Here is a 72089-nt window from a genome sequence, read left to right as displayed (position 1 = left end):
AATGTTTATTTGGATCTTATGCTACTCTTGTTTTTGTCCATTCAATCTATACTCTTAGCCATGTCAAATACAGTTTACTTCAGATATCCTTCAATAATTAGTGTGTCTGCCATCACTGTTCACTGCTGCTCTATGAGACGTCGCATACTTCTGTAAGGTGTCTTATTTCTTCTTGGTCAATGCTGTTCCACTTTCTCAAAAGAATGCAGCGCAAACCCTCTAGGTTTGAGTCTGGCTTGATGGACATGTTAGCAACCGTCTTCAGGGTCAAGTAAGCTTTTCATCGATTAATCAATCATGTGACAAACATAATGATTTAAATTTGAATGAAAATGGTGCCCACAATAAAGCAAGTACCGTATTGGATACTCATTCAGTAAATCCGACTTTTTACCATTGAAACGTTTTTCAATAAGATCGCAGAGCAACAAATGAGTTCGCAGTATCAAAGGCTGCATTCTGCGAGCTTATTAATTTGCACTATACTCTTCAGGCAATACGATATTGGGCAACGCCTTTGTTATGATCAAGCATTTAAGGGTATATGTACTTGCAGCGAGTAATACTATGGTAAAATACGGTTACAATGGCCAATTATTATTATATCACTCATACATAAATTCTAGACAGTTCATTGGTTGATTATCATTTTTACCACCACCCTCTCCGTGTGATAGTTTTTACCATCATATTGCTATATATTGCGAGTTTTTATGCTTGCATCATCTGCAGATGTTGTTGTTTTTTGATATACGTTTTCTGGGATTTTTCCCACTGTTTAAAATGTTTCTTGTTATTTTAACTGCTTTCCTTATTTATGTGTACTTGGTTTTAATTTGTATTTGTGTAAAGTGCCTAGAGGCCTTTTTGGTATTGGGCGCTATATGAAACGCCTAATTATAATTATTATTATAATTATTATTATTATAAGTGTTATTATTATTATTATTATTATTATTATTATTATTATTATTATTATTATATTATTATTATTATTATTATATGGTTGAAAAGGCCGGTGACAGCTACTCTGTATTCTTAGGGCTTCACGTCCTTATTTGATTCGTATCCCAGTCCAGCTCTGTCTGCAATTTGTATAATTATATTGCAGTTTTGTAAGTGTGATGTCTGTCCGTATAAGAAATTTGTAGAGCATACTGAACTGATGGAAACCATGTGTATTCTACAGGGTGTCCCAAAAAAAGAGGCCCCTCATTGCGCCCTCCTTTTCTCCTATTTGAGAAAAGTTGATCAAGTATATGTTGGTATCTAAAGAAGCCTTTACCCGTTAGCTTTAATAAACCGAAACAATTATTTCAATCGGCTCATAACTTTTGAAGATATGCCCTTTAAAAGAAATGTATCCGTTTTTCACTCTGTCCACGGAGGAGGTTTGACTACTTCAAAGATTGAAAGTGCATATACCATGCATGCATATAAAACATTCCTCGATGATAACTTTATTTTAGGGAATGGGCTTTACCGGTGGGCTTATGGGCTATGGAATTTGTTAAGTGTCATTAATTTGGGCGAAACTGATGTGGGATGGGACTTCTTTTGCTATACTTGCAATAATTACTTTGTATTTTCTCGGTTATTTTATGCCTTTTTGTTTTATTATGTTTCTTACTTTCTTACTTTATTGTTTCTTGCTTTCTTTTTATTGACAACATAAGTCATTTCTCTTTTTGGAATAAAAGGTAGCCCTGAAAAGGGCTGTTTAGTTTGTCTTTGGTTCTTTTGAAATGAGTTTACTGTGCTGCGCTGCCCTCTACCTGGTTGCCTCGTTGACGAATACAGGTTTCAGCCCTAGTCCTCATTGCATCAATTGCGTTGCGTACCAACCTTGTGCGCCGGATACTTGCGAATATAGCAGTAATAAGTTTGCAAAGATCTTGGATTTTGCCACAAATGAAGAAATCAAGTGGTGCGAGGTCTGGTGATCTTGCAGGCCACTCCACAGCATGACCCATCCCAACCACTCTGTTTGCTATCCGTGGACAGAGTGAAAAACGGGTACTTATCTTTAAAATGGCATATCTTCAAAAGTTGTGAGCAGATTGAAATAATTGTTTTGGTTTATTAAAGCTAACAATTAAAGGTTTCTTTACATATCTAAGTATATTTGATCAACTTTTCAGAAATAGGCGAAAAAGAGGGCGCAAGGAGGGGCCTCTTTTTTTTTGGGACACCCTGTATTATACGGTCCCTACAACTTGATGTAAAGAGCGATGATATGCGTACCAACACCAGGACATATATCAACAAACAAATAAACAAAAACAATAACCAAACAAGAAGAGTCCTTAAAAAGGACAACGTTCCGCTATGGCCTACTGGTATTGAAAATAAATCAAAATCTGCTCTTTCTTGACTCATGGAAACGATTAACATTGATATAATTTAGCTGAACTACTTGCATGGGGGTGTAGAAACACGCAATAAAGCAGTTGTTAAATGGCATGTTGTGGGACCGGTGCACTGGCGTAACAAACAAGTGGTAGAATCCATTAGTTGCTATGACAACGTACCTAGCCCAGTTCGGACAACGACCTTATGAACTTGAGGTCTTTTTAGCTGAATGCATGTCCAGTAGAGATAACCAGAGAGAGAACTGTCTATGCTGAATGCTGGCTTAGAATTAGTAGAATTAAATTTCATAATATTCTGTGGAAGACTTGAAATCTTGTGTGGAACTTTCAGGAATTATCTTACAGTGAACGGTGTTAATGAAACACTTTTGATATATCATGGTTTAAATGATTTACAAACTAAGTATTTTAGAATATTTACTTCAATCTTCATTCACAAAAATACTGTAGTGCATGTATGCAGTTTACTAGTAGTATGCCTAGATGCTTGTGGACTTGGTGAGCTCCCACCAAAGGGCAGTGCACTCACTGTTCATTTAGGGCAAGTTCGTGAAAGTAAATACACATAAATCATTACCAGTTTATAAATTTAAACAAGAAATGTCTTTAAAAAAGACGGCGCAGTGAATGAAGAAAAAATGTTGGATTTCACATTCACTGAGAGGACCTTTGGCTTAAAAATGAGCTTTTAGAAACGACACTGTAAAAAGGAGAATGATGTTTGTTTCCTTTATTTTATTTTGTCTTAAAACCCACAATGAGGGCACAAATTAATTTATATGCTGAGTACTTAGTTCATTTCTTGGTATACTTAATAACATATGATGACATTTACTTAAAATGAAGAACATATTCTCAAATTTGTACTTAACATAAATGAGTTAAAAAGTTGTATGCATTTGAGCCTTTAATAAGGCCTAGGAATGATTATAAACATAATACTGTGGTATGGGGTAATAGCAATTCCTCATTGATAGCATGGATAGTGTCTAAGTCTGATGACGAGTCTTCAGGTTCATATTGTGGTTTGGATATACCATTGACTGACATCGGGTATGGCCATTGTTTTCAATTTTGCGATGAATAGTTATATCATTTTATGAACCAATTACAGGTAGGCCTATTTCTGGAAAGCATTAAGAACAGAGATTAAACTGACCAAAATTCGAAATCAATATTCAGGGTGTACTAGACGATATACAGTGTGTAAAATGAACTTTTAAGGAACATGTGGTATATTTTTCTTTTCAGGAATATTTTCTCAATCTGAGGACCACAAAATCAAACAGAGTTTGAATTGAAAAAGCCAACCAGAAATATACTTTATTTTGGGTGCGATGTTTGCTTCTATGTATACAGGGTGATCAAAATTTACTTCATTAACAGACCTAATTATTTATTCAAAAGGTTTAATTAGTGCTAATTAGCTGCTTAAACTGCTTTCAGTCATAAATACTCATTCCAAACCAGAGAATACAATATCTCTTTGTCACTTTTAGACTACACTTGCAATTCTGATAATTGACTGTTTTACATAGACCCCTATGAGGGGTGTAAGTATTCATTTTGAAAATATCATTATCATTTCATTTGTTCAAGAAAAATGTCACGCCGTCAGTCTTTTGGGAGTCTCAACTTATAACCGCATGGTCCTTTACACTGCGCCATTAGGCCTATCAATTTAATACCCAGACCGAATAGGCTATTTAGTAATAAATAAAGCAACTTGAAACAAAATGATGGAGAAATTATCACTTTCGTAAAAACAAAATAGTATGGTCCACAACACAGAAGTCCTAAACAAACTGTAGGCCGAAACAACGGCCGAAAATTGCATAAAAATAGCTGACATGTAGGCCTACCGCAATATCAAAAACTGCATTTGGTACATTTTACAGGTTCACTTTACCATGCTTACAGCACGGTGTGTCAATTGCGGGAAAATCCGTCGTCAAGGTGTCCCGAAGAATAATCATTTACAGTTGAGTCACGGTCACCGGCCATCTCGTTTGCATATCCATATTAAACTACAGCGCCTCTAATGACGTGCATGCACTGTTACTGTGCGACTGAACAACCTTTGTTTATTACTTTAGACAGATCAGCACGCTGTGATTGGATGTACTATGTAAATAAGTAAGTTGTTGTTGTAATGGTAACACACCATACTTTGGTAACACGAAACTTCACCCATCCCATCCACATGTAATGACACGTGATACAGTTTTTGAAAGCTAACTCCCCAGGCTAAATCCATATTCCTCCGCCGGCAAAAATATAGCCCATGATAAAATTAATCATAGTTATAATTATTTTCTTCAAATGTGGTTGTCGGGTTCAGTATACCACAATTAATACAACAATAAAACAATTCCCACCAGATAATTACTTGATATGTAGGCCTATACTTTCTCAATCTAAACCTGAGGTATAATATGGTTTCAGATCTAAACAAAAATCAGTACCACTGACGTCATCTCTGTCTACCAACCAAGTTATCAAAATTTGTCTATGGCATATGCAAGGTATTCTACCGGGGCAATACACTAGGATAAATTATTACTTGTGCTGTGATAGTTGCCATCTGCGACGTGATTGGAAATTATGCACATTTACAAAAACATAGGCCTACGTTTAAACTGCTAAAATACATCACGCATTTTGACTATAAACTCATCTATACCATTTTACTAGAAATGTACTATCTCCAAGGACGCTACGACCAACTCAACGAACTCATGCATATGCAAACGAGCCCAATCCCTATGCTAAATCAGGGGTGTGAGAGTAGAAATTGACAGGACGCATGCTCAGCTAATGCTTGTAGCTAATATTCCTCATGCAAGGAGCCCAGGTTGAGTGTGTTGTTGAAAATCATTGCATTAAAAAACACTTCTTTCAATGAAATCGCATATAAAATCAATGGATACACAACCAAAATTCTACAAAAGTCAATCTTTATATTAATAAAGCTATCGATGTGTACGAAAAACTTCAGTGGTACAAAATGCCTTTCACATTCGAAAATTTCAGTATAGTAACACCCAGCCAATTCAGAATTAATGCAGCACTGCTGCAAAAAATCTCTGCAAGGTTAAGTTACAAAATTTAAATGGTAAAAAATATTAGTTGGCTTTGGGTATGAGAGTATTGTATTTCCGTCATTACTTTGCTGTCACATCCCAAGATTCAATAACGTTAATACAGATTAAGAGTCAATGAACTGAGAACTCGGCCATTGTGATGTAAAACAGCAGGACCAATGAGATGCCTTGTTACATACTAAACTGAGGTGATTGTCTCTGCTACATCTCCTGGCCTCCATGCACTTTCATGACTATTAAACCAAGCAACTATTTGACAACCTAGTGTACGAGAGGCAGCATTTTACCTCTTTACAGTCTCTTTCTCATACATATAATTCACGCTTCAAGCAAGTTTTACAAACAGGATATGATGAGAACTGGTACTGGGTGTTTTGATCAATCTAAGCATATTGTTCCTACGGAACAAAAAACCAAATAGTAACAGATTAGCAACGATTTTAGTAATCTTAACGGCAAAGCTTCAGCCACATATACTGCGGACAAAAAAATATCCGAATACTTTTACAAAAGCAATACCTTGAAGACATGTAATAAAGTACCATTAGAAAGTAATCATTGGATGGATAATATTGTTCTGTGTATTTTGATTTCCCCAAGTTATGCCGAACTGAATGAAAAATTAGCATTTCAAAAGTGACCAATTTGGCTAGTTCCTTCGTCAGGGTGATTCCTACCTCTTATTCTAACGGGCCCATTATAGCGTGACAGACCAACAATCACTCGACTTGCTCATAAATTAACGTGTTCCGATAGAAAAGTTTTTGAAACGTCACCTTTGAAATGCGCTCTTTTTTATTCAATTTGATATAACTTGGAAAAATAAAGTCGCATATTCGAATAAGGTATTACAATTCTTCATCTATTGATCACTTCATTTAGTGTCTTTAGGATATTGGTTTTGTTTTAGGTGTTCGGATACTTTTTGTGGGCAGTATATTTTGTCAACATACCAATAACCAAAATATTTCCAAATGTTCCGCAGAATGCCATCAGCGCTGTTATAAATACATATCCATAAGTAACCCTTTTACCCGGAGGATGAAGTTCAACAGTTGGTAACACAGAATCATTTTCAAAACTCTCGTCTTGAGCGTCTAAATATTCCAATGCGTCCATGGTAGCACGGCCTTTTCAATTTCACTTGGAAAATACTCCACGCTCAGTATTAACAAGTTGCTGAGATGGCTATCCGATCGAAATGACTGTGGTGATCTCACATACCCGATTGCCAATAATAAATCAGAATGACCCTTTCTACAGTCGAGTTTATATTAAAACAGGGAGGTATTAAGTCACATCTAATCGATATTTACACCCAGGTATTTGCATAAATAATAATGATTAATTCTAATGAATAGCAAAAATAATGAGTAATTCTAATAAATAGTGCAATGACATTAGGCCTCAGTGATAATAATCTATTACTATGTTAAATCGTAGTAAGACGAGATAATTACTGATGACCCTGATAGTAAACAATGCTAACATATTATTTTGATATTGGTAGCCGTATCACCAAATCATACCCACTTTTCTCAAAAATTGAGATTCGGATACAAGCGGAAGTTTCTATATACACTAAGCCTCGGATACAAGCGGAAGTTTCTATATACACTAAGCCAAAAAAGAAACTTATAATTTTTCACAAGGTCATATCTTAAAATCCTGTGCATCAAAATTAACCAAAATTGCACACAGGATTACTCTACTCTAAACGCATGTCAGTAACCAAGCGGTTGACCAACTGACACAATAGCAAAATACACTGACGTGGAACAACTTCCTGGACAACATTCCACCGCCCAATAATGGCAATAGCAAAATACACTGACGTGGAAAAACTTCCGGGACCACATTCCACCGCCCAATAATGGCACCCAGCATAAGAAGAGTAAGTGGAACAGTGTAAAACAAGACCTGTTTCTTGAAGAAAGTGCGTGAAAAGCAAAAATCAGCCCCGTTCCACACTATTCCACTTACTCTTTGGAAATTGTCATCTGTGTAAGGATCTTATACGTATTCTAAGTTTCATTCATATCAATTTGTAAGCGCTCTTTAGCAAAGTCATAGTTCATTGAATTACAACCGTATGACAAAACAGGCGAAAAGAGTAACTTTTTGCACAAAATTTGCAATTTAAAGAGAATTGGGCATTGCCCATTCTAATACGTGTGCTCTTTCATTTAATGACATAAAATTTGACAAATATTGAAAGGAACACTTGAGGTTTTGACTTTTAAAAGCTACATTTTGCTCACAAAATGTGCTGGGATAGGTCGTTATCAACAGGTTTACCACATTCGCCTTGCTATAAACATATTACGTTATCTGTTGACCTAATGAGAAAAAGTGTTTTAAGGGGGAAGGGTTAGCTTTTGTTTGGATGAAGGGAACACTTGAGGTTTTGACAAAAACCAATCACAGATTTTTATTTTCCACTAGATCTATGCACTCAACCGTGTCGTAAAAACAGTCGGCGTAGAGGCTAAATTGTCTGTGTGCTCGGCTGTATCCAAGTGTAAACTGGAAGGTGGAAATGTAGATACATTAAGGGAGGTGTAATGAGCGTGAACCCGGTTTAGATTCCAGAGGGGGTGTGCCTGTAAAGAGTCACAGCCATCAGAAAAGGACCAGCTCAGATCGCGCGCCAAATAAGTTTGCATTTCAGAAATAGCTTTTTTCAGCCTTGAAATTTTTAAAAAAACAACAACAACAAAACAGGCGGAGCTGGGAATCGAACTCGGGACCTCCCGTTTGTAAAACTCAGTTCATACCACTGAGCCAAGTAACTATTAGCTGCGAGAAGTAGTTTGATAGTAATCCTTGATATTGCTGAATAGAATAAATCAATACTTATAGCCCTATTTATCTAATGTACAATGCAATTCAAAATTAAAAGGGCCTATAAACTAGAAATATAGGTGAAATGGCTATCAAACGATCAATCAATCAAGTTTCAAGTTATCAACAATCAATAATAAACCGATGAATCATTGAATATTATTAATTACTTAGTAATCTACCAAACTAGTCAGTAAATAAACAAATAAATAAATAGGCATAGGCCTAAAGAGAAGTAAATACATAATGCAGAACGCAGTTAGTATTTTAGGTACAGAATTCTATTATTCTATTATTTATAATTTTCTACTATACACGGGATTAGGACCTGTGCTTTTAATATCCGCGCCTAATCAATAATGGGTCTATGACTATGTACATTCAATAGTCTATACTGTATCCCTATAGGATTATCTACTGTCTAGGTGCCAAAGTCGATGCTTTTACAGTACCCAAACAAGTGCACATATCAAGGTCATAGCAGGGCATTATACAAAGAATGGTCAAAGGTCAATGTTTCCAAAGAAGTAGAGTATAGAAGTATACGCAAGCTTTCGTACGGGAAATATAAATACATAATCGCCAGTCGTGGCCTTTTTATGAGATTTGATACGGCGCCGAAGACTAGAGCTCTTCCATAATTTAGTCAGAATCCCGGTTTCTAGACGAACATTTGTGTGTTGTTACAAGGAATTCAAAGTATTTTATCATCACGTGCCCACATAGAGGAATACAACATCTTTCGTGAGCCAATCTGCATTCTGTTGCCTGCAAAAGTCGACGATCAGGTAAAAATTATAAAAGGAGCGTGAGCAGATATTTTTCTTAATTTCATGATAAGCTTAAATTGCATTGAAAACGCCAAATTGCAGTCACAAAATATATAATATTCGTAAATCACTAAAGTGAATGGTAACGTAGGTATGTGGGAAAGAAGTACAATAGCAATAACAAAGTATGTGCCCAAAGAGTTGTCTTTGGCATGTCGCTTTTTTGAAATATCACTAGAAATATCAAATTTGAGAAAAACGCCCCAAAATTTAAAACAAACACGAACCTTCCAAAATAAATACATATTCGCACTCGGCGGCCCAATTTCTACCTGCCGCTGTGATTTGGGGGTAACTCGTTGCTTTCCCTCTTCAGATACCTGTACTTCAAGTTCGCCCATACCCTATGTCTTAAGAGAATTGTTTTTGTAGTCAAACCTTTTCATACATTTGGCTTAGTGTATTATGCAAATTGTCAGAGATATGATTTGTGTGGATGTTATCAGACAAATGAGTCTAGATTGTAACTACATAGTATATTGGCATTTAATTCCTATAATCATGTGGAGGTAATGATGAAAAAACAATGATGTGTTAATCGCTCCATGCCACTGTAAAACCACTAAAAACGGCCAATTCGGATTTCCCAAAATGGAAAAATTCAAATGTTATTCTAGCAATGTGTAACACACATAAAATAACACTTTGATTTTTGACATACGTTACTATTGTTCGTAAAACTCAGGAATGTTTTGGTCAGGAATGGAAGCGCATTATACCTTTACCATTGCCATCCTGGAGTGAGTGTGAATTTGAATACAGGAAATATGGAATAAGTAACCAAATGTCATATTTTAGACTGTTATCTGGTACTTTTGAGAATCTTATGCAAGTAATGGATCATATAGTTCCATGTTTAATGTTGTTGACAACTTGACATATACCACCAAATAATTCCATAATTGTTGAACATATTACATTGTGTCACTGTTAACAATAGTAACGTATGTTACGTAACGTAACTTAAAAATCATTGACATACTCATAGAACTCAAAAAAATAAAACATGTTGTGCATTGTTACTGTTTGAAATGGATGTTCGACAATCTCGGCGCCCGGGAATTTTGAATATCGCTTGTTGAGAGACGGCTATTTTTTTTATGTCGGGCATACCTAGGCATTAACAGCTGATATCTAGGAGATAATGCTGACGAAAGTTCGGCCAGGTACAAGTGACCTGGTGAACGAAGGTGGTCGCCGTAGATAGCTGGTCGGGGTATTTTTACAGGACAGGCAAGTGTAGCCGACAATCGGGCGTTACCCTGATCGGAACCGCCTGTAAACGAGGTCTTTATCATGGATCATCTGCCCCGCCATTACCAGATGAACCAATTCGTTTTTATGATTTTAATTCGTTTTATGGTCCATATGAGTTTGTTTAAAATAATTAATTTTCTAACATATAAGGCATAATGTTATTTTTATATCTTTACTATTTCTTTATTTCAAACTGGCTACGTCAGGAACACAAGAAGTCGGGATTCGTGATCACAAGATCCCGACTTCTTGAGTTACAAAGTGACTCTCATGGCCCTCAGTTACATGTGTCTGATTGTTTAGATCCTCTCGACTGTAGCAGGTTACCATCTTATCTTCCTGCTGAAGAACCAGTCCCTCAGTTATACCCATGGGAGCTCATGGGAAGTTTATGCTGAGTTACGTAAACTTAAGTCTGCCAAATCTTGCGGTCCTGATCAAGTTCCACCCAAACTGGTCAAAGAGTTTGCATATGAGTTAAGTGTGCCGCTTACTGATATTTTGAATAATTCTTATAGTGAGGGTTATGTTCCTGAGCAGTGGAAGAAAGCAATTGTCATCCCTATTCCTAAACAGTATCCACCAAGTATTGATAAGTTGAGACCTGTTTCGCTCACATCAATTTTTGCCAAAATAGCTGAAGGTTTCATTACTGATTGGGTCCTAAACGATATTCAAAATGATATTGACATCCGCCAATATGGTAATGTAAAAGGAGTGGCAACTTCTCATTATTTAGTTTCTCTTGTTCATTTTCTTTTCCAGGGAGCGGAGAGAAGTCGCAACATAGGAACGGTGGTACTTACGGATTTCTCGAAGGCGTTCGACCTCGTCGACCATACGCTTCTAATTGGTAAGATCATCGATATGGGAGTCCGTAGGTCCGTTGTTCCTTGGATTTGCGATTTCCTCCGTAACCGTCAACAGTGTGTCAGATACAACAGTGTGCTCTCAGATTATACAACTCTTCATGGTGGTGTACCCCAGGGTACAAAATTTGGCCCAATTGGGTTTCAGATTCTTATTAACGAAGCAGCACAAGACGCTGGTAGTCGGTGTTGGAAATATGTTGATGACTTGACATTTGCTGAGAATTTTTCCGGTGGTTGTGCTGGTCCACTTCAGGGTGATCTTGATCAGTTCTCAGAGTGGGCTAGTGACAGCCACCTGAAATTGAATCCCAGCAAGTGTCAAGCCATGCAAATTGCTTTTTCTAATCCATTGCCGCCACATCGCGACTTAAGAATTGGCACTGAACCACTATCATACGTCACCGAAGCCAAGGTACTTGGTTTGTGGCTACAGAACAACCTTAAATGGAATGTCCAGATGGACGCGATGTTGAAAAAGGCTAATTCCCGGTTGTTCATGCTACGAACCCTTAAGCGTTTTGGTTTTACCAACCAAGATGTCTCGTGTGTCGTATATAGTGGTTATGTCAGGCCAATTCTTGAGTACGCTGATGTGGTGTGGCATTCTGGAATCTCAGCTAAACAGTCCAAAGATATAGAGGCCATCCAAAAACGTGCCTGCAGAACAATTCTGGGTCGGCACTATTTATCTTATAGTAACGCGCTTCAAATCTGCAAGTTTGACACCCTCTCTGAGGGAGGACCACTGTCTTAGGTTCGCCGAAGGGCTTACCAAAACAAATCGAACAAGTTCTCTTATCCCTCCTACCAGGAAGGAGTGTCATGGTCGTGCTTTACGTAATTGCAGCAAATTTTCTCAGTTTAGGACTAGGACAAATCGTTTTAAAAATAGTCCTCTTCCATATTTCGTTGATCTCCTAAATAAATAGTTTGTGTTTTTGCTTTGCCACCCAGAATTGTTCTGCATACTATACTTTCAATGTCATTTTATATATATAAAAAAAGTGCAATATTTCATAATACGATTTTAGTGACTTTTATAATCAATTTTCTAAATGTTAATTCAAATTGTATATTTTTGTGTGTTTTATATCTTGTGCAATGCCTGCCTAAATATTTAATTCTAATTGTTCTTATGTGTATTTTTTATATTGTAATTTATTGTATGTAATTTGGCCTACAGCCATTGCTGGGTCCCCCTTAGGTCTATCCCACCTAAAATGTGAAATGATGTGGCCTTGGCGGGGATGTTTAACTGCATTCCATCACCCGTGTTACACGTAGATAAAAGAATGATGAAAGTTTACAACACAATACAATTCAACATCGATATTTAAGCGGATTTAATCCACCCAATTAGGCAGTAACAACACCAGTTTGGTGCAGACGGGACCCAGTATTGGCCGACTGAATTCTGACCATCACTTGCCTCGTTGGATTCGTCTATATCGCGAAGCACTACAAGCAGATTGCAGTCATCACCTGTGTATGTCTGCAATCATAGATTGAATACAATACCGCTCTTTTCAAAGATAATAATCTTTAGGTGCGAGTGATCAGTATGATATTGTTCAATGCAGAGGTACCGCGAGAATTGTGTATTTTTTGTGTATAATTGATCTGGTTTATGCTTTTGTTACTTTCACACAGAGATTTTTACATGACGTTGTGTGGATGTGCAGCCTCGTAGTGGTTGAGTGGAGTTCGCTTCGTACTATGTGGTATTTACTGGGATATGTGGAGTTTTTAATCAATTTAGTTGAAACTTTGCATAATTTGGTAATGTTGCATGGTTCTGAGGTGAATTTCGCTTGGTTACTGTGGGGTTCTGTGTAATTGCATAGCTTTATGTGGGAGTTTCTCTGTGTGTGTTCCTGTGCTATGTCACATGGTATGTAAGGTGCACTGACTGGCCTGCTGGGCCCTCACATCCTTGCGTCTTCAATCGAATTTTTAGTTATAAATGTGTATTTTTTGCAGCTGGTTTCGTTTTTCGTTTTTGTAGATTTCAACTCAGAAGGTTATTTGCGCCAGTACTCACCCCCTTTGTCAAATTTCACCTGGGTATCTTTGTTCAATCACAAAACATGTTATGCTTCACTTAGGTATTTCATATCATCTTGATGCCACGTTGTATGTCTCTTGCTGTATACTCGTACGGTGAATCCAAATTCATTTCCTTGCAGACGTATTTAAAAACCAAACGGTATCTCTTCAGAGCCATACCAAGCTGAGTCAGCCGAGGAAGGGCTAGAACGTGGCCAAAACCTAACATGATCCCCACTAGCTGCCCGGCTAGCTGCCTTTCTCGCATCCAAGCCTGTTCCACATTGCCAAAGTTAGCGTTACCCATCCGACACCACGTGGAGGCTCGTGTTGATTTGCCCACGAACAAATACTCTGCCAGCTCTGTGGACCTTGCAGATATTGACATTTTTGCCGTAAAATGTTTAATTCTGATTGTATTGTTGTTAATTATGTGAGGCGCATTGAGGGATTTTTATTAATTGCGCCTAATAAATGCTGATTATTATTATTATTATTATTATTATTATTATTATTATTATTATTATTATTATTATTATTATTATTATTATTATTATTATTATCAACACAGAAAGTTTCAAACTACAACATAATATAAGAATTGACATCGAATACTTTCTTATATAGAAAGAGTCCGTGCCTTGGTTGTGTTTTATTTAATTTTGACTTAGTTAGTATTGTACGAACAGGGAAAATGAACACGACTAAATTGCCAACAACTTGGTTTCTTGAAAGTTATTAAAGCCGCGATATAAAATTATATTATTTTAAAAGTGTTTATGAGGCGAATAAACATGGTAGAATATAAAACTAAACAATAAGTTTCTATTCATCATTTTAACCTTTTCCTGTAAATTGATTTTTATTGATTTTAGCGTTAAACTAGAAATTTGAATGAAGTTCACGACCGAAGAAACACGTTTTCTTTTATTTTATCCACATTGTATTATCTTTAATATCTGCGGTATACTCAGGTATAAACCAAATTAAATGATGTATGTTGAATTGGAAATGATGTTAATTTTTTTCTTGCTGTTACATGTTTCATTAATGATCGATGATTTCATACTATGTGAACTGCCATAAACAGTACGACGGCAACATAGCTCATTTCCGGAATTCTGCTGTTAAGTAACAAAATGTTGCAAAGACGCCGGCAAATACGGTTTATTGGAAAACACTCAAAAATGGAATACACGAGTCATTTCTCGCTTAAAGCCATAATGTGTGATTTGCTTCACAGCGACACCCTTAATTTTACTCGGATTTCTACTTTTTGCATCATGAATTATAATGCCCAGTGGGGTACTAAAATACCACGTAAAAGACTAAACCTGAAGTGCTTTAATGACAGTAAAATTTAACTTTTTATATGAAAACCGGGTCGACCCGGTTTTATTCAGAGTTCATCGATCGACTGCTTGCTAACATCTCCCGTGGATGTTAGCTTATGTGTACACACGTCGAGCGCGATGCTCCGTGTAGTAGTACATGTTACGATCGGCGAACGTAGTACACTCATTGTAGGTGTTGGAATGAAATCGCATTTTTCCATATACCTCATTTGTTTGGCTCGAAATTAAAAGGGGATAATGTGATCAGTGAAAACAAACATTTAAATAGGAATCTATTCTTTATGCAAATCACACATTATTGCTTTAATTCACGTATAGAGCCCATGGATAAGATTTGAAACATAAAGCAAACAGTAACGTGTACAAGTTAAATAATTGCGGCGTAATGAATGTTTATTGTGCGCAAAGTAGCCCAAAAATGAGAAAACATGCCTGTCATGTTTACCAAAAATGGTTACTACAACTGTGAGTAAACGCCGGTCGTATGCTTTCTGTAATGATAGACGTTAACTAACGCCAGCTTGTATAAAATTTTCAGCGAAAACGGCATCGTGTCGTGCGTGACTATTGGGGACACAGTAAGCAGTCGGCACTGTCCATATATCGATTAATAATCGTCACGAATCACATGGCTTTATTTACAACAAACTCATATTGACCATAAAAACGAATGACCTATCGAGGGTTGAGAGCCAAAAAGCTTCAAGTCACAATCACCTGCTCCCACAAAATGAGCATAAAGTCGCCAGGGCACTATATAGACTAGGAGCCCAGAAGATTTATTCAGCTGAGAAGACACAAAAGGTTTGATGGCCTGGTTATGTTAGTATAGAGCCAAGATGCAATATTCCATATTGCTGCCGGGTCACAGCATGTACGTTTAGCCTGGGGGTTACAAAATAGGGGGCCAAAAAAAGCATTTATTCAGCTCAAGAGACACATGGACAAAACTTGTTGGATATCACTCCCAGGAGGATACTTTCCATGCCTATAGTAATGACAGCAATTTGGGCCTGTACGGGGCCCAGACAGTAGCCCCAAAGGGGCCCGCCCATATGGTGTTATTCAGCTGAAGAGACACATGGATGAATATTTTTGCATTGGAACTATTATACATTGGGGTGCACAAAAATACCAATGACAGCAACTTTTTCCTGTACGGGGGCAGACAGTAGCCTCAAATGGCCTGATGTCCCATATCTGATTTATTCAGTTAAAGAGACACATGAATGAATCTTTTTGCATTGTGACTATTACCCATTGGGGTTTACAAAAATACCAATGACAGCAACTTTTTCCTGTACGGGGGCCCAGACAGTAGCCTCAAAGGGCCCGATATCCCATAACTGGTTATTCAGCTGATGAGACACATGGATGAATCTTTTTGCATTGTAACTATAACCCATTGGGGTTTACACAAATACCAATGACAGCAACTTTTTCCTGTACAGGGGCCCAGACAGTAGCCTCAAAGGACTCGATGTCCCATAACTGGTTATTCAGCTGAAGAGACACATGGATGAAGCTGCTCAGCTGGATTAGGAGCTACCTGATAGATCGTTCCATCAAAGTTGTCTTATCTGACCAGTCATCAAGTACTTCCTCCATCAATGCATCGATGTCGCAGTAGTCTGTGTTACAGACCGTGCACCTATATTATCCATAGGGAGAAAAACTACTGGGAACCACACACTCTCGGAGACCTCGCCGCCAGCCGCTTCGCGGCTGGCGGCTCGTACTCGCCGCTTCGCGGCTCATCGCGGCTTCGCCGCTCACCCCCCCTTGATCGCGAGTCCGACACTATCTCGAGTCAGTCTTTGACAAAGACTAGTGTCGCAGTAGTCTGTGTTACAGACCGTGCACCTATATTATCCATAGGGAGAAAAACTACTGGGAACCACACACTCTCGGAAACCATAGTGGGCCCCCGCCAAACTTGCTGAGAAGGAGGAGCTGGAGATCCCGAGAGTCACAGTCGACAGCAAGCTGACCTGGACAAGGCAAATTTCTAACATCTCATCCAGAGCAGGACAGAAGCTGGGCGCTCTGAGGAGAGTTGCAAATAAACTTGATGTCAGAGGCAGAGCAACTGTTTACAAGGCTCAAGTTCGCAGTGTGATGGAATACACCTCACTGTCTTGGATGAGTGCCAGCGCCACCACTCTAGGATTACAAGACTCTATCCAGAGATAGGACCTTCGAATCATAGACGTGAGTTAATGAAGTACAAAGCTGAACACTATCAAAGACGTCAAGTGGATGCAGCAACAGTCCTCTACAAAATGCACATCAGTTTGTGCCCACCAGATCTGAAGGCACTGCTACCAAGGCCATTTGTAGTCAGAAGAGCTACCCATAGGCGGAGAGGGGGGATTACGGGCCTGTGGTTAAAATGAACGCACAGGCCCCCTTTGATCAGCGATGATATGCAGATTTTCATAAGTGTGTGTGAGCGGGAGGGGGGGGGGGCATGTTAATAACAATAGTGGCGTAAATTTCTTTGTGACATTGGGGGATGGAAGTTGGTGTAAAATCCTTGAAAACATGTTGAAGCGGAGCGAAAGTACCATGTTTAGATGCAACAAGTTTCTTGAACGAATTCTGTGATTTGACAATTTCAAGCTCAAATAATCAAAATATGAACATTGAAGGGGACAAATGCACGTGAAGCGCGCACAAATATGTAATTTTGCTCCCTGATTGAGATTAATTACTTCCGCGTGAAGCGCAGAAAATTTGCCAATTTCAATGCCAATATTAAGTTAATAATCAAGTACAAGTATGCACATTGAATTGGACAAATGTGCGAAAATTATAAAACTAGCGACTTTTGCTCGCGAAGCGCGGAAAATTGCCAGTTTCAAGGTAAAATGAACAAATATGAACATTGAAGGGGACAATGCGCGAAGCGAGCTAATATTTGCAATTTGTCGGCAAAATATTAGCTTAAATTTGGCAAGAAACATTCATTTCCATAACATTGGGCATGTTGGGATGTTGGGGGGGGTGACATGGACTACCCCAGGATTTACACTAGATTGACATGTTCTTGATTCCTCGACTGAGTTTCCATGGAGCAATTGTGCCCGATAGAAGGGCGAAAATTTATACACTGAGTAGCCATAATCAAGGAAGATATTTTAGAGGGTTTGGGTAGTGTGGGCGTATTCGTGGGGAAACGCTTTTGCTAATCTCATCATAACATTGAGCCGCAAATTTATCTCCCATTTAAAAGTGTGTTCCCGCGATTAAGCACTCCCCTGGTTTATCGAAGTCCTCATCGCGAGGATGATCATTGTGGCGAAAGCAGACTAACAAGTAATATAATTCAAGTGAAACATTAATATTAGAAAGTACGACAGTTGCGGGTCAAAGACTGTGGAATCGTCGGGTTAATACATGTATCTTTTCTTTGTTTTTTTACGGGCCTGCTACTCTATTATTTGCTTTTTATAAGCGTGCCGTAAAAGAGCAAAGAAAATAGACCTTCATAAATACCAATGTCCACAGTAGATGTACAGCTACTTCATCAATACCAATAACAGCAGTAGATAGCTACTTCATTAACAACAATATCAGAAGTAGGTAACTACTTCACCAATACCAATATCAGCAGTAGTATAGATAGCTTCTTCATCAATACCAATATCAGCAGAACCTAGTTACTTCATCAATACCAATATCAGCAATAGATATCTCCTTCGTAGCGTATTTTAACGCCTCATTCAGCACACTGCGACTTTATTCCCGCATCTTATACCAATTTGAAAGGGAAAAGAGAGCATTTCAAAATTAACACATTTTTTTTCCTTCAGGGCCATTCCCACTGCATTTTAAACGGCTCGCTACATCTGGCTGAATAACAAGTTATGGGACATCGGGCCTTTTGAGGCCACTGTCTGGGCCCCCGTACAGGAAAAAGTTGCTGTCATTGGTATTTTTGTAAACCCCAGTGGGTAATTAGTTCCACTGCAAAAAGATTCATTCATGTGTCTCTTCAGCTGAATAACCAGTTATGGGACATCGGACCCTTTGAGGCTACTGTCTGGGCCCCCGTACAGGAAAAAGTTGCTGTCATTGGTATTGTAAACCCCAATGGGTAATAGTTACAATGCAAAAAGATTCATCCACGTGTCTCTTCAGCTGAATAACCAGTTATGGGACATTGGGCCCTTTGAGGCTACAGTCTGGGCCCCCGTACAGGAAAAAGTTGCTGTCATTGGTATTTTTGTAAACCCCAGTGGGTAATACATGTAGTTCCACTGCAAAAAGATTAATCCATGTGTCTCTTCAGCTGAATAACCAGTTATGGGACATCGAGCCCTTTGAGGCTACTGTCTGGGCCCCCGTACAGGAAAAAGTTGCTGTCATTGGTATTTTTGTAAACCCCAATGGGTAATAGTCACAATGCAAAAAGATTCATCCATGTGTCTCTTCAGCTGAATAAATCAGTTATGGGACATCGGGCCCTTTGAGGCTACTGTCTGGGCCCCCGTACAGGAAAAAGTTGCTATCATTGGTATTTTTGTAAACCCCAATGGGTAATAGTTCCAATGCAAAAAGATTCATCCATGTGTCTCTTCAGCTGAATAACACCATATGGGCGGGCCCCTTTGGGGCTACTGTCTGGGCCCCCGTACAGGCCCAAATTGCTGTCATTGTAATAGGCATGAAAAGTATCCTCCTGGGAGTGATATCCAACAAGTTTTGTCCATGTGTCTCTTGATCGAGCTGAATAAATGCTTTTTTGGGCCCCCTATTTTGTAACCCCCAGGCTGAACGTACAGGCTGTGACCCGGCAGCAATATGGAATATTGAATCTTGGCCCTATACTAACATAAGCAGGCCATCAAACCTTTTGTGTCTTCTCAGCTGAATAAATCGTCTGGGCTCCTAGTCTAATAGAAGATACAGTTCATTAATCATGACAAAATTCAATAGAAAACAAAAGACATTGTGGATTTTTGAAGATCAAAGCAAGGAACCAACTTAATGCTTAGTTTTGTGAGAGGGGGTCATAGGGAGTTACGGCTTTCTGGTTTTGAACCCTCGATATGAAAATGTTTGACTACAAAGCGATTCTCTTATAAATGCATCTACGCACAGTTTCGACCTCGATACACCCACACCCGAGCACACAGATATTTCCAAGCACAGCGATTCTCGCCTCTACGCAGTCTGTGTTCATACTACACGGTTGAATGCATAGCATTATAAAAGCTGTGTGAGATCTAGTGGAAAATAGGATTCTGTGATTGTTTTTTGTCAAAACCTCAAGTGTTCCCTTCATCCAATCAGAAAAGTTTTCATATCGAACGAAAGCTAACACTTCCCCCTAATTTTTTTTTCATTAAGTCAACAGATAACGCAATTCAATGTTTATATCAAGGCGAATGTTTTCAAATCTGTTGAAAACGACCTATCCCAGCACAATTTTGGACAAAAATGTAGGTTTTAAAAGTCAAAACCTAAACTGTTCCTTCAATATTTTTCAGATTTTACGTCATTAAATGAAAGAGCACACTTATATTGTCCATATACTAGCTTCATTTTAATGAGTAATGGCCAATTCTCTTTAAATTGCCAATCTTGTGCAAAAAGTTATATACTATTTTCGCCTGTTTTGTCATACGGTTGTAAATTCAATGAACTATATATGACTTTGCTAAAGAGCGCTTACAAATTGACATGAAACAGCCGGCTCTCAACACGCGATATTCAAATTTCTCGCGCCAAATTTGTCTAGTGCAATGACGTCATGGTTATTTGTGCTCACCCGGGATTTTGAATATCGCGTGTTGAGAGACGGCTGTATTAATTCGTATTATGGTCAATATGAGTTTGTTTAAAATATAACCTCGTGATTCATGCTTGATAATTAGTTTTCTAACATACAAGGCATAATATGTTGTGATTGTCGGAGACTTCCTTTTATAAATATTTGGAAATATCTATGCAACATTTTTGTTTTGCCACGGTCTTCCCTGCAATATTTTCTTTATGCATACATATATCAAATCATGAGATGAAATCGGCCATAATGCACGATTTTTTTTCCAAACTGGATTTGTTTGCAAAGTAATGTTTACATTATGTCCCAACTTACACCCGGCTTACACCTAATTAGTATCAACCAAATTCATTGCCTAGAGCAACTTTGATGTCCTATTTTTTTTTAAAGAACACCGCAGTTACGTGGTCAAAATAAGTGTTTTCTTTTATTTTTATCTCATTCAAATCATCTCTTGAAATGACCAGAACACCTCCCTGACAGCTGTTTACTAATCATAAATATTTTCATAATTTTTGACAACGAATAACTAAACTGAAATTTGACCGAAATCGTATAATATGGCTTTAACAATGGCTTTCCATATGTCTGATGTGCGCTCATGTCCCACAAAAAATACTGTACAAGGTGGGTGACAGAACCCTTAAAACATAGATAGCAATATGTTGACATCCTATTAGACCAAGTTGATACTACCATATGAGTTATCCGAAACCACCTGCAAATGACAATTAAATAGTAATTTCTTGAGAAAATATGAAAAATGTAAATACTTTTAACAAAATAATTATTTTAAAACCTGTCACTTTTGCAAGTCACAAACAAATGTGATAGCTGGTTATAATAATTGACATAGATAAGGAATTCAATCACATAATGGACGTCACCTAATCAGTTGGCTGCCAATCATTAATGATAGACAGATGATAATAGTGTTGACTGTGAAATTACCAGATGGTAATTGTCACGTTAGGATATAACAGTACACTTTCTCAATACCATCTTTCTTAATAAGCTCTGCTCGCAGGTAAGACACATAACAAAAAACATGTAATGTAATGCTTTAATTAGAACAGTATATTATTTGATTTTAAATTAAAATATCACCAAATACGAAATTCGTTAGGGGAAGGGAATATTTACTATTGATTTTCAAAAGTGGATAATTCGGTTTGGAGTGAAATAAGTCTGAAACGAATTAATTTAATTTTGGGAGATTTCACTCTTTTGGAAACTGTGAAACGCCTTTTCCCTCATACCATTATTTTAATTCCTTTGTATGCTATTAAATAATGTGCACAAATCATTTTCTTCAGGACGTATCTGTCACCTCAACTGTAATGGTACAATTTCCTGTGATAATGTATAGCTTGACCATTTTGACCGCGCTGGTCGTAAGCGTGTCTGCGTATCCGGCAAGTAATGATGTCTCGGGTAAGGGAATATTTTATCAATTATAATTCCCATAAAATATAACCTATCTCTCCAGCATAAGTGATTGTAACCATTATAAACGTGTTATAAACGAGTTTTGTTTTTCGTCAAAACTTTTTAATGACAATAAATGTCGGATTATTTCAAGATCAAGAAAACGTTTTTAAAATGTTTTCTATAAAAATAATAATAACAATAATAATAATAATAAAAAAACACGACAAGATCATTTTACAAATGTTGTCAAAATATTATAGCAAAACATTTTTCGGCAAACGTGTTGTAAACGAGTTTTTGGTTTTTATAAACAATTTTTAATGACAATAATTGTCGGATTATTTAAATATCATAAAAACGGTTTTTAAAATGTTTATATAGCAAAATATTTTTCGGCAAACTTGTTTGCAAAATATTTTCAACACCTGAATAATAACCTTATGTTAGAATGTTTTGCACTAAGTTTTCCAAAATACTGGAATAATAGACATGTAAAATGTTGCTAAATATATAAAAATGCAGTTAAAAAGTGGAATTTAATCCAATTACAAAAAGGGATAAAAAGTACAATTTTTATCCATTAACAGGACTCAAGTCTGAGAAAGTAAATTGATTAAAATTACATCTTGGAAAAAAGCAGTAGTTTGTTCCTGAGATGGACCTGCCTATAAGTCCCCGGCTTGAGACCTGTTTATCAGGGACAGTCTGTGCAGCTCAGTCATTGCCCCGATATCTTCATGGCAGAAATCGCCATGGTAGGTTGAATCCACAGCCAAGCATGGCCGTTTTGTTCAGACCTGTTTAATAGTTTTGAGATGCATAATGGGCTGAGGTACATCCGACTAAAGCTATAGCCCGGTGACTGACCTCTCAATGTGTGAGTGAGCATGATATGCGCCATGAGGTCATCCGCTTTTAGACTGCCTCCACGAGTGCTGTCGAGTGGCCTACACTGCGCTATAGTTCGGCACATATAAAATCTGAAATTTTGTCAGTTTTTGAGCTCAATACGAACGGTTCTTTAGCAATACGCAAGCTAACGACTATCATATCCTTTCAACACATATATTCAAGTGCAAGGAAAAAATATGGCTTCTTTATAATAAAAAAATTACGGGAGACTCGTCATTTTCTACCCCGGTATCCAAAGATTTATCGTCTGAATATCAAATCGTGCATAGCACATTCACGTGTATTGATCCCGGGTATTGATTTTAGTGTCTCTGCTGTACCAAGTAATTATTAGCCAGGCGATGTCGGTGTGGAGCTTTGACCGCATAAACCAAAGTTCTGGTTTCAAGTCCCGCGGGCGCAGGCGGGTATGTCCCAATTTTCCTCTACTTTATCTAGCTATGCATATTATGTTTCCATTTCGTGTTAAATTGTGCTAGTTTTCGATGCGTAACGGTTCTTCTTTTCCATGTATTTTCAAAATTGTTTTCTGAATATTATTAAAACGGATGCCCTTTATACATTTTCTGTAAAACATTTTGTGCTTGCTGGGTCATAATCCAACAATTTCAGGAAACACAGTATTTATAATGATAGTAATGTTACGAGTGGAGCACTAATGCCTCATGTTCGGATTAAAGACATATTCAGTGATTTGCTCATCTGGAGGATCGTAAAAATCATCAAAATTCAGATTGTGGACCTTAATAGTGTTATAGATGTGCTAACATAGCCTGTTATGTTAATGGTTAAGCCGAAAACGGTAATAATGACAAAATGAGACATTTTATATGCATTTGAATGGGGCTTCAACTTTGTCAATACTGCTGTTTGCTTGTTTCTTGCTCAAATTTAATGACCTATCCTTCACTTTTAGACGATTTATACACAATTTTAATTTTTTACACTTTCATTGGGATCATTGAATGGGCCTTCAAAGAATCGATGTATAACGCCTGGGATACAAATTACAATATCGATGTCTTTATTGAACACTATCGCCAGTTACATTGCGCGCGTGCGTAGATGTTGTAACACCTTAACCTTAATCATATTAATATCCGGTGTTCATACATACTCACGATATAACGACGTTTCTGATTGGATTTGCGCTCTTTTTTGCTGGTCATAAATACCGTTTATGACCAGTACGCAGGGCATAAACAAGCTGCGTCACGCAGCGTTGGAACCCAATTAACACGATCCACGATTTGCTAGTGTTGCGTATACGCGCATGTCACCGCGCCCGTCTCACGCGGGCGCAAAAGATGACGCGTATCACGCGTTGACTCCCGGCCGTTGACCTCATGAGCCGAGCTGCTCCTGCAAGTAGGCCTACTCATTTTCTTCCAATTTATGAAGCAAAACGGTATGGAAATGTTATTTAAACTCGTAAACCCTTATTATTTTCATCTGTATTGAATTGCTAAGAATGTTGGGTATGTATGAACGGGATTCATTCATAGGATTTCGGGAATGATCGCTGTTTATGCACTCGGCTCACGCCTCGGGCATAAACAGCGATCATGCCCTCAATCCTATGAATGAACCCCTAATTAATATTCACCCTCGTTGATTATCAGTTGCGATCGAGAAAGTAAATTAAATAAAATTATATTTTTAAGTAATCTGGTATTTGTAATTTCTTACAACTAGTCCAAAGATTTCCACTTACTTGCAGACGTTTCGAAAACTGACAGTTTTCTTCGAAAACTGACAGTTTTCTTTATCGATGCTAACGGAGTTGCCAGTTGATTTTTCACTAATCAGATCGTCAAAGACATGACTCAAGTTGTATTGCCCCTCGTCTCTGTTCATGGTATTGCCCCGCTTTATATGTTATATATTTAGCATCATTTTTCATGTCTTATTATTCCATAAGAAAATTTACGACGGAATAGACTCGACTTATGATCTTGTACAGAGATAACCAGGCTGGTGTTGTCGAATTCATTGTGATCGTGTATAAAGATAATTAACCTTAGATATAGAACTAGGTGGTACACGGGGACGAAGGGGAAACGCCCCTCTAAATTGGGGAATGTGAATGTCCCCACGGCTGTTTGATGTGATCATTTATTAGTTTTTCAAATAAAACATCATGTACAAATAAATTTTAGGCTTAAACAGCTAAAACCAATATCATGCTAATAGAGACAGATGCTTTTGAGTCATTTTCAACTTTAAATTTCCCCTCTTTTACAAAATTATTCACTTTTACAGTATTTTTAAAAGCTTTTCGGATATAAAATGTATCTATTTATGACAAAATTGGTGGCGCTATTTAGTTACTGAAAATTACTCTTTCAAGCTTTTAATACAAACAATTTCTTTTATTTTTTGATGAAATATGTTTATAAAATTTATTTGCTGCTTGTTTCACCTATTCCATCTGTTTTAAAGGCAGTATTGATTACCTAACCTTGCAAATTAATAGAATATGATTTAAGATAAATAGCGCCATCTATAGTTTGCATTTAGTTAATAATGAAGCCAATTCTATATACATCAAACAACCGGGGATATCCCCTCGCCCAACCGTAAATGTTGCGGCATGAAACGGCTTTTCACTGTATAAGTGGGGACATAAAGTACAAAGTGTGACATGGCCAAGTCCTCACAATACTACGGTATACCAGAAAGTGATTTTGGTTTTTGAGTGTTTGGTATCTCAACTGCTTTATGAAGCATATACCGTAAAACCTCGTCTTCAAGCATATATAGTGTTTTTGATGAAAGCTTAATTAATACGAAACAAGCGTAAATATACCATACAATATATTGGTCTTACAATAATACTTGTTTTTATATGGATCTGTAATCTATTTGCTCAAACTCCATAATGGCGCCTGGAATAATTTTGTTTCCATCAGAAGCACGAGGTTTTACGGTATATATATATATATATATGGCAAATAGAGGTGTGCCCTATCCACTAGTGGCATCAAGAAATGCTAGGACGCATCATGGTTAGCGCGTTCTGGGGACCCGATTTTTGGCCATGTCCCCACTGTTACGGTTTGAAATAAGCTAGTCGGAGTCCCCCAAAACTTTAGTGCTTCCGCCGACACTAATTTGGATCTGCAACATGTCGGAATAAAAGAAACCAAACCCTGATTTAACCGCCGATTTAACATTTTTTTGTATGACTTTCTGTTATCCAATGTATCTACCCGAGTTTCTGTATGTTAGCCTTGAAAGTTATGCTATATGGAGAAGTCAAGCAACACCAAGCTCACTAATTTTCACACTCTAAAAACAAACTGTGTTTAGCCACTAAGACCAATGTTGCTATATTGCTCTCACTTTGTACCTTACACGTTTGGAATCTAAACATTACATGTCAAACTCCGAAATATTCAGTATTATTGACCAGACTTTATCCATCGATATCATCTCTCTAAACTTGTTAGGTATGTGTTAAGAAATTGTTAAATTTGTTTAAAGAGTATCGAACCTTTTTTGTCACATGCGAGGCATGGTTTATCTTCAAGACCTAGCCCAATATTAGGCCGTGATTATTTGTTATGAACGATTATAAAATATATTATGTGTGAACACCTTCATTGTTCGGATTGCCTTACAGTTCAACTTGCCCCGAGACTTGTTTGCTATCACACCAATTGGGCATCCATCAGAGCAGAGCCAATGAATTTCACCCCTGACCAAATTGATCCTGACATGTGCACACATTTAATTTACTCGTTCGCAAAGATAAATCCAACCTCATTTTTGCTCGAGCCATATGAACCGACTGACACTGAAGGTCCATACTACTACAAAGTTTTTAATGATTTGAAAATGCAAAATACCGCATTGAAAACACTTCTGGCTGTAGGAGGATGGACTCATGCATCTAAAGGTTTTTCAGATATGGTAAGACAATACACAAAATTCTCGAGCACGTTTTATGATTAATCTGTATGAACAGTAATGTATTTTATTGTTATTAAAGATGATCAGAGTAGAATTGTGGTAAGCAATTTAAATTTATATAAATTTATTACAATACAGCTTCTGTCTTCGCCCAGCTCAACTTTTCTTGAAACCGTATGATTACAGTTTCCAAACTGAATGGTTCGTCTTGTGATATAAGTTATAGTGAAAATTTTAATATTGAAATTAATGATGAAATTGACGACCCGAAGGAAATATAAATGTATCAGATATTATTATGGATAAATATGATAGTATGGTTTTCAATCCCATTAGATTTCAAAATAACAGCAAAGATGATGAAATAAATGAAATTAATCATATACCAGAGTGTAACTACCTGACACCTGAAGAATTTGGCCTGAAGTACAAAAGTAATGAGGAAAAGAAGTATCAACAAAAATTTAAACTTAAACTAAAACAATGTTTCAAAATATTAGAACACACATTTACAATAATCGGCCTTTCTGAAACTCACTTAAAGGAAAAGCCATCTGATTATTATAATTTAGATGATTATAATATGGAATTCACAAATAGAGTAGATAGAGAGAAGGGTGGTGTTATCATAATACTAATAACAGAGTGTCCGTCCGTCCGTCCGTCCGTCCGTCCGCTCGCTATCGTGTTCGCGTGGTGCGATATCGCGTTCGCGCGGTGCGATATCGCTTACTCGCGGTGCGATATCGCGTGCTCGCGGTGTGCTATCGCGGAGTATCAACAACGGGGGTGTGCGCAGGGTACCGCATCGCGCATCGGAAAGCATTACAGTGTGACTAACAGGTGCATCTCCTCGGACCAATAGGCCTATTTTCAAGACAGGATTAACATAAAATAAACCGTTTGCGTTGAATTTCGGGGTATCCAATGTGGTAGCAGGACAGGGCTTGAAAGAGGCGAACGATGGGTTTTCAGATTATGGGTACCGAAGTAAGCGTCACAGCTACAAAACAGAGTTGATTAAGCTGTGTCTTAATCATTGAGAGACGCATATCGTAGTAGTTTGAAAGGTTAGGACAAGTATTATGGGTAACGGGTGTTGGGTAATTAGAGATAGGCCTATCACGAGAACCGCCCAACCCGAGAACCGCGAAACCTAGTTCTATATAAAGTCCATCAATATAAACTTAGACCCGACTTATGCATAGCTAACGCCAACTTTAAATCTTGTTTTATAGAAAGTGAAGATAGAAATGCCCGAAACAAGTTAGTAGGTGTCATATACCGATCACATACAGCAATTGATCACTTTGCTACAGACATTACACCTATTTTTGAAAATATAATAAATGAAAAAAAGAAATGCTACATTATGGGCGATTTCAATATTGATTTGCTGAAGGGTGATTCTCATCGTTTATTCGCATTCTTTCATTCCAACTATTTATAAACCGACGAGAATAACTGAACATAGTGCTACTATCATTGATAATATTCTTGTTAATATTGATGATGCTGTAAACTTTGAAATATTATTGTTACTAATATCAGTGATCACCTACCAACCATATTGATCGATAACAAACCAGTCACAAATCAGTCGACTATGAATAGTAATTATTTCTTTAAAAGAAATCACAGTCCGGATAATATAGAACATTTGAAACAAAAACTTTCTTATGTAAACTGGAATGAAGAGCTAGATAATAATGATGCTCACGATTGTTACAATAAGTTTGCGAATATTTTCACCAAAATATATGATGAATGTATACCTATGAAAAAATAAAAGTGCAATAACAAAAAAGAACCAAGGCTTCCTTAGATAAGCAGAGGCTTACTCAAAAGCATAAATACTAAAAATAAGTTGTATAAGAGGTATATACAGAAGCCATGTAATGAAAGGCTTAATACATTCAAGAAATACAGAAACAAATTAAACAGTTAAATACGATAATCTAAAAGAGAGTATTACAAAAGGAAATTTGAAACAGTAAAGCATAATTTACGAAAAACTTGGAACACAATCAATAATATCATTGGCCGTAATAACAAGAGTAACATTCAAACTCAATTCACAAGTACACAAGGTCATGTGATCTCAGATCCTCAAATGATTTCCGACGAATTTAATTACATTTTTACAAGCATTGGGCCAAAATTAGTATCCACAATAGTTACAGATGGGAAGAACTATTATGATTACTTGAAAACACCATCAAGTAGTAGCATGTATATGAAACCAGTTGTAAAAGAGGAAATTGTAAAGATTATACATAAGTTCAACCAAAATAAAAGTGCCGGTCATGACGATATAGGCAATTTTGTTGTCAAAAGGATAGCAAACGAAATATCAATACCTCTCACTGTAATTGTTAACATTTCCATTACTACTGGAAAAGTCCCTGATGAATTGAAGATTGCAAAAGGAATCCCTATCTATAAGAAGGATAGTCATGACGTGTTCTCAAACTAGGTCTAATCATTATACGTATATGGCAATTTTGGAATTAGTTGATAAAATCAGTACTTCAGTTGAAAATAATGAAACTACAGCAGGAATATTTTTAGATTTGTCTAAAGCCTTCGACACAATTGATCACAACATTTTGTTAGAGTTAGAGTATTATGGGTTCAAGGGAAATGTATTAAATTGGTTTACATATTATTTGTATAATAGGAAACAATATGTATTATTACAATTCATGTAAATCCAGCTATATGAGCATTTCATGTGCTGTACCTCAGGGGTCGATTTTAGGCCCATTACTATCCATACTGTATGTTAATGATATTATAAATACTACCTCTGTTCTAGAATTTGTTTTGTTTGCAGACGACACTACTATTACCTATTCACATCCAGATAGTATATCTAAATTAACAAGGAACTAGAAGAGGTCAATAATTGGCTTAAAGCAAATAGGCTGTCTGTAAATGCAAGCAAGACAAATTACATGCTACTCGGTACAAGTCGTAAAACAATTGACGAGAACCTGACATGGAAAAATCATGTCGATAACATTGCAAAAACATGTCTAAGGGTATAGTAACATTAACAAAATGAAACATTTCGTACCTGAGCATATTCTGTATTCATTATATTGTACACTGATACTTCCTTATGTTAATTACGGTATTATAGCATGGGGCAGCACTTGTAAAACATACTTAGATAAACTTTTCAAGCTGCAAAATTGTATCAAATAGTCATTACCTAAGTCATTCAGCTCCTCTCTTTCAGAACTATAAAGTACTTTAAAAATGTCTACGATACCTATGATCTTGAACTACGTACTTTTATGTATAAACGTTTTACCAATCAACTTCCAGAAGCATTTCAAAAGTATTTTGTAAAGCAGAGTACTCTGCGCAAGTACCACACGAGAAATAATGAAGATTACCAGGCACATTCTCCGACAAAGTGTTCAAAATGCCAAATATGTGTCGCCCATAGTTTCAAGTCGTATTCAGACTTGTTTCGTCAGAAAGAAATAACTTTTATTAACATGATTAATATAACTTATACTTAGGAGTTGCTTTTTAAAATATGTGAGGCTAGAGGTTGTAACATGCCTAGAAAGTATAAAACAATAAAGCTGATTATGCATGTCCATGTCCATTCCTCCATGTCGCCAGCCAAGGTGTGTTCCGTATAATGCGTCCCTGCTCTCTAAACATGCGCGCATATAATGGATTATAGGTACTTTTCATTAGCTGGTATCATGCCCTAATTATAAAGTATAAATCATCACAACACAGATTATTAAATTTTTTCCAACAGGTCTTTCAGACTATGTCGCCAATATTGTTCACAGATACGTTACCATATTTCTAATGGATAACAATCTGTAAAAATAATTGTCTAGATGAATGTTCTCATATGTGATGGATCAAGCAGGCTCAATAGTTATATTATATATATATGGAACATAACACAATGGTTTCAAAGTAAAAAATAAATTAGGTCTTAATGGCAAAAAGTCCTGACGTTACGTTCATGCCGTCACAGATACGTTACCTAAATTCTACTCCCCTCGGAAAAAACGCTGTGATAAATGAAGCCAAATACCATACCAGACTTTAGTACATTGGGTGATGACTGATCAAGTATGGGTATTAAGTCGGCCAGTTTTTACACTTGCACGATTAAGACAAAGATGAGAAAGGGTTTCACAGATACGTTACCACTGATACGTTACCCCCAATACGTAATATTGCTCAAAAATGAAGTATTGTTGAAAAATCACTCATGCATTGTTTTGTGTTCTTAAACTATTAAAGTTTACGATTCTGAATGAATTTTATGAATTCTTTGTGGTTGGCATTTTGTCATTCCGGAGACCAAACTTGAACGCTTTATCGGAGAATGGGCCACCAGGTTCCTAAATCTAAAACGAAGTTCGCTCATAAAACCTTAAAAACAGCGGGCCCAATTAAGTTGAATTCACTTGAGAAACATATAAAGACTATAAGAATCAAGCATTTCAAAACCAAAGTGAAAGATAATATTATTCTTAATTACATTTTTAAACATTAAAATGTTTTATCTAATTTCCTTGTACGGCTTTAATAAAGTAATTTAATTGTGTATCGTATTATCTGTAATGTAGTTAAGGTAGTATTGAATTTATCACGGTAATTTCTTGCATATTCTTGATCACGAAACAGGCTTTTTTGGTTTTTGTCAGGGTATAAGAGGGGTGGGGTAGGTGGGTTGTGTATTGATATTTTGCGGTATATTTTGTTGTTGTTGCTGTTATTTTGAAACATTTTTAGGTTAGGACAGGGAGTTCTTAATACAGGCCATCCGGCCTTCCGAGAACCTCCTCATTCAATGTATGTGTTTAATTGTTGTGCTGTTATATTTTATATTTGAATGAAATAAAGATGAATGAATGAATGAATGTGATTAAAAATTTACCTTATCTTATCGAGTGTCAAAAACACATGGCTTCTGATGAAAAATGATACGCTTGATTAAATACAACGTCTAGAATGAGATATAATTCATAATATTTATCTCCAAAGTGTTCAACTATAGAAATTATATTATTTTCCAATTATAGTTATTATTATTTATTTATCAATTATCAGGTGAAAACATCAGCAAATCGAAAGATCTTCATTGATTACTCAGTTACATACCTAAGACAACATGGCTTTGATGGTCTGGATCTTCATTGGCAGTATCCCACCGAAAGAGGAGGATCGTCTAGCGATAGGGACGGATACGCCGCTCTAGCAACGGTACGTCTATCAAGTTTTGTTACTTGCTCTAGCTTATTATTGTATCCTGCACTTTTAAGTGGACTGGGTACTCTCTGAAATTAATTAGTTAAAATTACTGTAACGTCTTGATTATCTATGCATTTAAGCATACATACTTGGAACATGTGGAAAGGACATTGGCAAGAAATCTAAATATAAACACATAATTGGTATAAAAATACAAACTTTGGAGAAAATCGCACACACACAAAAAAAAAATTCTATGCCTCAAATTTTTATAAACATACAATAGAACAAAAATCAAAAATTGGCCTCTTAATATATGTTTTTTCTAATTTAGACACTACACTGTTTGAAGAAATTCATCAGGATCGGTAAATAAAACTCAGTAAACGAGATTGGTGTATCTGATTCCACAAAGGCACTTACTAGTGTACGTTTCAGCAAACACTGTTGCCATTGTCAACACTTGATGATTAATGACTGCTTAAATGGCAACCGATCTACATGTAGTTGTATATAGTTGTAAACGTGCAGACACCACAGTGGATGCATAGCATGCCGTGGTTCGGAGAGTCACGTAAAATGGTGGTCCCATGTACCAGAAGAGCAATATCTGGACATGTAAAAGTTGCAGGCCTTTTTCGTAAAGAGCAGGGGTTCAGTTGTCTGTCACACTCAGCATTGAGGTCAACTTGCACTGCTCTTTGGGGCTTGGCAGCATATCGACCCGTGGCGCGCTTTGAGGAATCTGAGTATTCAGAAAGCGTGGATAAATGCCGTTTTATTATTATTATTATTATTATTATTATTATTATTATTTGTGTATATTCTCAGTCATCCAGGTAAATAAAATATCAAGTTGATTTAAATCCAGTTGACTAGATTTAATTTAAATCAACTTGATATTTATTATTATTATTATTATTATTATTATTATATCCAGAGCAGATCTTAATTCCAGTTCAACGAGCCTTGTTTACACTACATTCCATGAACGGTTTTTATATTGACTTTATTGTTTGAATTATTGACCAATTAAGGCCATATAATAATGTCTTTTTTTTAAATTTTTTGGTTCATATTATTGCTAAAAAAAATTAAGACATACATTTCTCGTAAACTTGAAAGGAACTCCGTGCGGCTTACCAAACTGATGCCGACGCAACTGGTCGAGAGAGGTTGCTGGTTACTATGGCAATACCCGGCTTTGATTGGACGATTGATACTGGCTACGATATTGCAGTTCTTGCAAGGTATGACTCTCAAAATATTGATTCGCTCTAGAACTTCGTGCCACCAGCTGGATAGAGAAAAACCCTATTCGAAATCGGTGAAATTGTTATTGATTTTTTGTCTTTAACTGGTCTGCTACGGACCTTTACTATACACCAGGCACAAAAAGAAACTCGTTAGTTATAGTCATCTTTGCTGTTCAATAACCTGATAATTGTGGATTATTCTGAAATATACATTTTGTTAATTGGACTTTTGGACTGTTTGTGAAAATCGAACGAGAATTGACCAAGATATGCGCCTCCAAAGCCTCATACCCTAAAATCAAAAGTTGCCAAATGTTAAGTGAAAGAAACCCTACTGGTTATTGTGGGCATTTAACATACAGTTCTATGGGAGGACAAAAGGTTATGATTATGACTTTATGTCGAACTTTGCTCTGTTGACCTACAAAGACAACACATTTGGTCGATTCCATTTAGGTGCAAGTTGGGACATGTGTAAACATTACAAATATGCACACACACAAAAATCAGGTTTGAAAAAATTTACCAATTTCATAATAAAAGATCGTACATTATGGCTTTAATCACCATTCATTTTAGAATTGGCTCAGTTCCTCGGAGAATGAGGCCGCGAAGCGCTCCAGCGAGGTCGCGCTTCGCCACTGCTGAGTGCTACTTCTAGAGGGTACATTTTTATATAAAATGCAAGGTGAACAATAGCCCAATAGGAATGACCATGTCAAGCACTTATATAGGCAATAGGGCACTATATTAGTAATCCTTATGGGCTAATCAATGGTTCACAGCAGCTTAGGAGAGTGACAAGAAATCTCTGCTAAATCATAATCCCAAAATATGTTGATGTACGCGGCTCTTGATTGAGCCCCATAATCAGTGATCTCTCCAACTACACAGTCCGGGATTCTATTCCAAACATGGACTGCAACATGGACGAAAGTTTTGCCGGTTGACAAGGTTCTTGAGACTGGCTCAGTCAGTGCGTGACTTGTCAGTGAGAGACTGGTGCGAGTGGCTCGTCTGATCACGTAAGGCTTGGGCAGCAATGCTTCTAAGTCTGGCGGGCACAAGCTGGTGTTCATCTTGTAGAGCACAGATGTGGCAGCCACCTGTCATCTGTGATGTAAAGAGGGGATGTTAAGATCCCTTCTTGCCTGCTGCTTATCTACACCAATAATCCTCAATGATTTGCTCTGTATGGAGTCAAGGAGCTTCAGGGTGGTGGTTGAGGCACTCATCCAGCATAGTGAGGCATACTCCATAACACTACGAACCTGGGCCTTGTAAACCGTGGCTCTTCCTTTTACATCAAGCTTGTTTGCTACCCTCCTTGGTGCTCCAAGCTTCTGTCCAGCTCTGGCAGCAGTGTTTGAAAATGTGCTTAGCCCAGGTGAGTTTCTTATCAATAGTAACACCCAGGATTTCCAGCTCATCCATCTCTGCTAGTTTGGTGTTTCCAAAATAAAGGTCAAGTCTAGTTGGATTCCTCTTTCTTGAGATAGTCAGGGCTTTACACTTGGAGGGCTCGAAGGTGACTTTCCACTTGTCTGCCCAGATCCTCATTCTCTCCAGGTCCCGGTTGAGGCTCGCTGTTGCAGCCATGCTGTCATCACTTGATCGGATCTCACAGAATAGGGTGGAGTCATCTGCATACAGATACAGGGTGTTTTCGCATGCATCTCCCAGATCATCAATAAAGACAGTGAATAGCAGCGGGCCCAGGATTGAGCCTTGTGGTACAGAGGCATTGATGGACGTACTGTTTGAAGATTGGCCAGATAGAACCACTTTGATGGACCGGTTGGATAGATAGCTCTCAATCCAGGTGAGAAGCTTGCCAGAAACTCCTTTGCCTTTCAGCTTGGAGCAAAGTACTTTGTGCCATACCTTGTCAAATGCACCTTTGATGTCCAGGGCAATTAGACGCACTTCATGACCTCTGTCTAGAGCGTTGGACCATTGCTGAGAGAGGATGGTTAAGATGTCAGCTGTACTGTAATGGGGTCTAAAGCCAAACTGCCTGTCTGAAATGAGATGGTGCTGCAACAGGTACTTCTGAAGCTGCTCCTGTACCACTGCTTCCATAACCTTGCTATTGTTGCTAAGAAGAGAGATGTGGCAGTACATGGATGGATTGGACTTTGAGTCCCTCTTTATGGACCGGGATGACTGAAGCACACTTCCACTGGCTGGGAAACACTCCTTTGCGAAGCACAGCTCAAATAGGCGACTGAGAGGTCTTGCTAATTCAGCACTGCACTCTTTCAGGCTTCTATTGGAGATCTCATCAGGTCCATTAGATTTATCAGGTTCTAATTTTCGCAAGAGCCTCCTCATGTCCTTGGCCTTGAAAACTATGGAGTCCTTAGAATTTGGTAGTATCCCCTTTACTTCTGGAGCAGGTTCTTCTGCATTCTCAAGTTGGCATTTCTTAGCAAAAGTCTGTCCTAGTATTTCAGCCTTCTCCTTTGCCGTGGTGTAGACTTGGTTTTGATCTTTTATTACAGCTGTTCTTCCAGACAGAGTGTTAACTGTGTTCCGCCACTTTTTTGCTGCTCAGGTTTCCATCTGAAAGCTCTTCCCTCAGCTTGTTGTACTTCCTTCTGGCTTGTTTCTCAACCTGATTGTATTCCCTTCTGGCTTCTGCAAACTTATCATTGTTTTCCTTGGTGTTGTTTTTCTTTAACTTCTTGAGCAGGCAACGCTTCCTATTTGCAGCTCTCTTGCAACTGTCATCAAACCAAACTTTGTCACCAGGTTTTTGGTGACAAACTTTAAATACTCGGAATGTATATATCCATCGCTTATGATGTCAGTAAAGTTACTGCAAGCTTGTTCAGGGTCGTCGGTTTGGAAGACTTGTCCAGTTTGCAGAAGAAAGAAAACCTCTCATGTCCCAGTAGTCAGCTTTGTCATAGCGCCAAACCTTCCGTTTGTAAGGTTTGTCTCTGTAGATGGGCACCTTCAACTTAACTAAGACATGATTGTGGTCTGATGTACCTAGTCTTGCAAAAGTTATAGCGGTCGGTCAGAACCAGATCTAGGATTTGGTCCTCCTAGTTGCCTCAGTAACAATTTGTTTCAGCCCAAGAGAGTTGGACATCTCCAATGTGCGTCGGCCAGCTGCATCTGTCTTGCGACTACCAAGCCATTCTATGTGATGGACGTTGAAGTCACCAAGTAAGACCATAGATTGGGCGCTGAACTCGGTAAGTTTAGACAAGGTGTTGGTATCCAAGTAGCTGATCATGTCACTGTTGCTATCCGGTGGTCTGTACACTGTAGCAACCAGTAGCTACCTAGATCTAAGAGCCACTGAGAGCCACATCAGTTCCAGGTCTGTAGGGTCCAGGTCCTTGTCATGGAAAATTGCGATACCTTCCAGGCAGTAGACAGCAATCCCTCCTCCTCCTGTTGTATTGGGTCTATCCCTGCGGCAGCATATTGAATAGCCAGGGATGGTAATGCAGTCAGCTCCATCCTTTACTGAGGAGTCCAAGAATGTTTCCACAACAACGACAATAGCAGGCTTTAAGCTCATTGCACATTGTAAAGCTCTCCTAAGTTTGTTCTGAGGCTTCTGATGTTCACCTCCAGTATACTCATATCCGTTTCACGTAGTCGATGGGCGTGCGTTGGTCGTCTCCGTTTAAATCTGTCCTTTCGAGGCTTGTTTGTCTTTTTCGTAGCAAGATGTTTACAGGGTTGGGGGTTGCTGGCCCCGTCACCCCAGAATCGCACCTAAGCAGTGCGACAGGCGTAATTTCTTTCTGCAACCATAATGGGCCGCAATGCGATAACACATATTACATACATGTAATTATAGGCCTATGAGGCTAGATATAACACGAGTTTATTACTATTATTATTTCCTCTTACTTAATAAAACTGAAATCGATAGAATTAAAATTCTACAACGGTTTACCTGGCTGGGGTTCGAACCCACAATCTATGTACCCATAGTCTAATGCTTACACGACTGTGCTATGATTCGTTGTGCCAGAAAGGTGTTTGTTTATGATACTAATTGATTACGGAATAAAGTGCATACACACAATATACTATTACTAGTATATTAGTACTAATAAATACGAATATAATCCTAACCATAACCCTAACCCTAACCCTAGTCCCTAACCCTAACCCCTACCCTAACACTAACCCTAACCCTAAACCCTAACCCTAAATCCTAACCCTAACCATAACCCTAACCATAACCCTAACCCTAACCCTAACCCTAACCCTAACCCTAACCCTAACCCTAACCCTAACCCCTAACCCCTAACCCTAACCATAAGACCCTAACCCTATTAGACCCTAACCCTGACAATAATGAACCCGTGCCTCGGACTATGCGGTTAGTGATATATTGCGGCCCATTATGGTTGCAGAAAGAAATTAAGCGTGCGGCAAGGATGTGCGCTAAACATGGCCTGAACTGAAAGCATCCTGGGACTCATAACAGTTCGGGTATCCAGGTGAGGTTGATACCGCTCAGTCAAGGATTGGGTGATCAGCGCATGTACATAAAGTACATAAAGTACATCCCCACTACCCTGGTCACGTCACGGCACTGGTTCCAGTGCTACAATCAATTTCGAAAAGCATATTATTTATCTCCACTCATGCATGACTTAGATGACTGTTACTTACGATCAATAAAGTTTGCACCTTTGTCTTTCAAAATACACAACAATTAGTATTAGAGTACATTTGATTACGTAATTTCATTTGCATAAAGTCATTGCTATATGTATACTGAAAATTGTCAACATTGGCGGTAAAATTTGAATTGTAGTTGAACGTTTAATAAAAAGAAACAGAAGTAAGGAACAAAGCAGTTTATAAGCCTTAATTTTGGTATGAGGTAATCTAGGTATATTCAATTGATAATTGTGAAAGAAGAAATGTATCTGTCAACAGATGAAGAACGGGACCGTCTTTGAACTTCACCAAAAAATAGGCCTTAACGACAAAAACAATTGGTGTGAAAATCGTGAGAAAAGAGCCCACAAGGTAGAAGCGAGAATCCAAATTACCTCCAAAATGAAACAAAAACAAATATAATTATTGGTATGGTATGAGAGATCATAGTCAGGACAATAGAAATTGTTGCAATAAAAATAGAAATATGCGCATGCGTTGATGGTATGCATGATTAAAAGTACAAAAATGTATGAAAAAAATTTCATCAAAAAAGCGCTAAAAATATGACTAATACAAGGTTTGCGGAACAGTAGCTGTGTGAGTGAATTGCTATACTAAGTCTTATGCTAAAATTAGACAAACCTTTCGAAATTCAAATATCTTATTCAATCCAGAGCCTCTCTATAGTGTGCTACTTTTGATTACAAAAAACATGACCTTTTGAAAACAAAGGGTTCATTAAGAAAGAAATGTTTGTAATTTCACCACTGGGACCTCTCTTTTTAATAATCAGTAGATATCCAATCGAACCAGGTACCATTTGTTAAATTTTGTCATCGATTAATCTATCTATCTCTTGTTATGGGTGATAAAGCCTACTCAAAATTGGAGACATTCAACATGATCCCTTATCTTTAATAAAAATGGTATAGGTCTAAAAAGAGTACAGCATAATTTCTATGTTACCGGTTTACAAAGTCGCAAAAACCGCGCCAGATTCCATACTTTTATTCTCGAGATATTTGGAATTATGTAACAATACTTCAATTTGGCGCGAAAATTTCCACCATAAATCAGGTAGTGTCCATACGCTATTGTGTTTGCTAATGTCATTTCGTAATCAAAAATCAACATCGCTAATACATATTTGTTTTGAAAGACGAAAGTACAAACTTGTATTTAGCGAAAGTAACAGTCATCCAAGTCATGCATGAGCGGAGATATACCATAGTTGCGGGAACTTATTGACCGGCCCTCGTACATCAAAGGTCTCCGAAAATCCTAATTTGCGTAAATCCAAAATGACCGCTAATGCAGGGGATAGTAATTCAACACAAAATTAGTTGAGAACTTTATCCTCAATATTTCGACGTGAAGACACACGTCCTCATCAGGAGAACTCCAAGAATGTTGTGAAGGAGTTGACTTTACAATTGACCTTAATGTATTGCTCTCATGCGGAGAAGTAGTTCCACATAATGCACGTGATGTAGATCCACACAATGATCCACACAATGCATGTGAGTACGCGCTTCGAGTCGCTGACATAAAAGGCGATATCAGACGATTGGTGACTGGAAGCTAGCGTACATTTTGTGTTTGCGATAGTCTACAAATATGATGTTTGTGTCAATTCTACATGGTTTAACCTGTCTCCAACATACAGTTTTGAGTTATAGGCAAAAATGTCAAAGGTTAAATTTTGGGGTCCACATGTGTTTGTCTCGGTCTTACCCGGTGTGCGATCCTCCGTCATTAAAAAAAAACGTCTGGTGACAATCCGTGAATGACGATCGCTGATTGGTTAATGAATTTTCAAATAAAAAGGTTTTCAATTGGCTAATGGAACCATATGACATCTAAATTAGGACGTGACTTGTCTAGAAGTTACACAAACATCATATTTGTAGACTATCGCAAACACAAAATGTACGCTAGCTTCCAGTCACTGAGACACCAATCGTCTGATATCGCCTTTTATGTTAGCGACTCGAAACGCGTACTCACATGCATTGTGTGGATCTACATCACGTGCATTGTGTGGATCTACATCACCGCATGTCTGTCCATCAATCGCTGCATGTGCTTGATTGACAACCAATTTTACCTCGGTTTTTTTACAGAGTTGAGTTCAGCCAATCAGAAAAGATATACTAAAGTACTATAAAGTTGTCCCCAGACTACACATGTATCTACAATTGAAAATAATCAAAATGAGAAAAGTTGCATAGTTTTGAATGTATAGGTAACATAATACATTATACGTAACTTCACAAAATACCGTAAACGTTCGCCTAATGGCGCTCTGGATTTTATAGAAATGAGAGAGCGCCCTCCCTGTAAAAGCCCAGTATCATCACTGAAAATTAAGGGCGCGTGTAGTTCAAATGTGTAACCTATCGACACATTCAATTATGACCAAGGTCAAACAACGATATTCATGATAATGCGGTAATCATTCACCTATTACGTAGTGGCCCAGTTAGCAGAGCATCAGACGAGGATAGAGGAAACTTTAGATCGTCTCCCATGCAGAAATTTCTGACAGATTTGCTTTAGAATGTCTGTCAATGTTTTTTTTTCTGATTTGGGGAAATGGTATCTCTTTTTGTTTAAAATATGTTAATTTTTATTTGTTTAGGTACTTTTTCTCTATTCTGTTGATTTTGTCTATATCGTGTTTTGTTTATTTATTTAATTTGTTTGAGTCTTTTTTTTTCACGATTCTTTGTTTCTCTGTTGGTTTTATCTCTTTTCATTTCATTTTGCTTTGTTTCTCTTGTATTTAACAATTAATATGGAAAGTAACTACTATGGCACAATGGGTTCTCCCCTGAAATTATATGAAAGCAATATTAATTATTATTATTATTATTATTGTTAAATTAAATAGTATAAAACCCATAAAACCCTCACATATAAAATTCGTACCGACTTCTCTATACATGTTTGTATCCAGATTCCTTTGTCGCGAGCGACAAGTCTTTGAATTCGCTCGAGTGTCTTTGACTATGCTTCAGTGGTTATAAAAAGATTCAAAAGATAACCTCTGCCCTAATAATCCCAAGCTTTTGTCTAAAACTGCTACACGGAGGATGTTTCATTATAGTTCAGTCTTTGGTTACGTATAAAGCGATTATCATTATATGGACTATATCACGCATTAAGTTCTGAACCTGGATCATAATGATCGCCATACAAAAATTGCTTGACTCCGATACCACGGAGTAACGCAACCACTTCGTGGTCTGATGGATATGCTCTGTTGTCTGGTCTACTAGGGTTCAACCCTTTTAATAAAATGAAAAAAAAACCGGCTGAGCTATTATAATGAATAAATCAAGATAGTAAATAATACACTTTGTATAGTTACATAATATGAAACGGTGAGGATTATAATTTGCAAAGGATTTATCTTGGTCATTTAACTTTTACGTGTAAGGCGATTACCATTATATGGACCGCGCATTGATAGGTACCAGGTGTAGCAAATTTGGTCCCACCGCGGTTTTCATTGCCGTTTGGAATCATGTTTCGTAGTGACTATTTATCTAAAAAATAATTAAAAAAAACGAATCATAATATTCATTCCAAAAATGGGGACATAAATATCTATTCACACTTCTTCACATAAAATAGGGTCAGTAATCAAGAATTGAACCAGTACCCTGTATCATTCAAGGCGCACGCTCTGCCGACTGAGCTAACAGGGCAGACAAAAAAACAGTGTAATTTTGAACAGAACAATATTCACACACTATGAAAATAAAATACAATGGCAGATGTACCAAAATGAGTTAGGTATGAATCGATCTGCATTGAATTGGTTTGAATGAGGTATACTACAGGAACCAGCACCTTTTGTTAGAAGTCACACATGAGCAAAGTGGATAACCTCTATTGTTATGGCAGTATAATCTTTCCGCATACAGCCACTATAATCACGCTCCAAGTAACCTAACTGTTTGATCACGTCACGAACGTTTCTGAATCATTATCGTGCAGACTCTAACCACACGTATCCTTAATGCTGTTGAGATTTTGCAAGGATGGCGCTCTCTTATTTCTATAAAATCCAGAGCGCCATTAGGCGAACGTTTACGGTAGGTAAAGGTCAACATAGCTCAATGAATTTTTATCTTTTTTGCTATGTTATCAAGTAACAAGGTCTGAGATATGGCAAACTACCTTTTTAAAATGTTTTTGTAAGCGGAGGAATCTGAGACCATTTTTATAAAAATCAGAGTATTTTAAATTTTTGTCCCCTGTGGAGTCTTGCAAAATCCTGTGAAATTTTGATATTTGACCTTTTACCCTGTAACTCAAGAGCTGTACATCGGAGAGTGGGCAAACTATATTTTTATGAATCCTTATGACATGTATGATGAGAGAAATACGTTGGTTTTTTTAAACAAGATTTGACCAACATTGAAATTTTACCCCTGCATAAGCGGCCATTTTGGATTTGTGTAAATTAGGCACTGTTCCACTACTTTTGAAATATTATACTTTCTGTATGAGTCTTGGGAGATAGGTGCATTAATGTGAAATGGACTCTGTTGCAATTAGTGGCGGGTGCTTTCATAATTTGACTGGGCTAATAAGGACCTTTACTAATATAAAGGCGCTTAATATTTGATTTTTGCTGATTATACCTTCAGCTCTTTGGATTTTGCTAACCTGATGTCTTATGATTTGCACGGTTCATGGGAGTGGTTTAAGCATCATCCAGCACCGCTCTTCGAAGACACAGGAGATACGTCAGGGCGGGCGGTGGTAAGTTTACCTAGTTATTAGGGGACCTAAATTATGATTTATGAGTGTTCAATACTGTTCATGTTCATATTTTACAAACGCTGGAAAGTGGTCATTATGCATGATTGGGATCAACCGATAGAATTTATGTAAGCATAATTATGGCAACATTCTTTCATTAAAGGACACTTATCATGTGGGGGACAACATCGTATCAAATAAGTCGTTTAAAATTGATATTCCGCAAAAAAACAACTGTAAGCGAATGAGTTTTCCTCGAACGAGACAGATTTGTCTTTGAAACTACAGTGATGTCATGATATGAACACGGCCAGGGTTGTAAGACAATGGATCGACGGCCAACACTGTCAATTGTGTTGTTTCCATTAGAAAAAAACCTCTATAAATCAAGTGTTTTTGCAATTGATGGATAAACTCAGGGCAAATTTGGTCTTAAGCAATTTTGACGTCACGTGTTTTTCCCTTTTAAACTCCAATAGCTGATCAGTTTGTAGCAAAAAGTTGGTGTGTTTCAAAATTAATTTTCTCTTTATTTGAAGTCGAGTAATTTCGTGATCATTGCCATTTTTAGTTTTACCCTGTTTTGTAAAGCTTCACCTAGGTCATGTTCAAATTGGCCGCCATTTTAAGATCGCGGACATTTTATATTCGCATATTGGTAACTTAAGCAACCAAATTTGCTGTAAATTACTGCTGTAAATTACTGCTATCATGCAAGCTATATGATAGTAATGTTTTCAGGTCCACATGATTTATGTATTTGAGAAAGAACTCCTAGGAAATTCGGAAATTCTGACCGTATTTTTAAGATATGAAACATATGTTACCATAAAGTGCAGGATTTAAACAAAAAAGTGAATAAAAACTTATGAGTAAATTATAGCCGCAGGTGCACTTGATAAATTTATTAACATTATTTCATTAACGCATTTCCAACATACTTGTCGGGCATTTTGACGTTAAAATGTAAGCTACGTGACAGAAACATACGTTACCATTAATTTTAAAACCCTATTAAAATGTACTAAAACCGCGCCCGATTACCCATGCATTTTAAGTAGCCTACTTATATGAAAGAAAATTACAGAAAAAAGGCTCAATGAAAAGTATCCTAATTGTAAGTTTCATCTAAATTTTCAATTATTTTTCAACTCTTTTTGTGGCAATCAATTCGTCGGCTGTATTCCATAGTGGCGTATAGTGATTTTTGGTCATTTTTTGAAAATTGGCACATATGTTTTTAATGATGTTCTCTTTCATTTTTCTAAGTCTCATCGGTCATAATTAGCTAATTAATTAGTAATTAATTAATTAAATGTGGCGTATAGTTACAAAGTGACATTTTTTTATTCCATAGTGGCGTATCGACCATACGCCACTTTTTATACACATTTTATAATTATGAAATATCGGCAAAAATGAAAAACATCGTATGTCATAGTGGCGTACGCGTATCGGACCTATACGCCACTATGGAATACGAAATACGAAAAGTAACGCCATAGGGATTACACGGCGACCGAGGTGGCGTACGGTTAACGTAAGGTTAGGGTATTGCGTTTTGTTCGTTTTCCATAGTGACGTATAGATTTATTGTCAGTTTGCCAGCAATAGTGTGTATTTATTTCTTTTGAAAAATATATAAAAATAAAATCTATTTAGTTTACTACAGAAATTTCACATCATTTACAAAATATAATGAATGTCTGATTTACACAACTCGATTTTAAATTGGCATTTCTTCAAACCCGATTTTCTCGAAAAGTTGTTTATTCGCGGCGCCCCACTATACGCCACTATGGAATACGGACGACGAATTCCCCTTTAGCAAAAGTTTCTTTTTGAACTTAAAGGCGACATTGCATTGTTTTATGCCAAAACAATTTAGTTTTTGCATTCTCAACAAAAGAGCTTGCAATACTCCTTTGAATCTAATGGTAAATGACCCGCGATACAACCACTTCCGTTCATATAATGACGTCATCAGTCTGTTGCACTGGAAATCAATGTTTCGCTTCAAACGCTGATAAGGGCTGTACGAGCCAAACGAACACAATTGGTCAATTTTCAGGAAAAATACCAATAATGAATAAAGAAATTGCAACAAGTGTCAACTTGTAATGTAATCATTATTTTCTTTCAATGGAGTTGAACTTGTTCGGTAATATGTATACTAGTATATGCCCTTTAAATAACCTTTTAGTCTTACAAAAAATAGCTGGTCCGCAGTGGGCAAAAGGTAATAAGTCAAGGTTGATTCGTCGTTGATTCCACGACGTCGCGTCGATTCAACGTTGATATTTCAACGCTGTACCGGCATGGTCTCGTGATTCTTGATACCGTTGTAGGCTGCTGTAGTATGTATCCCATAATTATATCAAGAACAACAAGGCCGGGTGTCTGATTACCTTTATTAATAGTAATTAAATGATGATGAATCCAATTGCACCAAATAAATGTAATCGCAAGAAAAGTAGTTTATTTTCCACAGATAAGCAAGCAACAAATTAATATTTCATTTATTTCAACCTGTAGGAGTCTGTGGTAACAAAATTGATCAGTGATGGTATGCCAGCACATATGGTCAACATAGGGTTAATTTTTTATGGTCGTACGTGGATGAAAGGTAGCAGTTGTGCCATTAACACTGCTGGAGAAGGAGGTGGACCTGCAGGAGATTATACAGTAGAACCAGGATCCTTGGCGTACTATGAGGTATATTAACGAAATCGCGGCCAATTGTCATATACTGCGCCAATAAAGTATTCTTACACTTGGAAACATAATCACAATTTCAAAACTGAACAACATTGGGGTAAATTTGTTTTTTAATAGATGTACTATCTAATCCTACACATTATGACACCACATTGAATCCAATGTGACCTCTAGAAGTAATATTCTACATCTACTTGCTTGTAACTTTGCTTCTTGAAGTCACATTGGATTCAATGTGGTGTCATAATGTGCAGGATTAGGTAGTGCATCTTTTAAAAAAACAAATTTACCCCAATATTGTTCAGTTTTGAAACTGTGATTATTTTTCCAAGTGTAAGGATACTTTATTGGCGCAGTATATATTGCAAATAGTGTATAGAGATTCGCACTTTCAGAATGCTTCAGCCGCCGCGCGCTCTTTACTTGTCTGCTTTCGACTTTTTTTTGTGTGCATCGCGTATAGAGTTGTGTGTGGAGACGTAGTGGGTGTACTCATCAGTGTGCATGGCATAGCGCGAGTCATCATATGGGAGGGTGGGGGGGGGGTGGTACTGAACATGATGGGGGGGGGGGGGGGAGGGGGACACAAGCCGTTTTTCGACAACCTTTCTATGGGATTATGTGGGGGGGGCACGTCCCCAGTGCCACCTATTACGCTACGCCACTAGTACCCATGAGACAGTGCTTGATTAGGATATGGAGAAACATTGGTCTACAGCAGGGGTTCTCAAGTAAAGTATCTGAAGCTGCACTTTTAAAAAATGGAATTGCCCAAGCTCCACCATCCTAGCGAGTGAAGCGTCTCGGCGTAGTGTCCATGGGCTCGCCCGCTTAACAGCTTTTAAGCTGTTAAAAGGGCCCCTGGAGCATGGTTTTTATGCATTGTAAATTGCCTAGGACGGCTCTTGTTTTGCCAATCAACTTTCCATGTGTTACTTTTAAATGGCATATAAAACAGTTATGTAACAATTATGGTTATAAAGATCAATGGAAAAATAAACAAAAATGATCTTACCACCATTTCCCTGATCACTGAATCTAGCTTTTTTCGGATTTTTTTAATTGAATATTTTTTCAAGCACTACTTTGCTTGCTATGCGTCGATGCGCGCGTTGCCAGTTGAGAATCCTAGGTGGTTTGCGCGAATAAAATGTTATGCAGCTTTATCGTGTCATAATGGATGGGTTGGCCAATATTTTGTCCACTACGATAAAAATATTGGCCAGCCCATCCATTATATGACACGATATTGGATAGGCAAAAGAAAAAATCCTATCATTTATTCTCATTTTTATTCAGTTTTAATGTAATTTTTGCGAGAAAAACTGCCTTTTTTCAGGTACTTTTGTGAAGCCGCCGAATCGCGTTCTTGGTTCTCGCACGTGTATTACGCGAACGCATTATCGCACGATCATTGAGGAGCAACAAGCGTGCCGCCGTTGCGTGGCGGCGCGCGCCCTGACTAATATCACTATCAACTATTGTGAGATATTATACACCAGAAAACCAATCAAATTACGTGAATTCTTTACAAGACGCACCCATTGAATAAGAATATTTAATATCTGTGAAATGTATTTCTGTAACATTTGTGTGTAACAACTTTACTCCCATGTTAGGTTTGTGATAAATTGAATTCCGGAATGACGTACACATGGGATAACATTAGAAAAGTTGGTTATGGATGTAACGACGCTACGGGGGAATGGGTCGGATATGATAATGAACAGAGTCTGAATGAAAAGGTAAATGATGACTGATGATGGTGATGATGATGATGATGATTTAATTGTTGTTGCTGATGAAGATGATGTTTGTTTTCCTTTATTTGACCACCCATATCCATAGTCCCTACCAACTACAATTATTATAGGCATAATTTTGACTCTAACAGTTAACTTTATAGGCCTACCTCTATTTTACAATACTCGAACAAAATGGTAGAGATCTGAGAAACCGTAAAAATCGTACATAAGATGTTTTTATTACATTTTTTTTAGATAGCCTATCTTAAATCAATGGGCCTTGGAGGTGGTATGGCCTGGGCGTTGGATTTAGATGATTTCACTGGCACACAGTGTGGTGCAGGAGTCTGGCCACTGATGAAAGTTCTCAAAGCTGGAATTATCGACAGTAAGTACCTGAATCAAATATTTCCCATGATTAGGCCAAGAACAAAAATGTTTGCTTGCCCTCCAGTGGGATATATGGGGTGGTCGATCAGTCGGATTTCTTGTTTTTTGTCATGTGGAAAAATACATACTTCACTTCAGACCTTCAATGCGCAAGATACACCATAGAAGGTCAAACTATTTTTTGGCCTTATGGTGCCCCTCGTCGTACATGTAGCACAGACGTACCCAGTTTGTGAATAACAAAAAACAAATGATTAACAATATAGCAATGTTATCAAGAAAATACCTATGTACCATAAATAGCCATATTGTTATAAATTGTTTTGAAGAAGAAAAAATAACAACTTCAAATTAATTGTATTATTTGTATCTTGTACGTATATCTCATTAAAGGAGTATTCTTGATCCTAGCATCCTCTTTTTATGACATTTTTAGTACATATCCACGAAAAAAAACTATTCCCAAAATTTCAGTTGATTCCGATTTTGTGCTTGCGAGTTATGCATGATTATGTGTATTACACTGCTCCATAGACAATGCGTTGTAATTTCGTTCTGGTGCACCAGAACGAAATTCAAATTTCACGATATCTTTGCAAAACGAATTAATCTGCAAGAAATATTTTGTACATAAACATTATGTAGCCAGCGGTTTCCAGTGATATAAAAATCTCAACTTTTTTTGAGAAAAGTGGGGGGATGAGGCTGTGGATCACGAAGTGCCCCTTTAACATGATTAAAGGTCCATTCAGCGATTTGTTTAATCGGAGGATGATCGTAAAAATCAGATTTCAGATTACAAAATTCAGATTTTTGCACCTTTGTCACCAAGCATAGATGTGCTATTATAACCTGCTAGTGATTGAGTCGCAATCCGTGTATTAATGAGAAAACAAAATAAGACATTTTACCAGGCACAGGCGTCAGTTATAGTCATCCTTGCTGTTCAACAACCTGATAACTTTGAATTATTCGGTTAATTGGTTTTTACATTCTCATTTGACACCCTGTTCGTGAAAATCGAGGAAGAATTGACCAAGATATGCACCCTCCAACCCTCCAACCCTAAAATCAAAAGTTGCAATTTTAACGATTCAATTGTGCCTGTAACATTGTGTGCTTTATTGATTGGCCCGTGGTGCTTGTGTACAATACAACTATGTGTTCCCATTGAAAATCGTTAAAATTGCAACTTTTGATTTTGGCGTTTGACGGTTTGGAGGCGCATATCTTGGTTAATTCTTGTTCGATTTTCACGAACATGGTATCAAATGAGAAAGCAAATTCCAATTAACAAAATCTATATTTCAGAATAATCCAAAAGTATCAGGTTGTTGAACAGCAAGGATGACTATAACAGACGAGGTTCTTTTTGTGCCTGGTGTATTGACCTCTGGTCACATAAAATGTTTCCTTATTGATTGGTGGTGCACTACATACAGAATCTCAATTTTCGAGAATCGAACCAGTACAAAACCTTCTCATTTGTTTTGAAATATTGTGATTTATCCTGTGAAAAGTAGCTTAATGTAATTCAATGACCTTATCCTTTAAAAGCTATTCCATTGAATTTCCAAATGGTTTCATGTTCTCGCGGAATCACTGAAAATCCATTAAATGTACATGTATCTAAATTATCAAACAAACATTCCATAATACTACTACCATAATAAGAAATTCTGAATGATGTTATTGTTATTTATTATTTATTATTCGGTTAGCATCTACTGCTTTAAATAATTTAAAGGTTCTAATTAAATTTAAAAACCCACTTATTACCCATATTTTAAAGTCTGGCAGGTATGCACATGGTGTACTTATTTTGAAATTCATTTATCGCCTGACTTCAAGGTGGCACTACACCCCTTGATAAATTTGTGACTATTTTTGCATTTTTCTCAAAAAATAATAAGACACTGGTTATGTATATTATAGGGCAAGGAATCCAATTACTACATTGGAATTTCAGTGATTCAAGACAAGCGGTACGTTATTTAAAATAACTTGAAAAGAGGTATCGCTAGAATGTACCTCATTTCTTAATATATAGGCCTACAATGAACCACTTGTCTTGAATCACTGTAATTTCAGTGAAGTAATTGGATTCCTTGCCCCTATAATATGCATAACTTTTGTTACCAGTGTCAAAATTAGTCACAAAATTTATCAAGTGTATTTCAAGTGTTGAGATTCGAATAGACACAAAGATAAAGTAAACATGCATGCAAATGTTGTGTTCTTGTTTTCTTTCAGGCGGTTACATTGTTCCACCACCTATAATAACTACACCTGTTTATACTGGACCGCCAGATAAATTCTGCGAAGACAAAGTAGACGGATTTTACCCCGATCCAGCCGATTGTCATAAATACTACCAGTGTGCCAATAACATTACGTACCCTGGCGACTGTGGTACACTCGCGTGGAATCCAGTATGCACCTGTTGTGATAATGTTGGCAGTGTACCAGGATGTAATTAAACATGATTAAATAAATATAATAATAGACCTATACAAAAGACCAAGCAAGAGAAAATAAACTGTAGTAATTAATAACGGCGCTATAATTAAACGACAATTTTCAGCAGCAAAGTTGACGGAACTCAGATGATGGTGGATGCGATATCGCTATTTTTGACGTCGCCATTGGATTAACACATAATCATGAAATCTTCACAAACAATTCTAAATTTGTTATGTGGTGTCAAAGCAAAATTATCTTACTCTAAAACCGTTGGGGTTCTGCAAAGTACCCCACTGCAAGTATGTTAATTGTCCATTTATAATCGCTAACCGTGTATTGTGAATGGGGCTGTCAGCCCTGTATCTTCGCCAGCCTCGTACGTCCGTGTTGCGTGTCCTATGCCGCCTGACGGAACTGTTGAATCCCGGGTGTTGAATATAGTGTTCCGTAAGTCTTCTGTAAAACGTTTCTAAAACTATTACGTATTGGTACGAGACTAAAGTTAAGGATTTCTACAGAACATCTCACTGAATCACAGTGTCACCGAACAGTTCCTGGTGGAAATTGCCGTAAGATTACAGGGCATGGTTTTGATTTACGGTGAGATGTAAACTGTAAGGAAAGATAGATTTAGACATTTAATTTTTGGTTGATTACATTTTATGTACCTTGATATTTACACCCTCTAATCTTAAAATTTAGAGAGAGATGAAATGGTTGTGATTAATTAAAAAAGTGTAACATTAATTGGTTGTAAACCAAACCTTGAAAACCAACGATAAAGGACCATAAAGACTTTTTAGTGAATGTAGAATATTCGACGTAACATATCTACGTTATTTAATCTATTAAAACTTAAATTTCAACTAACTTAACTTAACTTAACTTACATGTACCTTAACTTAATGAACTTCAAAGTTGTAACGAATGTTTGATGACGTAAAATCGATAATATATTTCTACCATATATTTTTCGTAACATATTATCGATTTTACGTCATCAAACATTCGTTGCAACTTAAACATTACTGGAAATAGAATAGCAATTGATTAAATAACGTAGATATGTTACATCAAATATTCTATATCGAATACTCGGAGTCTGTAGCGGCCTTAACGAAAATAAAACAATGATTTCAACATACTTTTGATTATCATGATTATAGTCGATTCTTTATTTGTTTGTAGTGCATAAAACTTAATGTTGTCCCACACCAGAAATAAGCAATTGAGACTATTATAATTTTATTTATTACAATATACTCAATGCAGGCAAAGTTTCTTCAAGAAAAAGGGTCAAATAACAAAGAAATGGCCCACGCCAGAGGAAATCAGTTACTTCAATAAATATAACTTTATCAGTCAACATGGGGAGACGTAAAAAAGCAATTTCTAACGCTGCACACAAGAATGTGGTTCGACCAAAGTTCTGTCTAAGAAAATGAGAAAATTGGAGTTGACCTGATCACAGATTCTGATATAGAGTCACGGTTCTGCACTTCTTAAATCGCTTTGATAAGTGTTAGAAGCCCTGTCATCAACAGTGAGCAGTAAACCCGCGGTAAAGAATGTTCCAATAGATCTTTTTCCCTCTTTCCCATCATGCACTATTCCAGGGGGGTATGAGTGTCGCAAAATACATCATCTCCCCGGGGAGTACAGAGTTATGTTCATTACATTCTGGAATACGGACATTTCGGCTGATGCCTTCATCACAAAAAAGGAATCCCCGATAATCACGATAATGGCGCGCGATCACTAATACCTTGCGGGGGCAAATAACAACATTTCTATGCCAAAAAAAGTTTCCTGCTATTGAAACCTAACTTTGTATACATTTTATAGACCTAATGGTGAAAAACTAATGACGGGACACGCAGTGATATTTTGTCGGCGTCCGTTTCACTTTTTTTTTTGGAGATGAAAATAAAACGTAAACACAATCTCTTACACAGATGCTCTGCATCGCTCCGTAACTGTATCACTCGTGTATTCAATAATTGCATAATTAGTAACATCGATGCCCTTTACGATAATCCGCATATGGTCGAATCCAACCAAAAGTGTCCACGGGCCAAAAATAAAAGTCCGAAATAAAAATGTCTCCACATTTTTTTCCTTTTGCCCATTGATTGATGACATATTGGCCTTATAGGAACCAAAAGTGCCATTACTAATCTTGAAAAAATAAATCCAGGACGTGTGATAGTAAATGTGATATCAAAACGCAATGTTACCTACGAATACCACTAGGATGCTTTCACTATCGCAATACTAATCAACCTAAAACAAATGGAATATTCCCATTAACGCTTTTTTCGTGTAATGTAGACCACAGGGTGTCAGGAAAATGCTAGCTCAACCAGAAAATATTTGTTTTTATTTTTATAACGCGATCAATATGATCTTAGTCAATTTATGCTAGTTTATTTTTGAAAATGAAGTTTAGGTCAGTTTCTCTATTTTATTTATCAAATGAGTATGAATCAATTTACACATTGTAAAAAGAACGAGTATGATATATGTTTTCAAGAATATTAGGAATTATACGCATACACCTAACGCTTTATACAATGAAAAGGTGAAGAAACCTGGGTATTCGTAGGTAACATGAGCGATTTAACAATATCTATATTGAGTTTATAGGTTTAAATTTTGCTATTATGGTAATGAATTAATAAAATGGTATTTTTTAGATCTCTTTCAGATGGTACGTCCAAATGAATAAATGCTATTACCTTAGATCAAAAAAATTTTGATGCTTTTAGCAAGATTTTGACCACTTCATTTTGATATACAAGTAGTTAATCAGCAATTTGACATAATAAATAATTGTTGAATGAATCCGTATATGGGTAATAATAGTGTCCTGGGGTACCGCTTAAAGTTTTTGACAATTAATTTCCATTGGTAGGGACACTTCATTACACATGTCATGTATTATGCTGTATTCGTAAGTAACATTTCAGTATTTGTAGGTAAGAATTAGACTTTTGGTGGATATCGCAATCAAAACTTCATTTTATAAAGCACTTTGAATGTATTATTTTCTTTATGTGCGTTTATTGATACTTTAGACCCTATCATGTATTAATAATGTCGGTTCACAGCGGTTGAAAGAGGATTGAAGTAAGAAACAAAGGCACTAACGTGACTTTAATTTGGCATAATTGCACACAAATCACTTAAAACCGTTATTGCAGACGTGTGAAGTCCATCTTGGAGTCAGTTACGTCTTGTGGCCTTTCGTTTGAGGGCAACTACAATTAGCTTTATACCAGGGTCCATCAATGTGTTGTCTAGATTATGAGACAATGAGAACAGTCGTTTTTTCCATGGTATTCGTAGGTAACCTTGGCGAAAACGTCAAAAGTTACCTTCGAATAAATCAATTTGGACACAAATTACTCAGAAACCAGAAGGTCGGTAAACATTTAAAATGAAGCACACATGACAGTTGACAAATCCAAGTATTTATCCCTTCTAATCTTCTTTGAATCTGATTTTTCTTTCAAATGAGCAGACCGTCGTCTATTTCAGTACATATTTTTCACCAATTAAGCCGTATTCAGTGTTGCATGGTGGGCATGTATGTGAATTCGCAACTTTCATTGACATATGATTTGATAGCAAACATACAGGACTTCGTTATGTACCAATATGGGCATTAGCATGAATGGCGGTGTTTCACAATACTGTCATGGTGTCAAAGTGTATTCGTAGGTAACATTCGGTTACCGAAATTTACCTACGAATACTTGCTTTTATTGTTGACATCTCAGAAATATTTAAACGCAGGTTATTGAAACTTGGTAGAAATAAAGAGTGTATTACCCTGCACCTATTGCTTAACTATTGTTTACTATTCTCTCACTTTGTGGAAATGGCACAGCTTTTAACATGTATTCGGAGGTAATGCATATTTTTTACCAAACCTACCTTTGTGCCATTTAGAATTTCTGGCAGCTAAACACAATAATAAAGATGTCCGAATGCAATGCATTTCAGTATTGGACATATCAAAGCTTGTATCAATTGCGCATTTATTAGTGATTTCCATTTTTAAAGATATATCTAGAGCTATGAAAAATTGTATTCGTAGGTAATGTAAAAAAATACCACTCAAAACATTATCACAAAAAATTCATAATTATGTACAAATATGTGAAAAATTGAACAGGCAATCTTTGAATACACACCTTTCAGGAAATAAATTTAGATTCAATCCAATGACTTCTTTTCATAACTGATTTAGATGTTTTTAAAAATACTTTAAGAAATATTTTGAAAAAATGGGTAAAAATAGCATGTTTTGGGGTCTCTGTGTCTAAGTTTTACACAGAAGGGGTCTTATTATATATGGCGCGAAGCGTATGATCAAGGCGAATAAACACAATACAAAAACGAATGCCAATTGATTAATACTTTTAAGTTATGGCCATGAACATGCCGTGTACACTTTTCGTTGGATTCGACCATATATGGAATCAGTATGCCCATATTAAGACAAAATAATTGTAAAGGCCTGGCAAAGACCCATCGGATGCACACGATCTATGAGGTTGATGAACTACGTCACACTCCCTGGAATAGTGCATTGTGGGATAGAGAGAAAAGGTCAATATCTCATGAACGGGCCGCGCTAATGAGTTGGTCTAATATATATATTAGATGAGTACATTTTTACAGTCACGACTTTCAAATTGAGGAAAATACAGACACAGGGATATAAAACCTTCCTGTAATGATATTTATGTTTGAGACAATTTTACCCACCTAGATATGTGCAAAATTATTTAGGTGAGACTTGTAGGATAAACGAAATGGAGGCGTTTATAACACGCAATTTCACTTCGGGTAGTTTTATTTCTCCAATTCCCACCCTAGATGACCATACTGAGACGTGCCGCAAACATGGTTATCATTTTCGGCCTTTACTATATAAATGATCCCTTTTTCTAGGCCAATTTTCTAGGCCAATTGCCAATTGATCGGTCCTTTTTTTCAAAATGTTCTCAATTTTTTTCAGAAAATAGCCCAATTTTGCCTCAATCAAGCCAAAGTTTTCGAAATGTTGCCAAAATTTGGGGAAATTTGCAAAAACTAAAACAATTTGGGTTAAATTCGCCCGAAAATGTGTCTTTTGATATATCGATGGGTCCAAATTTCTTGAAAAATTGGTATATTAGTGCGCCCACTTTTAATTTCTCAGCGGTACACCCCTACCAAACCAAACTTGAGTACCCCGGGGCCAGAACACCCCTAAATTTTTAGGTTGGAAGAAAAAATGAGAAGAAAAAGATAACGTAATAACTAATTGGTTTCTGCATCTTCCATCTTAGTATCAAAAACATCAAGTTTTTGGCCCAAATAGGGTAAAACTGCAAACTTAATTTCACAGGCAACACAGATTAAGTAAGATCCAAAAACATCTGAACACAGTACAGTAGGATCAAGGACGTTGGTTCGAATCAATTGTTTAAAATCAATCAATATGAGAAAGAATCAGAATTCCAACGCGCTCAAGGCATTCTGTCAGAATCGGAAAGGACAACCTATGACACGTTGTAAGGTGTTTAAAGTGTGGCTGGTGGTAGTGCTCAGTTTTGCAATATTTTCGCCATTTTACAAAATACAAATGTGCTCAAAAGTTTGCCAATAGCGAAGATCAAGGATCTGGAATAAGTCTTAGTCGAACTAGAATAGGTATGCAAACTATGTTCCACGTTGGAGGTAAGTTCATAATGTTCTTCATAGCAAGAACAGAAAAAATACTGGCAAAATTGCCATATTCCGCGATAGTCCATATTTACATGACTTTGGCGAACACTTTTGGTTCTCGTTTAAATTCTACCGATAGCACAGTCGATCTAATGTTATCTGCGGTTGCAGTACAGTTTAGAGAAATAATATGGCTGGTTGTTTGGTTAAAAAACCCGATAAGGCTTAAAATATCGGGATTCAAGCAGGTGCAAAAGACGTTGCAAATTGTCGATAAAATCACGAAATTAACCCTAACCCGCCTGAATACTACAAAATACTACTTGATATATGCGCTGTTCGTGCATGCATCCCACGTGGTGTGATGACGCAATCGCCCTAAGTGATATATAGGCACGGTTTCGCTGGCCAGCGAAGCCCAAGACCCGTGGCAAAGTGTCGCCGACCGAGTGCTTGGCATGCGAGGGGTCTCGGGTTCGAATCCCACCCAGAGCAAACAACTTCTTTCCTTCTTTTCTCTCTTTATTCTTTCCTTCTTTCCCTTCCGTCGCCGAAAAGCCCTTAGGGGTTAGGGTTAAGCTCCACATGCACAATAGGCATCTACATTCCAAGCGGAAACGCTTTTCAGAAACATATCCCTCTTTTTTTCAGCAATCGCTGAAACCTAAATATGCAATTAAACTGAGATTTTTACTTTTGAGAAATTAATGAATTTATCGAAAAACTTTTCGGAGATTGGTAACTTAATTGCTCGACTCCTTAAGTGACTGAGTGGGTCTTGTATAACATTAGAGAGCTTGCGAAATGGAGTTACTTTAACTTTAACTTTAACGTCTAGAGGATTATAGAGGATTATGTATTCAAAACCACTCTGCCATTAAAGCCGCTTGAAGTTAAAGTTAACGCCAGAATCTATAGTGTGCCGTAAATTATGATGAAAATACGTCATAATTAAAACAATGGTTTGCATATTTCCTCATAAACTACATAATTACCACTTATGTATTGTCTAGTTAATAGACCAATTATTGGAAATCTAATTTGGTTTGGGTAAAAAACATGCCACATGATGCTAAAAATTACTGATTGAATTAGATCAAAATAAATTTTGTTCCAAACGTCACACTTGATATATACATTTGTGTGTGCTCATGACGTACTGTCACGTACACCAACTCAGCTTGCGGAACCAAGTTTTTGGCTTGACTACAACGCCAAGGGGATTAAGTTCCAGTAAAATGGACTGATTTTACGGGACCCAGCAGTGTAGTGAACTTCTGCGAATTGCAGCTACTGTGAACAATTTTTTACAACGTTGAGTGTCTTATAATTACACCTCTATATAACCAAATATGTTTGTACTGTTCAGGTATTTTATTTTATTATTATTTTATTCATTTAGGTCTACATTATGTACCCCAAGTCAGCATATAGCTGGTCTAACATGTGCCACGCTATTATACGCATATTATAGGCCTATGGGTATTGTATGTCAACCAAATTATTCATTATTAAAAGAGGAAGCCTATTTGTTACAAAAAATAAGAATGTCAGAAAAGGAGCATCCAGAAATATGTTGGTTGAAATTCAAAATTCTGGGAGTTTTTAAAGAACAAAATGAGGATCATTCGGGGAGATATATTTAATTCGATCAGAATGCAAAGAGGAGTCCTTGCCCTCCTAAAAGAAAACTCCTGGCAACGCCACTGGGGAGTGGGAAAGTGAGGATAGATGAATAGATGGAGGGAGGGGATGATATGGAGAGGTGGTGATGGTGGTGGTGGTGGTGGTGGTGGGGGGGGGCGGCTAGGGAGAGCAAACAGATAAAATGGGCTTGTGTCCTGATGGAAATATAAAATTGACAAAGCTGACGTTGACTGGAATAATAATTGAGCTTTTATTATAATAATCCGGGACAATAATATAGGCATATCACAAGAATATTTAATTGAAACATGTTTAGAAGTATAATATTAGCGTATAGCTCATAACATAGGCCTAATTCCCATTGCATTGGTCATCACCAAGAGATGTAATCCATGTTTATTCAAACTAAGCGCCTATTGTAATAAGTGTTACCAACAAACCACTTCAGCAAACAAAAGGGAGAAATTTGATGCAGTCGATTTTACATACCCTTCTTTTGATCACCCATTGATACACTTCCCCTAGTTTAAACAACAAGACGCTGTTGGTACAGAAACCAATCTGACGTTCGCGTTGAAGTGAAGTTGAGCAAGAAATCGAATCGATATTTTTGAAGTTGCCGTTAAAGTTCCAGTAACTTCATTCCGCAAGCTCTCTAATAGCCATCGACTGACTAGCGTTCTGAGTGTATTACTATAATACGTAATGGTCTTCCTACTACATCGGTTGAATATTTTTATATTATCATTTGGAAATACATAATAATTTTATCATGAACAGTGGGGCTGTAGAAAGTGTGGACATCGAGGGAGCTGTAGACGAGACATCCTAAGAACTTGTCAATATACTGGTCGCATTGGTCAAGAACAATCCAGGATTTATGTCACTTCTAAAAACAAACATTGAAAAGCTGGCGAGAGAAAAACTTGTTGCAATAACATAACAAGAAGAACAGAAGAAGTTGAAAGGTGAAATTCATGAACTACTAAAACAAACTACAAAGGGACGTACTTGAGCTTCAAAATGACCGTAGTATATTATTTGAGAAAGAACAAAGGAATAAGGTCAACACAATAGACAATGCATCAATACACACGGAGAAACTGTCTTTTCATAACTGGAATACCAGAATCAACTGAAAGGGACTCCCGGGGGAAAATCCATCCCATAAGATACCGATAAGGTCATCATGAGTCTAGCTAAAGATAAATTAGGCCGGGAAATTAGGCATTGAACTTGAAGTACAAGACATTATATAGACCTTAAGAAATATGATGATATGATTTTGAATCCATTAAGATTTGGTTATAATTCTAGAGACAAAGTCGATGTTGCTAATGTTAAAATGTTAGAATGTGTTAAAGCTGTAAAACCACGGTTTTACCATTATAGGCATTCCTGAAACCCACTTGAAAGATAAACCACATGACTTAGTTTTACAAAATCCCTGGATATTTGGAATATACTAATAGAGTCGGAAAAGAGAAAAGTGGTGCAGGTATACGTGCACATTTCCGACAAACGTAAATATAAGCTACGTAAAATTTAAAGCCATACAGTAACATTTTCATACAAAATAGATTAGTATATCTTTGCCATGAAATGTTAGCTTTTACTGTCAGATATATCCCCTTTTAATTTTGAGCCGGACAACTAAGGCAAAGCAAAGAAAATTCGAATTAACTACCAGCGCCGATGTCGCCAATACGTATCACTCCTTCGGTCGTGTTACGATACGATCCTTTGTTGTGTAGATCACCGTCCCGCACGCCATGTACGTACTGTGTTATGAACATCGCGTATGCGTTCGACTTATATTTTCATCGTAATAATACAACGAATCCTGCGTTTTATTCAAAATCTCGGATTTTGACAAAACTACAGCACATAGGGTCTTGATTTTTACAGGGTTTGTTGGCTTAATACAGTACAATATAATCGTGTAAAAAACCGAATTTAGGGCGTCCTCCTCAGCAAATGTTATAATATGGTTTTAAGGGATCTAGAATGAGCGTTTATTGCGTTTCGACAGTATTTTTGAAGGACATGAGAGCACCTCAGACCTATCGAATTGCATTCTGAATACAAAGCATGTCTTTCTGATATCAAATAATTTTCATTTTTTGAAAATCACAATATAATACAAATTTTATGACAAATTATAAAAATTTAATATTTTTCAAATTTTTGATATATAACAGTCTTCGAAGTAAATTATATAAATCTAATGATATATTCTTAAAGTGTATGTAGCTCGAAGTAAACTTTACAAATCTGATGATTTATACTTAAAGTGTATGTAGGTGGGATGAAAAGCCGACGATCAACTGAACATTTTGACCTTTCATATTGAAGATATGGATTTTTTCCCCCAAAAGACCTATTTTTGTTGGTGTTTTGGGGAAAAAAATCCATATCTCCAATACGAACGGGCAAAATTGATCGTCGGCTTTTCATCCCACCTACATACACTTTAAGTATAAATCATCAGATTTGTAAAGTTTACTTCAAGTACTGTTAAATATCAAAAATATCAATTTTTAATGATTTGGCATAAAATGTGTATTAAATTGCGAATTTCAAAAAATCCAAATTATTTCATATCAGAAGGACATTCTTCGTATTCAGAATGCAATTCGATATGTCTGATGTGCTCTAATGTCCCAAAATAAATACTGTCCAAACGTTCATACCCCAGCCCTTAAGTAAGGTAAAATCAAATTATGAGTCATGTTTCATTGAAATAGAAAATGTAAAAAGTCGCCATATTATTGTTGGTGTGGTGTACAGAGCTCATAGAGCGCTAGCGATTAACGACTTTATAGTAGACACAGACCCTGTATTTCAAAAAATAAATACTGAAAAAAGTTAGCCTACGTTACGGGTGATTTTAATATAAAGTCTGCACAAAAAGTAACTCAGCTGTTATAAATACGCCTATAGATTCAGAACAATATACCCAATTTGTCCAATTTTGTTCAATATTGACAATACAGCAGTGTTTTGAAAGAAAAATACCCCAATTTAAAAGTTGCAGTTATTTGTATTGATTTGAAGTAAGCGCGAAGATAATGGCGGGCTTAAAGTGTATACAGTGCTGGCATTATAACCATTGATCGCTGTAAACTGCAACTTTTAAATTCGGGTATTTTTCTGTAAAAGCACTACTGTGTTATTAATATTGAACGATATTTGACGTATGGGGTATCAAAATGCGCGTAAATAAATCATCCTTCTCGCTATGTTGATATATTGTGAAAACAATTATTAGTTCTGAATCTATAGGCGTATTTATAACAGCTGAGTTACTTTTTGTGCAGACTTTAGATCACTTGAAAGTGGAAAATGACAAATCTACTCATGATTACTTAGATCTAATTTATTCTTATTCCTTGGCTATTTGCAAATCTGCTATCTTAGTTACTGATGTCTTTATAATCTTGTCTACAAATCTAGTTGTGACAGATATTCCTTGTAACAAGGTAACATACAAAAGAGTATATAATGACTACAAAATAAGTTAAAGAACAAATTGGCTTATGTTAAGGTGGTACTACACCCCTAGATAAATGTGTGACTATTTTTGCATTTTTCTCAAAAAAAATAATAACACACTGGTAACAAAAGTTATGTATATTATAGGGGCAAGGAATCCAGTTACTACACTGGAATTTCAGAGACTCAAGACAAGCATGTTTGAAATTAATCTCTCAACCACATATTATTCATAATTATTCGATCAACTGAAATGCCAACGTTGGCAGTATTTAATGTTTTAACTCGCACCCTATCATATGCCTTACGCACTCATTTCTTGGCACTGCTTATAGTTATACATGTTATATGTGTAGCATATATGTATGTTTGCTATTTCTGTTATTTATTATTATCATTATTATTTCAAAGTAAAATTATAGTTTAATCAGAACTTGCCTACTCAAGTACTCAGTTCCTTCCATACCGCCGAAAGACAAAGATTCCTCCATACACTCCCGTCATGCTGAACGCCAGGTACATGTAGCTAACGAGGTAGAATTCCACGATAACTCTGAACGCTGTACAACCTGCTTGCACTCGATACCCTGATTGCTTTATTGTTGCCATTTTGTTATCACTGTCGGCAGATTCCTCTACAATGCTAATATAATGCATGGAGCAATGCAAGCCATTAATATAAAACTGTTGTGCAACTTTTCAATAGCACAAGATCGCAAAACATGAAATGGAGAATTAAAGCCCCTTTGCATTCGACCAGGGATCGATAAAAGGGATGGGCATCCTAGTATTACGTAACAAACCGGAAGATGTAGCCTAAGTCTAGACAAAAGGCGGATTAGCGGCCATTTTGTCTTCTACATGATTTTATTCACGTGTCCTTATACTTTAGTACACAAATATATAAGTTAACAGGTTTACAATTTTAAAATTATATTTTGTGTATACAATATATTCTGTAGTAAATCGATCAAATGACGGTGATTGTTCAGGTATTATGCTTGATAAAATTAAACTGTCTGACCAGCTAGTATTCTCCTCCGCCGTCAGTGTGATTCCAGACATTCCACGTACCGTGTTGAGAAGGTGGAGGAGACTAAAGCTGTATTAACGAACACGCATGCGTTCAAAATGATGTAGTTTAAGTCGAACAATAGAGTGGCGTAGTTTCCGGCATTGTTCCTATGCACTTTCACCTGAAGTTGCATAGCAACGACAAAAACATATAACAAAGCCATTATGAATGCAATACAGAAACAGGCACCTGTTTTAACACGAGTGAGCGCACACATCTTGAACCACTTATGTCATGCTTATGTGCTTCCAAGCAAAGCAACGGCTTAAACCATATTATACACAAGGGTATAAAAACATTTATATTATACACACGGCCAAACATTTTCTCCCCATTGACAATTTAGTTTTAATTCGACTTCGCTTAATTAAAAGCCATTCCTTGTAACAAGGTAACATACAAAAGAGTACATAATGCCTACAATATTAATAAGTTAAAGAACAAATTGGCTTATGTTAAGGTGGTACTACACCCCTAGATAAATTTGTGACTATTTTTGCATTTTTCTCAAAAAACAATAACACACTGGTAACAAAAGTTATGTATATTATAGGGGCAAGGAATCCAGTTACTACACTGGAATTTCAGTGACTCAAGACAAGCGGCACGTTATTTATGATAAGAAAAGAGGTACCGCTAGAATGTACCTCATTTCTTAACACATTATAATGAACCACTTGTCTTGAATCACTGAAAATGGAAGTAATTGGATTCCTTGCTCCCATAATATACATAACTTTTGTTTGAGAAAAATGCAAAATTAGTCACAAATCTATATCTCAACAGGTATTGCCCCACGGCTCGGAAATTAAAAGTAGCAAACCAAGATTAGTAATACCAATCTACAAAAAAAGAAAAATTTAGGACGTATCGATGGCGAAAAAACCTTCATTTTTCCAAAAGTAACCTCAATATGAAGTGAATTGGTCATGTAAATTCAGGAAACAAAGTCAGGACTATGTATGGATTGGGAATTCCTAGAATATAAAGTGGATATGACATCATTTTAAAAATCCCCAGGAAGTGTTGTAATGTGAAAGGTTAATGTTTATAATTAGGCTTGAGAATTTTCAGATTACATCATATGTTGTGAAAGTGTGAATGAAGTATTGCGTTATTAACATAATGGGAAATTTGTAAACATGCTTTTTAGTAGATATTATAACGGTGTTGTTGTGGGCTAGTTACCCAGCAAACACAAATATGTTCAATAATATTTAAATGTCGGGTTATAAAAAGATCATTAATACGTTTTTAAAAACGTTATTGTAAAATATTTTGAGCAAACATTTTTGCAAAACATTTGTCAACAGTTGAATAACATTGTATAAGAATTTTTTGCATCACGTTTTCAAAAATGTTTTATGAATGTTATTAAAACGTTTTATACCCTTTATATAACCCGTTATTTGAACCTATTCGGTTGTGTGTTTACTGGAATGTGCTTACTGTCCATATGCCTTCAAAGAAAGGTACTTGCGAACCAGACATAATCTTATGTAGTAAATGTATATAAACTCAACCCATAAAGCATCGAAACGATTATAGATGGTCAGATATTTCGGGAACTGAAATATATAGCGAAAACTTATTTGATGTATATAAAGCGCAGCGTTCTCCCGCGCATTTTGATACCTCTTTTGTTGCTCTACGATATCATTGGGTTGAGTTATGGGCGCTTGAGTGGCTTCAAGTCGGATTTTGAAAGTTGCACTTAACTCCTATTCAAGCCAAATGCGTTCGTCGTGTACACACACCCCCACACACAATCAAGACAAATGACACCGATTGACACTTAACCATTTTCTAAGACGATGTACAGGGATGACAAGACTTCTCACAGGGGAGCGCGAGCAGGGGCAGCTTATAAAACTAAATGTATATTCGAGACAACGCTTTTAAATGCCTACATGTATACTATTATGCGTAGCAATTATCATTATACAGTACTCTAGACCAGACATTATGGCAGCCTTAATACATTTTGATGTAGGATAGATCAGCAAGGGCATGCAATTTATTTAAGGGCTATCGCCTAACGTCAGGTGGCTGATAAAGAATTGTACATCGACAGCTAAAGCCTGCTTTATAGGATTGATGCTGCACAAAACACACAATATGGATACCTGAGAACAATGGTACCACTTTCTCAAGTGTTGCGCTTACACATAAATTTCTATTCATCACTTATTTAATGATTAAATGGTGGAACTCCTTTGTTCGAAACAATTGTATCATTCATATGAATAGCCTGTCGGCAAATAAAATCGGCATCAAAGGAACAATGCGTTACGTAATCTATTTTCTTCTCCTTCCTATAGAAGCTCCTTAGTCATGGTAAGGATGTAAATACAACAGGTTACTTCAAATCTGAGCGAGACCGAGAAAACAGGTGAATTCATGTGAAAAAATCATTTTGAACAGGTGAAAGGAACCAATAAACAAATCAAGGCTTACAATTGAAAAGAGGATGGTCTGATCAACAACCATCTAGAGTCTATCAATACAAATGTTTTGGTACTGGAAGGCCCATATTATTGTCATTGAACCTGTGAAATATTATCGCAGAAATATGCTTTTATCCAAGTAATTGTGTTTAAATCGGGTTAACTCTCATAGTATTATTATTCATAGTATATGGGATCTTTAAATGCATATCTTATGTCTCATATCAAAACAGATTGGACTATAATTGACATGAAACTTGACTGATGAGAAGCCAAACTTACGGAGCCCCTGAAGTGATATGGTAAAAATATTTTTTGGGATGTTAAAAATATTTTTTCGGAAATTGTCTCGAGACAATAAAATTATCTCGAGATAATAAAATTATCCCGGGATCTTTATCTCTTTAACAAGGCCATGTCAATCACACAAATGTATAGTCGTTTTTTAATAGACGCCCGTACTGTCAGGTGTGCGTACATCTGATTGGGAGACTGTTGCAAATGCGCCGCGCATGCGCAGACCGGGAACTTAAAAAACCCAGGAAATTACACTTCGGAGGTAAACGTTGCCGAAATGAAATGACAATACTCACAATATACAGCCTTTTATTTTCATCAGAAGTACAATGGGATAAAACCAATAACATATGCATGGAAGGTGAAAACAATATTATATATAAGCTAAATAATTTGACTTGATTTGCTCAAATAAAGATAAAATCGACAGTTTTCCTCACACCAATACCGCCCAAAAACCGGGCCCAAAAATGTCACAAAATTTCTCTCCAAATTTCATGCAAAATTTCCCCCCAAAAATGCTCTATTGTGGCCACAATTTTAGATTTTAAGACCTGAAAATTAAAAAGATAATTTTTTAAGACCTGAAAATTCGAGAAAAATCTCGAGATTTAGGATAATTTTATTATCTCGAGATTTTATTATCTCGGGAATTTTATTATCTCGATGATTTTATTATCTCGGGATGATTTTATTATCTCGGGATCTCGAGATTTTTAACATTTTACAAACTCCTGAGTATGAGACTTTAATTATTATATATCTCGAGATAATTTTATTATCTCGAGATAATTTTATTATTCGAGGATAATTTTATTATCTCGAGATAATTTTATTATCTCGAGATAATTTTATTATCTCGAGGATAATTTTTTATTATCTCGAGATATTATCTCGAGGATAATTTTATTATCTCGAGATAATTTTATTATCTCGAGATATTATCTCGGGATAATTTTATTATCTCGGGATGATTTTATTATCTCGGGATGATTCTCGGGATGATTTTATTATCTCGGGATGATTTTATTATCTCGGGATGATTTTATTATCTCGGGATAATTTTATTATCTCGAGATAATTTCCAAAAAAAATATTTTTAACATAAAAAAAAATATTTTTAACATGTCACTTCAGGGGCTCCGTACAAACTTCCTGAGTATGAAACTTTAATTATTTATATAAGGCTGCCACGCATATGGTCGAATCCAACGAAAAGTGTACACGGCATGTTTAGGGCCATAACTTAAAAGTATTAATCAATTGGCATTCGTTTTTGTATTGTGTTTATTCGCCTTGATCATACGCTTCGCGCCATATATAATAAGACCCCCTTCTGTGTAAAACATAGACACAGAGACCCCAAAATATGCTATTTTTACCCATTTTTTCAAAATATTTCTTTAAGTATTTTTAAAACATCTAAATCAGTTATGAAAAGAAGTCATTGGATTGAATCTAAATTAATTTCCTGAAATGTGTGTATTCAAAGATTGCCTGTTCAATTTTCCACATATTTGTACATAATTATGAATTTTTGTGATAATTTTTTGAGTGGTATTTTTTACATTACCTACGAATACAATTTTCATAGCACTAGATATATCTTTAAAAATGGAAATCACTAATAAATACAGAAATGCATTGCATTCGGACATCTTTATTATTGTGTTTAGCTGCCAGAAATTCTAAATGGCACAAAGGTAGGTTTGGTAAAAAATATGCATTACCTCCGAATACATGTTAAAAGCTGTGTCATTTCCACAAACTGAGAGAATAGTAAACAATAGTTAAGCAATAGGTGCAGGGTAATACACTCTTTATCTCTACCAAGTTTCAATAGCCTGCGTTTAAATATTTCAGAGATGTCAACAATAAAAACAAGTATTCGTAGGTAAATTTCGGTAACCGAATGTTACCTACGAATACAATTTGACATCATGACAGTATTGTGAAACACCGCCATTCATGCCAATGCCCATATTAGTACATAACGAAGGCCTGTATGTTTACTATCAAATCATATGTCAATGAAAGTTGCGAATTCACATACATGCCCACCATGCAAAACTGAATACGGCTTAATTGTTGAAAAATATGTACTGAAATAGACGACGGTCTGCTCATTTGAAAGAAAAATCAGATACAAAGAAGATTAGAAATACTTGGATTTGTTAGCTGTCATGTGTGTTTCATTTTAAACGTTTACCGACCTTCTGGTTTCTGAGTAATGTGTGTCCAAATTGGTTTATTCGAAGGTAACTTTTGACGTTTTCGCTAAGTTTAACTACGAATACCATTGACAAAAACGACTTTTCTCATTGTCTCATGATCTAGACAACACAGTGGTGGACCCGAGTATAAAGCTAATTATAGTTGCCCTCAAACGAAAGGCCACAAGACGTTTCTGACTCCAAGATGGACTTCACAAGTCAGTAATAACGGTTTTAAGCGATTTGTGTGCAATTAAGCAAATTAAAGTCACTTTAGTGCCTTTGTTTCTTACTTCAATCCTCTTTCAACCACTGTGAACCGACATTAAATATACATGATAGGGTCTTAAGGGGGTACTACACCCCTCGATAAATTTGTGTCTATTTTTGCATTTTTCTCAAAAACTAATAACACAGTGGTAACAAAAGTTCAGAAACAAATGATCAGAAATAAGGCACCGCTAGGATGTACCTCGTTTCCTATCATATATACTGAACCGCTGGTCTTGAGTCACTGAAATTTCAGTGTAGTAATTGGATATCTTGCCCCAATAATATACATAAATTTGGTTACCAGTGTATACTTATTTTTGAGAAAATGCAAAAATAGTCACAAATTTACCATATGGGTGTAGTACCGCCTTAAGTATCAATAAACGTACATTAAGAAAATAATACATTCAAAGTGCTTTATAAAATGAAGATTTGATTGCGATATCCACCAAAAGTCTAATTCTTACCTACAAATACTGAAATGTTACTTACGAATACAGCATAATACATGACATGTGTAATGAAGTGTCCATACCAATGGAATTTAATTGTCAAAAACTTTAAGCGGTACCCCGGACAATATTATTACCCATATACGGATTCATTCAACAATTATTTATTATGTAAATTTGCTGTTTAACTACTTGTATATCAAAATGAATTCATTTGGACGTACCATCTGAAAGAGATCTAAAAACTACCATTTTATTCATTCATTATCATAATAGCAAAATTTAAACCTCTAAACTCAATATAGAAATTGTTAAATCGCTCATGTTACCTACGAATACCCGGGTTTCTTCACCTATCATTTTATAAAGCATTAGGTGTATGCGTATAATTCCTAATATTCCTGAAAACAGATATCCCACTCGTTCTTATACAATATGTAAATTTATTCATACTCATTTGATAAATAAAATACAGAAACTGACCTAAACTTCATTTTCAAAATAAACTAGCATAAATTGACTAAGATCATATCGATCGCGTTATAAAAATAAAAAACAAATATTTCCTGGTTGAGCTAGCATTTTCCTGACACCCCGTGGTCTACATTACACGAAAAAAGTGTTAATGGGAATATTCCATTTGTTTTAGGTTGATTAGTATTGCGACAGTGAAAGCATCCTAGTGGTATTCGAAGGTAACATTGGGTTTTGATGTCACATTTACTATCACACGTCCTGGATTTATTTTTCAAGATTAGTGATGGCACTTTTGGTTCCTATAAGGCCAACATGCCATCAATCAATGGGCAAAAGGAAAAAATTGTGGAGACATTTTTATTTTGGACTTTTATTTTTGGCCCGTGGACACTTTTGGTTGGTTTCAACCATATAGTTTGGTACGGAGAAGTAATTTGAACAACAACAACAAAATATCTTGCTATACTGTAAACCTCACATTTAGGTCTAAGACTGATGACATCATGATGCAGTCATGTCTACAGTAGAATTCATCTCGACCTTTGCAGGACTTAAACCCCATTAAAAGCTATTAAACCAAGATAACACTCATTGAAACAGCTCAACTGATTAAATCGGATCTTCTCTGGTTGTGCACATATGTCTGTTTTACATGTGCGATATCGCAATAAAGCTGGTATTATAGCTTTAGTTGGGTAACCGATTATAAAGGAAACGAAAGGAAACAATGGTATGTGGACCTTTGTTCACGAAATGAGACAATGGCCTGCTTTTTGTTAACCAGCATTCTTGAAAATGAGCAACATAATGATTGTTGACTTAACACGGTTTGGAAATAATTTCTTCATATTTTTGGTGTTATCTGTCGTTTACATATCCTTCCTAAAACACAAAAGTGCGACCCACTTGAATCACAAGATATCGAACTCATTGTTTCTACCTTTTGTTAAAAACTAAACATTTGTGACAGTTAGTTTCGGTTTTGGTTTCAGTTTCTTATAAGTGGTGTGACGAATAAAATTACAGGGTTTGAAGTTACTTGATCTAAGTATACAAAAGAAATGTTAAAATTTCGCAGTGCAATATTCACGAGCAGAGAAGTCGAACAAATCAGTCTACATTTGAAAGCATTGATTTAGTTTGAAAGCATTGACTTGAGACTACGAAATAGCCTTAGCTTATTTCACTGTGAAAATTATATAGACCATCGAAATATTTCCACAGACATTACAATAGACACTTGAAAGATTATACACTTGAGTGATATAATAGACACTTCAGTGATATAAACACTATTATACACAACTCTATTTATGTGCATGTCGCATGACGGAAGATCAATATCATAGAAAGCTGGTTTAAATTGACTTTTATTCAATTTATTTATTAGAGAGAGAGAGAGAGAAGAGATCGTCAGGGAAAGAGGGTGTGTGTGTGTGTGTGGGGGGGGTAAGGGTAAGGGAGAAAGAGAAACAGAGTGGGGAGAGCATTGGAAGTGGGAAGGGAAGGAGGGGGAGAGGGAGCTCAAGAGTGGAGTGGAATAATAGAGAAGAGTCGATATCGAGTGTGGGGAGGGGGAGGGAGGAGGTTATATATAGGTGGCGGAGGGAACATAGGTAAGAGGTATGGGTTTTGCTTTCCGGGGAATAATCTAATTCATAATCAAATCATCTACATCATCATGCATGGTTTATATCCCAGACAAATAAACAAAACACCCCCACCCCCACCCCCTCAATATATGCACATGATTTCTACAGTCATGTAGGCCTCGTATATAGAACTCGGGTGTAATTATAAGGTGTCATGAAAGTGTGCCATCTACGGAAGAGAGCAACTGTCGCCCGCGTTGATAGATATCCGATAATGAAAATGTTAGCACAATAGGCTATTATATACGTATGGTTATAGGCCATTATACTTTTGGTGTCCTCCCAGCACAATAGTGTTATGATTGCAGACCAGTTCATCTCCACTTTTTAATCCCTTGATTTTTGGTTTCTGAACAAAAGTGAAACCAAAACTAATGATTTGAAATGAGGGAATGTCTTATTGATCTTATCAGAATTTTCCATAGTCCTGAGGATCCAAGTATCTATTTCTTACACGCCAAAGCGGTGGCCTTAGGGAATTTTGGAACAAAACACGTGATTAAATCGATTTTAGCTGATGGACTATTACGACATGTGCGATCTTATCATTTATTTGACGGCACTCTTACAATCAACACGTCAATCATTTGTATTGTCATATCGTAGGCAGATTACTCAAATTATTCCATGTGAAATTGGCATATGGTTATATTTCAAATTAGAATAAAACAGTTGGTATTAAAAACACTTCTTCCTTCATTAAGGTTTGCTCTCAGGTAAGACACGTTCACGATAATAAATTGTTACATTTTTATTTGAAAATAATGTAGTCAAATCTACAATCAAATTTAATGCTTTTGCATTTGCACGGAATTTACATTGTTTGTATTTCTTTCTGTTTTACGAATATTGCATACTGCTAAAGAACTTTAATGCTAAAGACATTTTTACTATTATATTGCTTTTCAGGACTTAATCACACGGAACAGAATATTCTGCGAGAATGTATTGTTTTACCGCGCTAGTCGCGCTGGTCGTCAGCGTGTCTGCCTATCAGTCAAATAACGATGTCTCGGGTAAGAGAATAATACCCTTTTGCATGTTTTGAATCCTTTCAATCAGATGTATAGAATGTAATACGTATCTCATACCATTAAAATCATCAGATCTTAATAGCTAGACCCTTCAACGTTACAACACTCTTTTAGGGTAACCGAGCGTAATATTTCAATGTCTTTGCAAGAATATCTGAATGACAGTGTACTTGCTTTATTTTGATCGAAACAGACCACTTGAATATGTACTCCTCAGGTATTAGGAAATGGTAATCATAATCAAGTCATAAAAGTCATAAAAGCAAATCACATTATTCATTATTTTAAAGTCAGTTTTTTACCCATATGTCTTGCCTTTTTGTGTTTGTTTGTTTGTTTAGGCATCCCTTTAATTTAGTGGTCCCTTAGCGACTATTGGGTTTGCCAGGCTTTGTTTAAATAAATGAATAAATAAGTAACATTTTGCTTCGCACTATTTTTATCTTGTAGTTCAACAGGCACCAAGACTTGTTTGCTACCACACCAACTGGGCATTCATGAGAGCGGAGCCAATGAATTTTACTCCCGACCAAATTGATCCTAACATGTGCACACATCTCATCTACTCGTTCGCAAAGATCAATCCAACCTCATTTCTGCTCGAGCCATATGAACCGACTGACACTGAGGGTCCAAACTACTACAAAGTTTTTAATGATTTGAAAATGCTAAATTCCGCATTGAAAACACTTTTGGCTGTAGGAGGATGGACTCATGCATCTGAAGGTTTCACAGACATGGTAAGAAAACAAAAATCCGTGTTTGAATATGTATAAGGTATATTTTTTTGTCATAGATTATATATGAAAAAAAACCACGTTTGTCGAATATATCAAGTAAGATTAGAAATGAACGAAACCAATACTACATATTGTATCAGAGATCCATGTGTATAGAGAGAGGTTACAATGATCCAAACTTAAGGTTTATCATAATAGCGTCTAAATGATATGGAACAGCTTACTTTTGGTTGGAATTTATTAAAGCCCTTTATTTTATAACATTTGTTAGGTGCTCACACCAGAGAGTCGTAAGATTTTCATCGATGATTCCATTGCCTATCTGAGACGCTATGGCTTTGATGGTCTGGATCTTGATTGGGAGTATCCAACACAACGAGGAGGCAAACCAAGCGATAAGGCAGGGTATACAGCTCTGTGCAAGGTAAAGTTTTTGTTTTGACAAAATCAGTTCATCTTCTGCCAAATGCTTTACACACGCACAGCGTCATCATCCCTATATCTTGGTGTCAGAAATTGTCAAGATAGTAGGGCGAATCAACAGCACGGTATAGCGATCATTTTGTTCCGCCGTGATTTTATGGCTTCGAGATAAAGGCCGGGCACT

At 36.6% G+C, this 72089-nt stretch overlaps 2 protein-coding genes across 2 annotated transcripts in view; both read left to right on the top strand.

Moving 5' to 3' along the window:
* Positions 1-21796: 21796 nt before the first annotated feature.
* LOC140167415 (chitotriosidase-1-like) lies at positions 21797-50775 on the top strand. Its single transcript, XM_072190723.1, has 9 exons — positions 21797-21905; positions 26440-26729; positions 31827-31979; positions 33093-33217; positions 42529-42643; positions 45179-45358; positions 46981-47106; positions 47362-47494; positions 49750-50775. The coding sequence occupies exons 1-9, from the start codon at positions 21812-21814 to the stop codon at positions 49974-49976; spliced, it is 1443 nt and encodes a 480-aa protein (XP_072046824.1). The 5' UTR covers positions 21797-21811; the 3' UTR covers positions 49977-50775.
* Positions 50776-70651: 19876 nt separating this feature from the next.
* LOC140164107 (acidic mammalian chitinase-like) overlaps positions 70652-72089 on the top strand; it is a 9855-nt gene continuing 8417 nt past the window's right edge. The window contains exons 1-3 of the mRNA XM_072187355.1: positions 70652-70724; positions 71193-71482; positions 71754-71906. Of these exons, the coding sequence (XP_072043456.1) occupies positions 70652-70724; positions 71193-71482; positions 71754-71906 (516 nt within the window). The remainder of the gene's footprint in view (positions 70725-71192; positions 71483-71753; positions 71907-72089) is intronic.

Source organism: Amphiura filiformis, chromosome 1 (genome assembly GCF_039555335.1).
Source record: "Amphiura filiformis chromosome 1, Afil_fr2py, whole genome shotgun sequence".
In the NCBI taxonomy this organism is placed as follows: Eukaryota; Metazoa; Echinodermata; class Ophiuroidea; order Amphilepidida; family Amphiuridae; genus Amphiura; species Amphiura filiformis.
The sequence above is the reverse complement of the archived record's forward strand: the minus strand, read 5'-3'. Positions and strand labels throughout refer to the sequence as shown.

What these genes read in the sequence shown, in the direction of transcription:
- LOC140167415 (XM_072190723.1), top strand. Translation starts at nt 21,812, where the DNA reads ATGGTACAATTTCCTGTGATAATGTATAGCTTGACCATTTTGACCGCG. An exon ending in AACAGAGTCTGAATGAAAAG is followed by an intron (nt 47,107 to 47,361) that starts GTAAATGATGAC and finishes CATTTTTTTTAG; the next exon opens with ATAGCCTATCTTAAATCAAT. An exon ending in CAAAGCTGGAATTATCGACA is followed by an intron (nt 47,495 to 49,749) that starts GTAAGTACCTGA and finishes GTTTTCTTTCAG; the next exon opens with GCGGTTACATTGTTCCACCA.